The sequence below is a fragment of the Lagopus muta genome, chromosome 12 (assembly GCF_023343835.1).
Source record: "Lagopus muta isolate bLagMut1 chromosome 12, bLagMut1 primary, whole genome shotgun sequence".
Taxonomy (NCBI): domain Eukaryota; kingdom Metazoa; phylum Chordata; class Aves; order Galliformes; family Phasianidae; genus Lagopus; species Lagopus muta.
Window position 1 is genome coordinate 4,487,475 of NC_064444.1, and position 70,476 is coordinate 4,557,950.

The window sequence follows — 70,476 nt, forward strand, 5'->3', positions numbered from 1 at the left end:
CAGAAGCCAAGCACAAATCAGGAGAGAAAACCAAGTACCTCTCAGTTGCTCTGAAGGGAAGTAGGGGGATATTAATCCACACAGGGTGACACAGGTGGAATTCTATTGGAGGTTTGATGTATGCTACTCAAGCAGAGTTCCTAGCTTTCCAGTCATCCCACAACTTTGCTGCATCCATCATCAGGAAGAAGCTTCAGTTAGGCCAGCATGCACTGGTTGGAGCCACAGACTGCAGCAGCGTAAATTCAAAGTTTGCCAGCATCGATCTGTAATGAATGCCTTTCTTCAAAATAAAATGGGGTGAGTGTATTTTAGATTTGGACTATGACTAAATGCTGTGTAAATTGAGGGAGAAATTAAACATGCTTACCAGCATGTTCCTACAGAAAATGAATAAAGGAGACTTTTTTTTTTTTAAACCAAATAACCACTTTCTCTGTGGCTTTTTATGTCCTGATCCTCAGAACTTAGCACTCATAAGTACTGGATACTAAATATTACAGGCCCATTGAAAAGATGACTTTTATGGGAAATCATGATTTCCATGTTTCTCCCACAACTAATAATTATGTCTATATCATAGGAGTTAATTATGTCATCACATCTCCTTTCTGTTTCATAAATACCAACCCCTTTCTCTCTCAGATTATCTAACACTATCATATAAGTTCAACTTGGATTTTTTTTCAATCCACATTTACTTTGGAAGGCTTTTATCTGAAAAGACTACATATCTCAAAATTTGCTTTTTTTTCCACAGTGAATTGCTGTCTCTCCATCTGAATCATGACCCGTTGTGCATATGAGTGCAAATTATCTGTTACTCTGAACAGAGAGAAAAATACAAGCAAATGGTATTAAGCTGGAAAAACAAGACCACTTAAATAATAATAATTGGTGTTTTGAGGTGGTGACATTCCAGTACTGCTGTCTGTGTAGATTGTTAATCGTGACTTTTCATCACGCCATGTTAAACAGGGGTACAAAGCACTGTTAAGCATTGTTAGCAAGCTATCATCTAATTTAGTAATAAAGATGAAAGGTTAAATAGTGTGCTAGGTATAATGCTAACCTAAGCGCTGGAAACATGTTTGTATGAAAATATCATTCTAATTTGTCAGGAGCCTGTTTTGAACACAAAATAAGGACAATGTGAACTTCACTGCCATTAAATTAGCTGTAGGACAATTACCTAAGCCTTTCATGATTAGATTAGGAGCGTGGCAGATCTCAGTTTCTAATGCTCCCCTTAACTGGGGTCTCCAGAGAGCTGCTGTGCTGCAGTCAGGAGTCTCTTTGCTGCTGCTTTGTACTGATGGGTCAGGAATTGGGATCTTCTTGTAGGCTGGTTCCTCAGCACTGTACCAGTTAAGTGTTCCAGAGCGACCCTCAGCTCTTCAACTAAAGACACGAGGCTTTTCTGTTGCAGTGCAAGAGCCAATGGAAACATCAGCACCTGCACTGCTAACCTGGGTGAAGAGAAGGAAGCCTAAGAATGGTGCCTAATAGAATGGTAGCACAGTTTCCAGCAGGTGGAACGGAGCGTTCCAGGCTATCAGACGGCTACAGGGCAATCTCAATCTTATCGTTCTCAAAGGAGGAGTTGTATAATTCACCCACGCGGTGGCGCTCAGCACGTTAGAGATGGAGCAACGGAGCCGTCCAAGCGGCCGGGTACCGCAGTGACTCAGCTGCAGTGCCAGCCGGCTCCCTAGGGCAACTTCAAGGCCTGAAAACACATCAAAATATTGAAAATTGTCACAGGAAATGTTTACAGGCACTCCTCACAGAACTGTACCACTCATTCTATCTTGCCCATCATCCTGCCACCCTTGTCAGATTGTTGAGGTGAGGCATTTAGCCTGAGTCTGCCTGCAATTTTATACCAAGTTCCAAGTGTGATGGCTCCCACTAAGCCAACAGCAGCCTGCTCGGTAAGCCTGCACGCAATGCTCTAGATGGCACGAGCCAGAGATGAACTGTAAGAGCAGCCTAGGAGTGTCCTCAGTGTGATTCTGCTGCACTTTCCCCAGGCTGCTTGGGACACAGCCCTAGGGAAGCACTCCTTGGCAGGGGAATGCAGTCTGTGGTATCTGCACTGATACTTTCCCTTACAATATTGATATCCCTCTCTTCCTGACAAAGCATAATTCAGTCACTTCAGACCCAACCTATTTTAATGCGGTACAAGCATCCAACATCCCCTGCTATTAGGCTGTTTTATTTGTCATTTGTTTATAGTGTTCAATTATTCATGCTATTGAGTGGCTTTCTCTCAGAGGCTATTTTAATGGAGGTACAGCACTTCTACCTTTCTCTAGCCATGAAAATCAATCCACAAGCTAGGAGGATGAGTTAGCACTTGGAACCTGTGAGTACTTCTGCTTTCAGCCATCACCCTCTCCCTTCTTCACTGCAGGGGGCTGGATCAAGAGAAAATGACAGAGAACTCAGTATTCTTGGCCATTCCTGCCTGTTCCAACTGCCCCACTTGTGCTACAGCTACCAAGGCAAAGTCAGCTCAGCTACAACTGAAATGTTTTGTCTGCCTTCCATTACACTAAGGAGCATTTCTTAAATCAGGCTGCTTGGTAAATATGTTAGCCAATGTAGAAAGAAGATGTTTAATGCCTTGGAAGGAATCTGTCTACTTTCCATATTGTGGTCACAAGGATCACGTCATCCACATGTGATCCTGTGTGATCTAAAGTCATATTTCTGATACAGAATCTAAGTCTTGAAAAGAGACTTCACAGTTGGCACAGCCAGTTCCTCCTCCTTCCTACCTATACCTGTGCAAGTGAAGAGCTGTAAGGAAGAACAGGCAGTCATTCTGATGTCAGAAAAAGCGTATTTGGAAGAGTCCTTAAGCTTCACCTAGCTGACAGTTAAATAGCCTCAACTCTGCATCGCCACTGGAGGAAAGAGTGTGTGCTCCTTACAGAAGCAGCTCTACCACACTTAGTGCTCAATATACACCAGGCTCAGAAACCCTCCTCCTGGACCAAGTGGCCCTTCAGCACTAGAAAACTGAAACTGTTATTTTTTGTGCAATAAAATAATTACTATTCACATATCTCCTACTTTCCTGCTATGAGAGCCCCTCTTTGCCCGCCTGCAAAGAGGACAGACTGTTGTTTCCATACTAGCATGGGGTTTGGCAGCTGAATGCTCAATTGCACAGAATGGTTCAGTGCTGCTGACCACAGCAGTGCTGAGCTGGGAAAGATTAAAACCACAGGCAGTTAAAACACAGGCATCCCTTTCTGGACTACAGGCTGCTACACTGCCTTTATCTGCAACAGTGCTAAAGATACAAGACTATAAAGATAGCTACACGCACTTATGCCAGCTGATAATCTCATCTTATCTTCTTGAGAAGTGGTTATACTTCAGCACAGCAGACTGCCAACCCAGCTCCACACTCAGAATATTCTGAATGGAGACCTCGGAGATTGCTGTTTGTCTCCAGATAGGCAGTGCATCACCCCTGCATGGACAGAACAGAACAGAATTCAGACCCTCAGCCAAAGGAACTCACAGCCTGCCCATTAAAATACAAGGTTTTATATTCACCACATGCTCACAACTTGTTTTCTTAACCTTTAATGACATCGAGAAGCTACAGGTTTATAAATAGGTGTGACAACCAGTGATTAGGTGCCATTTTGGTGGAACATAATCTGAATGCTATAAGGCTATGTTACAAGGCATTATTTAAAAAGTTGATTTTGAACTTGCGGTGATATTACATTATTTTCACAAACATTAGAAACAAACATTACTTTGTGAAGGATCAACACTGCAGAAGAAAGTGCAACCAAAAGGAACAGAGCAGTAACATCATCAGTGTAACAGTAATCCAACAGTGCTGGGCCCACTGCTTTTGAAGGGCTTTAAAAACACACCTGTGAGCTGTCTGAGAGTAAAAGTACAGCACAGTTTGGTTTGTTGCTAAGATACAACATTTGAAAACATGACGGTAATGCAGTGCTTCCTCCTGGAAGGTGACACGGAGTAGAGGAAAGCACAGTGTACGACCCTGCATTGCACGTCCATGAAATACTGTCTTGCTACTGCTCCTCAGACTGTGCTTTTGGTTTAGGGAAGTCAGACACAACAGAGCCTCAAAATCTAACACTACTTCAGACTTGGTTTCCTTAGTGACACTTTTAACAGAATATTCTACACACAACACATCAACACAGCAATGATACCAACCAAGTTTACCCCTAAAAAACCAGGTGCACGGTAATATTGCATAGAAAGGTCTCCTTGGTAGAAATGCACTGGGACTAGGGGGGATTTCCTGCCTTGCTAAACAAAAGCACATACATTTCAAAAAGCATATCTCACATTCGACATTTTTCTTAGCTATATTCTTTGGAATTGCTAGTGCATATGTTATTTCAAGCATATTTTATTCTGCATGCTACTATTTGATATTGAAAGAGTAAAACTGGAAGGAAAGCTGTTTTTCTGCCTCCCCCCAGAACGGAATGTAAAATAATTTTTCAGGTTGTTGCATAAAAATAAAATCCAACCCTTCTCAAAAATACTCCAACACAGCAGAATAGCTGAAGGAAGAGGATATTCATAAAAGACAGGACAATCCTGGGTTAAAAAAACCTGCAAAATAAGTTAAAAGCAGCATTCAAGAACTGAGTAAAGAAAGAGCCCACATTCACCTCCTACCTCAAACTGTACATGACTGTGGAGCCTTAATTTTGGTACTCCACCATATTTTCATTTTGGTAGGCAATCCTGCCACAATCAGCATATGGACACATGGAGTGCATATGGGAGGAGAGTTAGGGGCAGCCTGTCAGAAGGCCATGCAGCACAGCATCACAAGGTAGAAGTCATTTTCTTCAGCTACTCCTTACAGTGAGCACTTGAATCCCAACGTACAGAGAGTGCAGAGAGATTAAGCCCACCTAAAAGTTGTAACTAAAAGCATTATGCAGCATCAGAGAAATCACAGGAAAAGCTGTAAGGATGATCATGTCTACACAACTACATTCCATAAAAAACTAGAACTTCTGCTCTCAATAGAATATATATATTTAGAACATCTGTGTAAGTGGTAAATATATACAATAAATATATTTCGTTATACTATCTATAGTCACAGTTTTTTTACCCAGTGACATAATTTTAGAGGTATACCAGGAAGATGTGGTTCTGACAGTAAATTCTGTCATAGTAATGTAGGAAAATACTATCAAATTCTTCTGGCTGCTGCAGATAACAGCTGAAAGTGCTTCAGGAATTAGAATTATTACATTTTAGAATTCATTTCATTTGAATAAGAAAGCCATTGGCATTCTGTGGGACAGTTAAAGAACAAATAAGATTTCTTCCTAGGAAATGCTGAAAGGCACGTAAAGATTCCAATATAGATATTTAATAATGCATTAAAAAGCAGATTTGGAGCATTCTTGTAGATGATGTTAAAACACAGAATTAGCAGATGCGTGCCTGTTGGTGCCACTGAGAAACATTTCACATATGTGTGAAGAAGTCGTGTCTTTATATGACCAGACATCTGCTCACTGCAGTGATCCACCGCCCCCCACCTGTGCTGGAATAACAGTGTGCATTTACTCTGCTACTGAACGACACACTGAGGCACATGCATATGCATCAAGAAGTTATCTGCAAATGGTACAAGAAGGAAATGATGAATTAACCTGAAGAAATGCACATGTATTGACAATGAATGTGATGTTTCAATTCTTGTCCTTACGCTAACACAGCCAGTGAGCTGAAATTCGGTCACTTAATTGGTTTGATTCTTGTTAGGATTTGTACTAATTGGGTAGATTTCAGAAATACTGCTGTAAGAGGCATAGAATTGCACGCAAAAAAACCAAGCAGCTTAACTGTGCAACAGCAGACAGGAATGTCTATGGGCATACAGAACAACTTACTGCAGGAGGGATCACCGCACTGCACATGAAATAAGATGGCACATTCCATAAAGCTACGACTCTGCACAGTGAATGACAGACATCTCTGTGTCACCAAAGACACCAGCAATGTGTGTTATTAATTCACTTAGAAGTGAAGCACACTACCTAAAGGTTGTTGCCTTGCCTACACCATTCTACATCACTTGGTGGGGAAGGCGGCGTGGGCTTCAGTCAGACCAATGAAAATATTTGGTATTTTTGTTCCAGAAGTCTGGCTTAAAGACAGTTCGCCCCCCCAAAATAATTCAAATATTTTGCTCTGCCTTGCACTCAGTGCACCTGCACTTTTTTTTTTTTTTTTTTTAAATCTGCCTTGAGAATAAACTGATGTGATAGAAGTGAAATTGTGTAAGCAAAGCAGTGCACCTTTGGCATGTATTGCTGAGGAGTTTCTATTTAAACACCTCAAACTTGTTCCACAGACTTTGCCAGCAGCATCCTCTGAGGGCCACCTTCGAGGCTTTCAGAAGTCCCTGTGTGCCTCCAGAAGACTTGGTCTTTTACTGGAGTTACACACACATCACTGATAATCTGCGTTCAAGCTCAAGCCCATAAAGCTACCCACAAAATTTAGAGCAGAAGACAGGCTGAGCTGCTTCAAAGCTCAGGAGTCTGCTTTGCGAAATGCTCTTCTGGTGTGCTACATCCCACAAAGGTTTAATATTCAGATATTTATTTGACAAAGGGGTTAAACCTTCATAAATAAAGTTATAGCTCTGGTTAACCTCCACTGCACAGAAATTGCTTTTTCCCCACAAGCGACAGCATTGGGATGCTCCAGAATAAGTTTCTGTTTAGTATGTGGGCAGAGAAGGCCAAGAAAAAGCATTTAGGAAAGCTACAGCAAAACTGAAGAGATGTTTGGCTGTATTCCCACCATATCTCAAAGTGCTTCCAAACAGAGATAAGTCCTTTTCCTTCTCTCCAGCATTAAGGCTCTTACAAAAAGCTAGGTTTAAAACTAAAAGACACTTGGGCTTTCATGAGAAAGTACACCACTTAATACGCTTTTATCACAAACTAAGACCTAGTTCTGCAATTCTATCTTTATAGACAAATAAACACACGGTGTTACTTTATTACAAGATCAGGGCCTTAATATTCTAACACGTGAGATGCTCAGTAGGTCCTAGCAATATGTTTCTTTTAAGACCAGAGGGATAGGAAAACTTGGTAGGGAACTAAAACCAAGCTATGATAATATAGAGCAGCTACTGTCATTGTGATTTTCTATTAGGCCAGAAAGAGGTCTAGAAGAATTAAAGGAAATGCTCTTTTCCCATCATGTAGACAAATCTTTTTCTCCAGAATTCATCAGTTCAATTATTCTGACAGCACCAGGAGACATAAGTGCTCCCAAATCCCATCCAAGTCAAAAGGTTCCATGAGAACTTGACACCAACCAAGCTGTCTGAGATACTTACTGAGATACTAACTCAAAAACACATTAGAATTAACAGAATTCATGTCATTCCTGAAAAACCTAAAGAAGATCCAAAATGTTCAAGACTGCATCTTACAGCCCTGCATGAGGTCATGTCAGAGCAGGTCCAGAGGACGGCCACAAAAACACTCCGAGGGATGGGACACCTCTCCTATGGGACAGGCTGAGAGCTGGGGCCGTTCAGCATGGGGAAGAGAAGGCTCCAGGGAGACCTGAGAGTGGCACCTAAAGGGGCTGTAAGCAGGAAGGACACAGACTCTGTAGCAGGGTCTGCTGTGCCAGGACAAGGAGAAGTGGTTTCAAACTAAAAGAGGGGTAATTTAGACTGGATATAAGGAGGAAGTTTCCTCAGTAAGGGTGGTGAGGCACTGGCACAGGTTGTGCAGAGAGGTGATGAATGCTCCATCCCTGGAGTCACCCAAGGTCAGGCTGGATGGGCTCTGGAGCTGTAGGAGTCCCTGTTCATTGCAGGGGAGCTGCACCAGATGGCCTCTAAGGGTCTCTTCCAACTCAAACGATTCTATGATACCAACACGAGTTTTGCCACTCTGAGCAGTGACACTTCAGAGGTTCCTCTCCTGCACGCAGACACGTGCTGAGCTCCTGGAGGGCAGCACGGGGCAGCAGCACAACCTGTGTCCACTGCCTCAAAAAGCAAGCTTGAAAAAGAAAACCCTTCACTGCTCGTACCAATCTAAAGCACAGCTTTGAAGGCAGAAGTCAACGTACTCTGCCATCCCAACGTTTTTACTGATACACTTATTTTCATATGGCAAGACATGGCTTCTCTTCAATAGGTCAGAGCTCATCCAGCTTAGTGAAATCTGCCTTTTTCCAGAATGAGGGAGAAGAAAAGTGGGAGTGTTTTCCAAGCACTCCTGCACCGACAGCTCAGCTGAGGAACCTCAGTCAGACGGGAGATGGAAATCAACCCGCGGGGCCGAGAGCCACCGGCACGGCCGAGCTCCCGCCACCTCCGGGCGGGGCGGCTCCACCGCAGCGTGACAGACCCTCAACCGCACAGCGCCATCTTTCAACGGCAGCACTTTCCTAAATACGCTCGAGTACGCCGAGCGCACAGCCCACACCCGCCGCCCGCAGCCGGACGGCTGTCCGGGACACAAAGCACACGTCGGTTATCCGCAAGCAATTCCAAGCGTCCTCCGCCGACTTACAGCGCAACGGCGCGGCGCGGGGCGAGGCCGGGGCCGCTCCGTCAGTCAGATGAAGTGGATCCAGGCGCTGCTGTCGGGGTCCTGCGGCGGCCCCGAGGCGGGGGAGCGCGCCCGGCCCCGCAGGCGGTAGTTCGAGCCGCCGTTGTTGTCCCAGTATTCTGCCCCGGCCACGCGGTAGCGGACGGCGAACTCCAGCGCGGCCTCGGAGCCGGCGGCGGCGGGGCCGAGCGGCAGGTGGAAGGCGAAGCGGTCGGTGATGCCGTCGGCCGGCCCGGCGGGCTGATAGGCGGCGGGCACCTCGCCGCAGCTGGCCCAGCGGTCGAGCGTGTAGCGCACCGACACGGCCTTCTCGTAGGCCAGGTTGAGGACGCGCACGGCGCCGCGCAGCCCCGCGGGTTCGCAGCGCACCCACTCCAGCCTCACCTTGTGCTGCCGCACGCGCTCCGCGAAGCCGGGACCGGCGCCGGGCTGCGGCGGGAACAGCGGCTCCAGCGGCGGCGGCAGCGGCCCGAACAGCACCGGCTCCAGCTCGCCCAGCACCGGCGGCTTCCCGGTCTTGAAGAGGTCGGCGCGGCGCGGCGCGGCGGGCGGCGGCACGCGCGGCAGGTCGGCGTCGCGGAAGTGCCGCACGGAGATGAGCTCCAGGCCGAGCGAGTCGGCGAAGCGCACGGTCTTGCGGCGCGAGGGGCTGTGCCGCGGGGCCGGCCGAAGGCCGCGCTCCCCGGGCGTGGGCAGCGACTTGGCGCGGCGGCGCTGCGTGGGGCTGGGCGGCGCGGCGGGCGGACGGGGCTCCCGGCCGCGGGGCGGAGGCGGCGGCTTCTCAGGGGCCGCGTCCCGCGGGGCGGGCGGCGGAGGAGCGTCGCCGTCGGGGCTGCGGCCGCCGCCGCAGCGCTCGGCCAGGCTGCCGTAGAGGCAGGCGCTGCAGCTGAAGTTCCGCGGCAGGTAGAGCCGGGGCGGCGGCGCGGGCACGGCGCCGTGCAGCGAGGCCGCCTTATCCATGGGGGCGGCGGCGCTCAGCGCTCGGCGCTCGGCGGCGGCCGTTCTCCCGCGGCCGGTGCCGCTCTGCCCCGCGGGCCGTGCGGCGCTGCGGCGGAGCCGGGCAGGGGCGCGCCCCGAATCATCCCGCCCCGCCGCTGCCCTACTTCCAGCACCGCGCCGCCGCCTTCTGGGTCTTTCCTCGAGGAGTTCAGCCAGGGGGAGGAGGAGGAGGCGGCACAAGCAGGGATTCCCCGGCGGAGGCGCGGAGGTGCATCTCGCGGCGCCGTGCTCCGCCGAACGGTGCCAGAAATAGCTGCGAAAGGAAGGAGCGGAGCCGGGCTCGGGCAGATTAAAGGGGCCGATAAGAAACAGCTGGCTGGCAGCTCGGTTCTCGCAGTGCACATTTAAAGGAAGAAATCCAACTAATCCGCGATAATGCGGTTACGGTGCATCTGCTGAGGGAAACGGACGCGCCCGGCTGTGCCGCAGCGCAGAGCGGCCCCCGTCACGGCACGAAGGGTGCGAGGCGCGGGGTTTGGTGCGATGACGGCCGGCCGGCGCTCCAATGAATGGCAGGCGATGAGAAACGGAGCGGCGCAGCGCTGCGCGGAGCTGAAATACCGCCCGGCAGAGCCGCCTCGCTCCCTTCTTTCCGTAATCTGGTGCTCGTTTTTAATTAGTAAATTGCATTAAAAACAGTGATCCTGCCAGAGGCTGAGCCTGAACTGTGCGGACGTGTAATTCTCGCTTAACTCCTGAGCTTTTCCACCTTCGTCATTCCGCCCGCGGCTCTGTGACCGGCGATGAGGGTAACGGTGGGAGCAGCGAACCTGACGGAACCGAACAGCCGCCAGAACACGGGGCACAGCTCAGTGTTGGCTCACATCGGGAATATCAGCTTCAATCCCTTTCTTAGGAAACGTGAAAATAATTGCCAGGTTATTTCCAATGGATTCCAAATCTCCTTAGAGACACATAAGCAAGGAAAAATTATGCCTTGCAGTGTTAAATTTGACACCATTATTGTTATTATTATTGGTGGCTAACGTTAATTTCAGTTTAAAACCACTAAACAGAACTTCGTGTATTACACGAATATGTAAAGTCTTTGTATTTTTAAACGATGGTGAGACTATGATAACTAATAAGCTGCAGTGGCTGAAAGCTGTACAGGAAAGGTGTTCAGTTTTGTCTGTGTAGTGCCGACAAAGCTGCTTGCGCTCATTTAGCTTCTGCTGCATTTCACACAGTGGGGATGTTCAACTTCCCCCTTCGGGTAATTTTAGTTGCTTCACTACTTAGCATAACCTTGTGTCATACTTCTGCTTTTTGGCTTTTTCATGTCTCTCGTTTGCTTCACAAAACTCTAGTAATATTTCATGAAAAAGGAAGGAAAGAAACAAGTCCTTTCTGGACCGATGACTGTAAGCTACAGAGCTTGTGTGACAAAGCTGAAAAACGTCCATTCCCCAAAGTTAGTAAAGCCAGGAAAAAAAAAAAAAAAAAGTTCCATGATAAGAAAGCAAAAACCCAACGTGTTCAGCTTTGGACTGGTCAGGTCAAAGCAGTGTGAGCTGCAGAGGGGCAGCCCTATAAACAGAGCCATACCATGAGCTGCTCAGAAATTTGGGTTGGGTTCAGCTCTTGCCATCATCAGCTGAAACCTGCTTGTAACTTTTGCCATCTCTTTTTTTGCAAAGGAAAGAGTAGAAAGAAAATAAATGCATGGCCACTATAAATAATTTCAGAGGCAATCCTTGTGGAGTAAAGCTGAAAGAAGGCTTTTTAAAGGCTTCTGAAAATTGGGAATTAAATGAGACTTAAATAATGAAAAGCTCAGTGTAGCAGCTAATCCTACAGGTGCTCAGGTTTTCACCTGCAGTTTCCCTCACACACCTCAGCTTCTCACAAACACCTCAGCCTTGTCTTTGCTGGGCACTGAAATTTACCAGATGTGCACAGACAGCTTCTCCAATGGCCTTGTGCTGCGATGGGTTTGTAACAGGAAGCAGCAGACACCTTCATTTCTAACAGGAAATGATTTCAGCTTTGCCTGCTGTAAATATTTGTGCACCGCGCTTGAACTCTTAGAAGTGAGCAAGTGCTACAGCATGAACAGAAACTGTGCCTTAATATATGCAGTGGTAGCCATACACCACCCCCTCTGTGTTACAAACATGTACGTTTAAAAGTTGAATCTGTCTGCTGTTTTACAGCACATTATGACAGGGATGTTAGCCAAGGCTCCTCTGTGAGTGGGAACGAGATTAGTTCTGCTGTAGCTTCAGCCCCTTCAGCTATCATCTTTCTGCTGGAAAATAGTACTTTTATGATGAGACAGTTTTGAAAGTTCCAGCAGGAACAGACCAGTTGTCATGTAAATGCTGGAGCTACACAGTGTTGCTCTATTATACTGTAAGAGAACCAAAAGGTTTTATATTATATTAGGCATAGGAAATGGCAGTCAGTCTGGCACTGTTGGCATCCTTTTGCACATTTAAGGGGCGCAATCATAGAAAAAAATATTCTCCTAATAATGCTGTCCTACTCACTTTCTGCAGACCTTCCAGCTGATACAAGCAGCTGAAGACAGCCTCTGCTCCGCTGCCTGGCATTGCCTGGCCCTGACACTTCTACAGTGCCAGACTGCATTTCAAGTCAGCCCAATGCCTGAAAGCTTCCAGCTTCTCATCTTGCCATTCAGTCCTCTATTTTATTATCATTTAAACAATTCAGAGAAAAAAAGGCAGAACTGACCCAAATCACAGAGGGCAATGAACTGAGCTCTCTTCTTCTGCATTTAGCTGTTGTCCCGACTCCAGGTAATCTAGGAGAAAGCAGATGCTGGTGCTGGGGAGCATTGAGCAGAACTATGAAGGAACCATTAACAGGGGGAGGAGTGTCTGTGTGCTGGGGCTTATCCAAAGTGGCCATTGTCACATATCTGCTTCAACTTTCCAAAACAGGTTTATTTATAGCAATGAGAATTGTGGAGAGAGAAAATGGATGTAAAGATGAAGAGCATTATGATTACATCAGCTTTTGAGATGAAGCAGTGACTCAGTGCGTGCATTCAAAAGGTCGGCTTCTGCTTTCATTCAATTATTACCCTCACCTAACCAGGACATGTGGTCATTATCTATGAAGATGTAAGCTGTACGATGCACAAGAGTTTATCCAGGATGTTTGATTTGAGGGTTAGTGAATGATTTCCAAGGGACTGCACGTTCTGATGAACAGAGAGGTGACAGCTTGGAGGGTTACTCTGCAGTTGGGGAGTTTGGATTTAAACATACACACATATATATATATTACTTTAAATATCAGGATCCAAAGAAACCTACGATAACAAGAAAATGGAGTTGTAAGAGTTTACTTCAGTTCGTGACCTTGTGAATCTGCCTTCTGTGTGCCCTGATGGCGCTCTACGCCATTTTATTAGCTAAGCGTTAACCACCCCTCCAGAATCTGTGATTGGCTTTAAGGCTTTGGGAAAGTGTGGGAGCTAAAAAAAGCCCCAATTAAGACTGCAGTGGAAAAGCAATGAATAAACAAACAAATAAATAAGTGAATAAGAGACCTATCTTGTTCTTTGGAAGTGAAAAACACCATTCATTTGTAGTATTTTTTTCTCATAGAAGTAGTTGTGTTCTTTTTAAAAGGAATTCACAGAATCACCAAGGTTGGAAAAGACCTCCAAGATCACTCAATCCAATCATTTACCTACCACCATTATTTCCCACTAAGCCATGTCCTTCAGTGCCACACTTAAACCTTTCTTGGGTGACTCCACCACCTCCCTGAGCTGTTCCAGCTCCCAATCAATCTTTTGGAGAAGAATTTTTCCTAATATCCAACCTGATTGCTTGTTTCCAGCACAAAGTGGCAGCTGGTAAGGTGGGATTCCTGCAGCCTGTAACATGGCTTGTCCTGGACAAAGGGAGTGAACGCACTTCGGGATGCCTGTGAATCCCATCTCCTGGTAGGAGTACTTGTGGTTCCATCCTGGTGCCATGCTGTGAAGGAGGCACAGGACCAGTAGTGCTCACTCATGATTTTAGAAACTAAAATACATTCATCACATGATTCATTTCCATTTCTTGTATTTTTCCAATTTATTATCAGTTGGTCAGGCAGTGATCCACTGTGAAAGATGATTCCTTACACTGCACAATTCACTGTAAGATCTCACTGTGTTTTCTCCATCCCCCTCACAGTTTTTCTTTCATTTCCTATCTGGTCATTTCAGATCCATTTTTTCAGATACACAATTCTCTTCCTATTCTTAATACTCTTCATGCTCTCTGCTTCCTTCAGGTGCTGTCAACAACTTTCCCCAACCTCCCATCCCTCCTATTCCAGGCCAGCACTGCCTCCTTTCCTCACACAGAGGCGTGGGTTCCGTCAATTGTCAGAAGCACTCCTCAGGCCCACCGCCAGCCCCTGGCACTGGGGGAATGCAGGGAAGGGGAAGCTCAGCCATTCCCCCTCATCCCTGGGGAAGCTTCCCTCCTTTTGCAGAGCTGGATGGGAAATAACATTTTTTTCCTCTTTGAAACAATTTCATGGAGGTGTGGTTGCTAATCAGTTTTACACACAGTGAGGAGAAGTTGTATGACCCCTCAGAGAGCAGTGTTGACCTGTCACAAATAAACACGTCAGAGGTCAGAGAGTCTGTTCCAGCTCAGCATAAAACTGAAAATCCACATGGAAAGGTTGTGATACTCTCTGCTCTATTTTTCAGTTCAGAGCTCTTTCAGAACACGATGTAACTCGATAGGAATGACATCTGCATGTTATTTTGTTCTTAGAAGAAAACTCAAATAGCAGGAATGCTCATTTGCATCAGCAAAGACTATTTCCTCTACATGTTTCTCCTTGCAGTGCTCTGGACTGCCTTAGATTTATCCTTTCTCTATGACCAGGTGCATGGCTGGGATAGAACCAATCCAGTCGCCTGCTTTCAGTTGCAAAAGCAAGTCAAACTTTAAGTCAAACGAAACTTCCAAATGCTGCTTAGACACTTAGACAAGTGCTCCTGTTCTGCTCAGACATGTTGCCACCTATTGACAGAAGTGCAGATCAAGAAGCCAAGACCACAAAACATTAGTTGAAACCAGAAAACAAATCAAGAGTAGATGCCACCACCAGTGATACCACTTCAGGAAGAGATGTTGATCCATTCTACCAAGTCTAATTGCTGTTCTACAACACATGGCATTAAAACAGTAATATGGAACAAAAAGGTGCACTCTGTTCAAACCTAGCAAGGTGAAAAGAGCCTGTCAATAAAAGCCAACTGTATGTGGAACTGAGGAGCTCTGAACAATACATGAAGCAATAAAACCCCAGGCACTTGATGTGCTTGATCCACATGACTTGGAATACTCGACTTCAGAATCTTCACAAATACTTCCACCTGTGAAAGATTCCACTCCCAAGGACACTTCAGACCCCTCTTGGAAGAATAAAAAAGGCATTATCTCTCCGAAGGTGCTCAGTGGTACTTCAGTTGATACTGCTTCCCGTAGCCATGATGCTAAGTGAACAGAGCAGAAGGATAAAAAGGGAGCCGACATCATGAATGAAAAATGAGGGGAAATGCAGCAAATCATGAACTACCACAATTCTTCTCAAGCCATACAGAGCTCACACTCCTGCAAGAAGATCCTGCGCAGTTATCCTGGGACTTTTCTCCTTGTTAATTTCCTGTTTAATTTCCAGGAAACATGTAAGGAATTTTTTAGCAGTAGCTCTTGTCCTCCCTGCTGTTCAGTCACAGTGCCACAGTTACCCATTCTGACAGAACAGAGACATCCTCCAACAAGCCATTCTCTTCCTTTCTTCGTCCCCATCCCTCTCACTTCCCTACAGGCAGTATCCTTTCTTGTGCTGTGCTCCATTTACACTTGTCAAGTCCTCTCTTTTTCACTATGTAGAAAATTCAAACATGTATGCATCTGTGAAATGAATAACATTAGTAGCATAGCCTGGAAGGAAAAATAACAGTCTCCCATTCAGAGAACAGAAAACATTACTATTTCAGTGAGAAAAAATGAAAAATAAATGGCGTTAACACGGTAAAAAACATGTTCATTATAGTGATTGCAAGTTGCTCTGCAGATGGCTAATAAATTCTTCAAGACAACAGAAAAAAGGTTAAACATTGAAATTAAAATATATATTTCCCTGTTTTCCAGTTCCTCGCCAAATAAGACTCTTCTGCTGAAATCTCTGAAACAGTCAAGTATCTCACAGATTAGGAGTTCTTACTATAATTTGATTCATAAGCATGTGTGAAAATGGATGTAAGTCACAGCCAGAAAATACAGAGGACACAGAAAAATCTTTAAGCTCTTTCTCTTGTATAGAAAGTGAAGATCTATGTTGAGATTATGATTGCACTTGCTTAGGGTACAGGTGATTTTTTTATTGTTGGAAGAGCCCACAAATAACTAACATAGCTCTACTGTTGTTCCATATGTAAAAGGTTGCACAGAGATGCTATCAGGTATGAACCAAGCACTCCCAAAATACTGGTGAGCAAAATTGCTACTGACATGCCTTCTGTAAGCATGGCAGTGGTAGCTTGGAGACTTGGCCCAGTCAACCAAGTTAACAGGAAATCAATTAAAAACTAATTACAATTTAGTTTCCAGCAAGTCCGCTGCAAGAAACACTGTTTCCAGGAGGGAAACATTTCTAGTTTACTGAAGCAAACCTTCCTTTGTGCTTCCTTCACACAAGACTTGAAAGAAAGGGATAACAAAATAAATGTAAGAATTTGCCAAGAAAGGAGGGAGGAAAGTAACAGAAGGCACCCAGAAAGGCTGCCAAGTAAAGGCTTAGAACATAAATTCACAGCACGTGATAAGGCCTAATTAAGTTATGTGACCTTGAAGACATTGGGTTCATCTGCCACAGGAAACAGCAGCTTCTTGTTTACAATCAGATTCTCTCAGGAATAAAGCCAGTCCTGTCCAGGGAAAGGAAACAAACTTAATTGCTAGATCAGCTGGAAGGGTTTCCTGTATTCAAGGCACTAAAAAACAAAAAAAGAAAAAAAAGAAAGAAAGAACTGCTGATAAGTGTAAGAATACAATGAGACAACATGAGACAACACCTGAAAGTTAAATCAACACTTTATTTTTATGTCCAAACCTCTCAAGGACCAATTCCGCAGGACATATCAAATCCTGGAGCCAGAAAGAAAACTTGCCTCTCCCTTCAGTTGTTTTGATGGAATGCAGTCAGCTTGTGCAGATACAATTTCTTGAGGCAAAGGAAACTCAGAATCTACATGCAAACTGATCAGCAGTGCTTTCACCACCAACGGAAGGAATAACAGTAAATTCTCATCAACACCAAACAAGAAAGCATTTAAAAAATGGGTGGAGCTTCCCTGATCTCTAAACAGCCATAATCTTCCTTTCAAGCTTAAGAGTCTGTCCTGCCTTCCAGACCAGCTCGACATCTTTGAAAGCTTCACAAGAATGGTCTGTTTGAAGTGTCTGACTGCTGTCTGTAGGGCAGATCTGCTCCGTCTGAATAATAAGCCTGAAATAACACCACTAAACTCACCAGCAGCTCATTCCTGCAACAGGAATAGCCTGTAACTTCAGCAAGGACAGTCAGTGCCTTATGCATCTGATTCTTTCAAAGATAACTTTAAATGCTCTAAAGAGAAATGCATTCAGCCTCCAGGAAATACCTTCCATCCTTTGCTACCACTACAACTGAAAGCTGCATTGTGCAAATAGTGACCTCAGCACGTAATAGCACTGAAAGCAGCAGCATGGAACACCACAGAGTGTTTCAGTAGTGACTGCAGCCACTGCAATAGTACAGCTGAGCTTTCCATCACAGAGTGTGTGCTCATTCATCTTCTCTGAACTAATATGCGAGTTGGCAAGATATACAAGAGCAGGAATCAGCATTTTGTATTTTCCAAATAACAGAAAAGGTTTGGATCATTATTACTAAGCACAGGGCTTATCCAGGAGGGGAAAGGGACAACTATCATCCATGCTCCTACTCAATCTAGTCTAGCTTTTTAAATTTTAATGGTATTAAAAGTTACTCTATGCATTAAAATATTATCAAAATAATATAAGCTAATAAAAAGGACTGTAATTTTATTGTAGGATATTCTGAAAGCTAATCATCAGAATGTAGTTAATTTCTGCTTAGGACTCTTGAAAATTACAGGTTTAGGTAAGAGTGCTGAAAAACACCAAGTAATCCTCCTGGCCCAAGAGCCTCTTGTGGAAAAAAAGACTTACCAGGGAGCAGAAACTGCTGCAGAGGTGCTCCTCGTGTGTACAAGATGATTAAAGGCAGATTGAATTTTGCACACATTAAGTCTGAGATGAGCACCACTCCTCCAGCCCAAATGCTGCTGGTCAAAAGAATCCAGCCCAAGCTGTATACACCCAACTTGGCACAAAAACTCTAAGCAAAGGCTCACTGAAAGGAAAGAACCTCCCTGATGGTTGTTTCAGATTCATAAAAATACAGCATCTTCTGATTACATTTGTGTTGTATGTTTTAAGTTCCCAGGATTCATTGAGAAGTAGAAAAACACAGGAAAACTTAAGTTTGTCCTGCCTCTGGAGATGAAGGACTGACATTGTAAGATTGCTGTAAGTCACAAAAGCTACCAATTCAAAAGAGAGCTGGCTTTCCAAAGATAAGATGTTGCAGAGCAAGGGGTGGTACTTACTAACAGGCACTGTATGCCCTACTCGTGCCTCTACAGAAGGTGACAGTAGAAAACAAAAGGCAAAAACTGATTGAAATTCACTTTATTCCAAAATATGTATAATTTACAGGACTAAAGAAGTGCTTCAACTGTGAACACAAGGTTTCAATACTTGTGTGAATAACTTACTAGTAGCTCTGTGTAACAGTTCAGTTTCCAACATAAGGAAATATGAATCAGTATTTTGGCACAGTTTTTTTTGTTTTTTGTTTCTTTGCTGCATGCATTGATATACTTAAATGTTTCACAATTGTTAGGACAACATTCCTTCTTTGGGACTGTCACTCGTAAAACAGGTATCAGAAACAAATACTTGCTTTTCTCTGCTTATTGCAAGTTTATTGGCTTAAATAGCAAGAATCAAACATGAACAACCTTTGAAAACCAGATTTGCCTGCTAGATCCCACCAGTGATGAGAATATTTTCAGGACATTTCTCAGCTTTATTAACTCACACATGCTTTGGGAAAGGCTCAACCATGAGATGCATTACTCATCATTCTAAATAGTTACAAGTTTAAACTAGATCAATATCAGGTTTTGAATTCTGTAAGTTGAAAAAAAATATGGCTACTTTCATACCTAGCTTTATTTTTACCATAAATGCACTTGCAAATATCTGTAAAATAGAGTACTGTCAATCTAGCTCTGCAAGTGCCTGAAGCATGCATGTAAAGCATTCCTCCCTGTGAAATGGCTACAGCAGGGCTTACTTCATCACAAGCCACCCATCATATTCCACTGCTAGTTACGTTGAAGATACTCCTGAAAAACCAGCACATGAGAAAGAATCAGAAGTGAAGGACTTCTTTTAACTAGAGATCTGCAGCTCAGTCAGAGATTTCCACTGTTTCAGGCTGTCTGATGACGTTTTCAGTAAAGAGGAAGAGTCACACACATGAAGACACACATCAACCTGACTGCATGGCAACGCAGAACTGAACAATGTAGTTCCTTGATGCTGTTCACTGCACAGCAATGGCACTTTAAACAAGAAAATGCAGTCATGCTCTAACCAGTAAATCCTTTTAGCACCCATTTTGATTCACATGAACCACAGAAAGAAACAACAAATCAAATCAAGACCCACCACAACAAAAGGAACAGAAGGTGCACGTTTGCACCATGCATTGAAGCAGCTTGCTGTTCAACAACCCTATCCTCATAGTGTTCAAGGGGAATTGTTACGGAGGTCTGTTCACAGTAGATTTATTTTGAACACAAGCATAGCAGCACCTTCAACCAAACAGGAATGAAAAAGCTCACAACATTAGAAATATTTTGGTGTGAATGTATTTGGAACTGTAAATTGTACATTGAGATGATGGTAAAAACAGAAAGAAAGAAAAATGTCAAAAGTAGCCAAAAGGAAGCTGTGCAAACTGATAATAAAGGCAAGTAAGTTTGGTTCACCTCTGAGTTGTCATTTCAGTAACATTTTGCAAGTTTAGCACCTTACGTTGATTCAGTATGGTTCTATTGATCTTATTTATCCCACATTTGAAAGGTTATTAAAAAAAAAGTCAAAATCAAACAACCAAAAAGCCCTGAAGACCCTAAGATCCCAATCCTGCCAATGCCTACATCTCCTACCCAGCCACATAGAAAGATCAGTTTGCATCTGTCTCAGCACGTGAGGGTGTGCTACCAGGATAAAGACTTAAAACAGTGGAAGGCAGTCACCTTTCTTTGTTCTGTTGCCTGTACACTCTCAGGGTATATGGCTAACAAGGAAATTTAACCTTTTGCTTTCTTTCAATTGAGAAAAGATGTGAAAGTGAGTCTTGAAATAAAATATGGAAAGGATTGTTAGTTACATGCATGTTAAGTTACAGACCCTGAACTGTTTAAAACTGGAGTTTTTTACAGCTTTCAAAGTTAAATAGCTGCACACATCTTTTTCCTTAAGATTTCACATCCTTTGGAAGGGAGAAGTTTCTAGACACAAACAGCTTCGCATAGCTAGATTCTGGAGCATTAATACTTTAAACTAGCAAGATCTCTTAGGCTGCCTTTAAGAGCCAGAGGAGGACTCCCTCCTTTCCCAAAGCAGAAACAAGCATTTACAGCCACAGTAGTGGAAACGGACACAAGCATAACTCCAAAAAATAGAAGAAATTCTATTTACTCTCATACAAACAAACATGTAAGGCAACAAGACATGATGTAAGACAGAACTCTATTTTTTTCCTCTTTTTCTGAGGCTGTTTTGTGCTTTTCTTAGAATGTGTGTCCTACGTTTTCGTGGAACACAGTTAACTTTTCTAACAGTCAGTGCTCTCCCAGAAGCCAAAAGTTTCAAGTACATCTGCTCAGTTTTGCCCACTCACGCACACTAACAGCCAGTGGGGGATTACATCCATCAGTTGACCAAACACAGGTGTAAAATTGATCTTTTTTTCTTTCCAGAGAAGCTGCACTGAAGAATTCAAGCACGGAACTTAATGTACACACAACTGTATTCTTAAACAGCACAAAACTAAATTCTGCAAAGATAACTGTGACTTATGATTATCCTCAGCTATCTGAAGAAAACTAAGACACTGATATTTTGAAATTGTTTAAAACAAATTGGATAGCATAGCTAACAAATTCACCTTTCCCGACCAGTTCTTAGCAGAACGCTGTAGTCTCAGCAAGATTGAAATTACAGTAAACTAAATGCAGGAGGAAGGTGTTTGGTTTTTTTTTTCTGACACCATGATGGACCATGAAGAATTTGGAAATAGCCTGACCAACCACAGCAATTTGTCAGACTCTACAGGTTAGTGGAGCACTATCTTTCCCAGAGACAAAATACTGGACTTGCTGAAGCAGTGGTTAAAAGACAGTGGCATATCTCAGACTTTCTTCTTAAATACAAAAGAAACACACAGGTCTACCACTAATTAGACTAATTAAACTACTAATTCAGTTTTAGAATAGTATTTACACAGACATCCAGATCAAGAGCCAGCAATGGCAGCGTAACTTAATTAAGCAGGAAATGCAAAGAGCAAGCACAAGTAGTATTAGTATCACTTCCAGATAAAAGTCTGTGCTGAAAGGTTGTGGACAACCTGATGTTACTTTTCATATAGCAGCTCAAATGGCAGTGGAGGACACAGAGGAGAGAATGAGCAAAATAGTAAGTCACTACTGACCAATACTTACAATAGAGTCAGAGCCTTGAAAATCAAATCAGAGTCAAACTGCAGAAAAAGGGAGATAAGTATCATTTTAGTACTACCAAGAAATAGCTCTCAGTGAAGTTTATTTTGAAAACAATGGTCAAAATAGTCCGTTACCCATTTAAAATCAATTGTTTCATTTTTAAGAATAAGCAATATTGACTAATGATATTTTGGACCAGTTTTCAGTAACTTTACTGTGGGATTCAGCAACTACAAACAGCCTGATTGCAGCCTTTGCGTTTTCACAAAAATATTTAATATATCCAAAATGAAGGACATACGCCACCAGTGCAGGACTCTGATACTTATCAGATCACTGTGTTGACTTCAGTATGGCAATTTAAAGAGCAGTAAGATAAAATCAAAAGGTATTGCTCGTTTTCAAGAAAACAAGCCAGCTGTGTTGGGTGAGTAACTGTGACTGTACTCCCACATCCTTGAGCTGAAGATATGAAGCTGTGCACAAAGCATAGCAAGTCTTCAAGAACTGCAGCTTGGACAGCCGTTAGTGGTGGGACGCCTAGCAAACACACAGCCAGTACCTCCAACAACAGACAAGTAAAGCCCAGGAACATGACATAAAGATGTTCCATTTTTCAATTAATGTAATAGAAACTAAAACCTGTCCAGGACAAAACCAGAGGCCTACATTTCTGCAGGCATTACAAGAAGATAAGAATCAGTTAAGGCCAAATTCCAGCATACATTCACAACTGGCTTTGTTTTTTCCATGTGAATACATCTGCTACAAGCACAGTACGAAGGGTAAAATAAACACACAAAAATCCAAGAGGTCACATGTTTCTCTTTGACAGATCAGTCCAAGTTTTTGATTACACTCAGAAAACCTTCCAAAAGCTGCAGGAACCACCTGCTCCTGACCAATGTGCAAAAGTAAAATACATCTTTTCTGAAGGGTTTTTGGGAGCACATCTCCCAGCTCTGTTGTATGCAGGTGAGTTTGCTTCAGTTCTGGAAGCATAAATCCAAGTACAGGAAAAGAAGTATTTCACAGAATTCAGTTTCTCATCCTTGATGGTTTTTGTTTAGGTAGTGGAAATATAAACCATTGTGACATTTCCCAACTTACATCTTCATAGGAAATAGAGGAATTTCAGAGAAAACAAACCATCCCAGTTTCTGAGGCACAAACATTGTAACATTTGTGTCTTACAGTCTGAAATAATTCAAGCAAATCCCTTCTGAAGACTTTACATTACTTGAGTTCCATTTATGACACGGGCTAAAAGGACATTGTAACAATTTTCCAACTGATCATGTATTCTAAGCTCTTTTTCTACCCTTCAAAGGGCGTCAGTAGCACCTGGGAAGAACAACTACTGTTTTCTACATGTTTTGCAAACCATCAGCGCTCCGTAACTCAAGTCTACATGTATCTATGGCTGCTGGACGGGTGTTTAAGTTACAATGTTCTGAACAGGAGAAAGAGCTGTGAAGGCATAAAGGAAAAGACAGTACGGCTTATTATGTTCACACCAGATGAAAAATACAAGCTACCAAAAAAAGTAAGCAGAAGTAGCTTACACTAAGAGAATCCTCCCCTGCAATTCAGGGAAGCATCTGAATTGGACAGGCCAGGTTTTGGTCTAGCACAGTGGAACCCTATACATAAGCCAGAAATAGGTACACATGGGACACTTTCAAAAGGTTCTTCAGTTTAAATGAAGCAGTTTGTAAAGAAGATTGAGCAAAAAACATAGGCACCACAAACTGTTTTTTTAAGGTTCAAATGTACATTAACATGTTATGCCCCCCCCCCCCCCTTTATGCACAGATAACTTATGTTGAAGTTACATTTCCACTTTAGTACCTTCAGCATGAAAAGTCTTTTAGGCCAACCGCACACAGTAACTACATTCAACAATGCGAAATGGGTTACTTGGTCGATGCATCTCTCCCACCCCAATAACTTAATTTCAAACCACAGGAAACAGTTCTGTCACACAGTACTCAATGACTGGGCTTGTCAGAGCTCTGAAACAAGGAGCACAGCTCTTCACAGGTCTGCGTCTCTACTGAACTGAACTGGGACTCCATTGTATTCCAGGCTAAGTCAGCCAGAAGAAAGTCATCCATTGCTGTCTGTGTCTCGTTGCTGGTAAGGAATAAATTCCCAAGATTCTCAAAGCAGCTATCCATAGTCTGTGTTTCAGCACTACTGAGCTGGACTTTGCTTTCTATGCTCTGGTTGGGTACGTTTTTAGTGGCAGGATATACTTCTGTCTGGGTTTCTGTATCTGAGGAGTCAGTGCTCATGGAGAAACTAGACTGCTTCAGAATACTTCCTAAAGGCAGATGGGTATTGCTGTCCAAAAAGAAATTCAAGTCTGTTTGTGTCTGTGTATCAAACATCTCCAAACCTAAGAAGTTAGAATTTCCTCTGCAGCTGTATGATTGAGTGGCACTATCTGAGAATAAGAAATCAGTTTGAGTTTCAATATCTAGTGACTCCAAAACTGGCTCAGAGGGTAGGGTACCAAGCTCACTCTCTTCAGTCTGAGTTTGGATATTGGACGCTGAAAAGAACTCTTCAATGTCAAAGTCTATTCCAGTGCTCTGTGATGAACCAGATGGCAGATGCGTGTCAGCATTAGAACTAGTCTCAGACAAGAGGCCACGATTATCCAGTGTCTGGCCAGACATGTTTCCTGAAAAGATATTTTCCAGATCACTTAGCAAGTCCATTGTCTGAGTTTGATTATCCATCGTATTTTGAGGTGGAAGTATATTAGCCTGGCTACTGAAGCCAATAAGAGATTCAGACTTCACTGTGTCTTGATTGAGGCTCTTGCAATTACTCCTCTGCAGCAAGGTTTGATCTATATTTGTAGCCATTAAGTTATTTTCTGGAAGTTCAATTTGAGTAGAACCATTATATGATGAATGAACATTTTCAAAGATGTCACTGCACATTACAGCCTGGTCCATTTGCACTCGTCCATCAATAGAATCCTGCGTCCTACTGGTTTGAGTCTCTCTAGAAATGCCACACGTTGGAAAACAAGCCTGACTAAAATCATCAGTCTGAGCAGCTATGGACGAAGTCAGTTTGGAAGCAGGCAGTAATGTCTGTGTCTGTACGCTGATGGGTAATGAAACCTGTGAACTAAACGACAGATCTGTCTGAGAACAAGAAGATACAGAAGAATCGGGAGTCCAGGCTGCAGCTGGTACAAAATTTGGAGAAATATAAGATAAGTCAGTCTGTACATTTATTGAAGAAATTTTATTCTTGTGACAAACATTCCCCAGCTCTTGTCCTGGGCTATTTGATGCAACCTTATCCAAGTTAACTTGTACACCAGTACTTACTGCTTCGTTATCACCAGAGTTTGTCACTTTTGAAACTGGCATAGTATCTTTAAATACAAGTGTTTCCGCCTCCAGTGCTGGAATCAGAATTCCCACAGATTGAGGCAATAAATGAACAGTACTTACAACTGAACCTTGATTATCAACAGCCACTACAACAGGCTTGACAGAAGAATCTGCTGCAGATACATACACAGGCAAGTGAGCAAGCTGCATCACTGGAAGTTTAACCAAAGCCACCTTGGGCTTTGGCAAAAGCATCTTCGGTGTACATTTTGGGTGCACTTGCTTTGTGAAGTTAGAATTGCAGGAACCTTCAAAAGATGCCACTAGTTTCACTTCAGATGATTCCAGCTCCTGAGTCCCAGGGTTATTACTGTGTGTATCCATGAATGCTTTATTTGCTTTCTCTGACAACTGCTGATTATGTACAGAGGTTTCCATTTTCCTTTTCTTACTAGGAGGATCCCTGTGAATATGAGATCAATAATTTATGTTCCCTTCAAGCACAATACATCTGCCTTCCATTTTTTGAGCCACTGCATTGCAAATATTAACTCAAGTCCCAGATGAGGCTGTATAGGACTAATCCTGATCAAAATAAAAAAGATCTCCATGAACTTCTGTTTTGTAAAACTTCATGCCTTACTCTCCCATTAAAAAAAAAAAAAAGTTTCTGCTTTTATGAAGATCTATGTTCTAAGTGGAGATTGAGACTCAGAGGCTTTCTCCCCTTTAGATGTTAAACACTGATCTGAAGGCAGTTATGCTGTGATTTTGATGCTAGCTCAGACTGAACATTGACAAGAGGGGTTTATGAAATTGTTGTCAGGTAAAGGTCTCTCACAGAAAATGAGGACACAATTAATTTTTGTGTAAAGGAGCAATAATTTTGCTGCAGCTGAACCTCCAAGGAAGATAGGGTATGCCTCAGGAAACAGACTGCCCTTTATGAAACACAGGTACACCTGAAAACAACTATCAATCAAAACATGCATTAAAAAAAATAAATCCACTTACAGTAGCAAAGTTGACTAGGCTATACAAGAAAAACTCAATTGCATTGCACACCACCATTACAGCTGTAAGCACTTCCAAATCATCTCTACTTCCACAGAACTGTAAAAGCAGTTCCAACAAGAACCACAAACATTTATGCCATGCAGCAAAGTGTCATCAGTAACTTGCTGATGGAACTTTTTGGTTTACATACAGGGAAAACTGATGGTATTGATTAGACAACTGTCCTTGCCTGAAACAAAACAGAAACTGCTAAGAGCAACAGAACAAAGAAATGGCAAATTGCTTTATAGCTAAAACAATCTCAGCTAATCTCAAACACTGTCAACAGAAAGGAGACAGAAAGCCGGTACATGGGGGACAGAGGACTCAGGGAAGCATACAAGCAGCAGTACTTAATTGCTTCAATTTTACCTGTGTTCGGCAGGAATTTCATGTCCAGTTCTGTAAATATGAGACAGTAAAGCTGGTCTGCTGGCATAGGGACACCCACAAGTACACCGGAAAGTCTTGCCACAGTCCTCTATATGCCGCTTCAAATACCATTCCGTACCATAGGAGTTACTACATTTGTCACATTTGTGCTTCTTTTCAGCGTGCATCTTCATAAAGTGCTACAATACACAATGAAAAGTAAACATTAGCCTTCAGCTAAGTCACTTTTAGGGAAACAATATTTGTATATTTTTCTTCAGTTGTTAAATAGCACTGAGAAGCAGGATTAAAATCTTTTGAAATGTCTCAGTAGGAAAGGATGCCCAAGATGGCAGGCAAGAAGTGGAATATAACAACTAATGAGACTTTATTTGCACATACTTTGTGTGTACACAAAGTTCATGCTATGTTCAGCTCTCCAAGCTACGAGAATGAAGTACTGGGAGGCTCCTGATCATGTTAGCTCTGTATCAGCAGCTTCCACCACTTCAAAATGCAGGTACAAATTTGTGTCCTGATAAAATATGAATTTTCTTATTGTTCTTGTCTTACTGGCTAGAGGTTAATCTTGCCAAAGAGCCTATGCTGCAACATGTAGATCCTCTTGACAATCTACTACTGAGCAAACAGTATCAAGTCAAACAGGACAACTGCGGAGCACCAGAACTGTTGCTTCTCATCTATGGCATTTATGCAGCATTCATCTCCTATGGTCCAGGCTTCCACAGCTGACCAACAGAAGTATGTTTTTTGATTTTTCACAAAGAAATACATTTTTACGTGTTTTCTTAATCGGATGTCTTGTAAGCAAATGTATTTTGATAGTAAAACAAAAAAAAATGTTAAACCTTGACCACTGGAAAAAGCATTTTAGATGCCTCTGCTGCATTTCAAACTTTCATTGTTTGCTGCTGATTTTTTCCCCTCTCTGATCTTTGTCAGTCTTACTAATTTGTGGAGAGCAGCTGTCAATTTTAGCAGAATATACCACCATCTGCCTCATCAAAAGCTTCAAGTCCTCTGATGGAAATTCACCAACCATATGCTCACATGGAGCTTCTGCACATGTAACTCCAAGCCCTGTATACATGCTGAGGACTTGCTCCTATCTGAATGAGAAAGCACGCACTCTAGAGTAAAGATGGCCTGGAACAAACTGGTATGATATTGATCTGTAGGAAAAAGGAATACCTGTTTTACAAGAGAAAATTGGGAAAATGGTCTGTTTGGTCCTCTGGGGCAGCCTTCAATAGGACAGCAGTAGAATTTCTGTGGAGTTTTCAAACCCTTCCTTATCGGTGCATTAAACTTTCCATCCTAAAAAACAATAAATTGAGAAGCTGACAACAGTTCTACAGGTTTGTAATTAAAGGCAGCATTCAGAACACACCTCAACTTTGGCTCAATTATTTTACACACCTCAACGAGTTGAAAGCACTTCACCAAGCATATGGGAAGTTCTAATGGAATTTTCCACCTCTATGGATACTATCTTGCAAATTTATCAAAATTACTGAGTGAAATCATAACAAGCTCCATGAAGTACTGGTACTGTACTACCTACCTCCTCCAAGATATTTGTTCAAGGCTGCAAGATACACCCATCTATTACATTATTTGAGCCAAAAACCTTTTTCCCACAGGAAATGAAGTTATAAACCAAAATTCGTCCAGCCTACAAAACTGACAGCTGGTATGTCAGTTCTGGAACTCCAAACATGAATTTACCTGTGCATTCCAATAATATGATACATATAAAAACACAATAAAAATATACCACGAACCTCACAAGAATTATCACACACACACAACGAAAGAAAGAAACATTAAGTGGCTCAGAAACCACAGAAATACCTATAAAAGGGACACACTGACGGGAACATCCAAATTATTCAACAACAGAGAACCTATTGCTACTGAAAACAGCCACAGAAACCAGTCAAGACACATGTATAACCTAACCAAAGGAGTCTTTGTGGAAATACCAAACGACTGTATTACCAAAAAGTTCAAAGCAAATTATGAGCAAAAGCTGATGCTCTGGTTACCTGGGAGTCTCCTTACACCATGAGCAGGAGGCCGACCCAGAGCCAATTACAGCAGCCTGCAGTGGTTTCTCCAGGCTCTTTGCTCAGATAGGAATTACCAGCACAGACCTTGTTTGAGATCTGCACCTGATTTTCCTCAGTATGATAAGAGTAGAAGGAAGCAGAAGTGGTGAGATGTGGAAGCCATGGCAGTGACTGACTCCCCAGCTGCTTTCTTTGGGCAGAACTCCAGCCTGTCATGTTTGCACAGGTCAGACCATACGCAGACTCACAAAATGCAATAGGCTCAGGTGAAGTAAACAGCTGTCATTTCTCACACTAAATCCCCACTACCAGAATAATTCTGTCAAGGGGAGTTTTCTTGTAACGCTGTAGCACTTCAAGCAACTTCCTGGGTGTGCAGCAGCCTTTCCCAAGGACAAGCTATTCAATAGCAGGCGTGTTTCATCTCTGCTGAATAACCACTGTGAAATCTGGTTGTTACAGCCCGTTTGCCTGCCATTACACTCTTTAACTCCAAATTTTTCCAGAAACACTTTCACTAGATGCAAGTCTTCAAGCCTTTGGGAGGAATAACATTTATCCCTTTAATCAAAGCTGTATTTGTTCTCTCCAAGTGCAGATGAAATCGGCAGGCTTAGTAAGCAGCAGTTTGAGTTATTTATTCAAAGCATGCTACATTTAACATTGCAATCCAATAAATGACAGGGAAATATGTTCAGGCACTCAGCAGGTATACCACAGCCAGATTTCAGAAATGACTTCAGTACTAAGATGTGGAATAATGCCAAGTGTTATCAAAACACATAAACATAAGTAAGAAGACGCAACAGCTGGAACACACATTTTCCAGGTGCAGATCACAACAGATCTGTTGTGACAAGTTGAGAGATTCCGTATGCATACAAGTAACCCCAACCAGACACTATCCTTGTTTTGACTTTCTTCAAAGCCCTCCTGGCTCTACATGGTTAATCACACACATTTCAGGCATTCTCCCAAGTCCTTTCTTTGTACAACTGATTTTATCCTCGCATTTCTGCAATGCCTACTGACAGCTTTAGTGGAGGCATTTGTTGCACTAACACCTCACAGCACAGCCAGTTGCACTGCAAGGAACACTAACACTTGGGACTTGTACCAACAGCAAGGAGGAGCAGGCAGCAGCAGTCTGTGCTACAGATTTAGCCAAGGTGAACTTTGTGACGTCTGGCTTCCCTGAAGCAGGTTTATTCTGTCTGCTGGATTAACTTAAAACGGCACCTTACAGTAGACTACAGTTGCATTCACAACATTCCTGAAAGTAGGAGATGATAGCACTGAGAAATAAGTCCACTTTGCTTTAGCATAAAAACTATATAAGAACTAAGTGTAACATTTGCATTGGGTCACCTACCCGGAGGGCAAGCTGCACACTGCAGTGCAGCACTGATGGCAGTCTCCTTGTTATCACAGGAATCCACTGAATCCTCTCCTTTACATTAATTCCTCTAGATTCATTTTTAAACTACATAGAAGTCTTCCTCTTCTCCCCATAAAATAACACAGACAAAAGACAGAAGCATTCAAAAGTTTCCAAGCCTAATATATTAAGTGCCAGTTTCTAAATTAAATGTCACTGTTCTCATGTTTTCATTGGCTCAGTTAAGCCAAGAAGCCAGAAAACAAACAGCTAGAAATTAACATTTCACCATTTCTTCTCTGGTAGGCCAAACAAGCCTATTTTTTTTTTTTTAATTTCCCTTCATCAGTCACACCTGCCATTTAAAGTTGTCGAAGATTCCATGCATCTTTGGTGTTTCACCTTATTTGAATCAGATTCTTACCCTGCCACAGAAAGCCAATATCTTTCTGCAATATTCCACGCCTGTCCTTCCCACAACAGCACTCCCCTATCAGTTACATCTGCGAACAAACAAGTTTCACAAGTGTTTCCTATCTCAACTACTTCTGTTACAAACCAAGACTGATCAATTTTCTGTTACAGGTTCACAAAAGAATAATAACACTACTGCATGTAACTCTGTTTTTACAGGCTCATCTTGCTTTCTACGTAAAAACCTTCCACAGTGACAACGCCTCATTGTTTTTGTCATCAAAAGATCCTGCTGTACTACTTTTATTAATGCAAATTAACCATGCCAGCCTCCCTTCTTTTCAGAATTACTACATTGCCCAGTACCTCCTTACTCTCTCATTTGCTAAGCATTACTTTCAATAATTCTTCATGTTTTGCTGACAAATGCAGTCTACTAAACTATTTTTCTGCCCAAGGAGGTTGTGGATGCCCCATCACTGGAGGCATTCAAGGCCAGGCTGAATGTGGCTCTGAGCAGCCTGGACTGGTGGTTGGTGACTCTGCACATAGCAGGGGGGTTGACACTAAATGATCACTGTGGTCCTTTTCCACTGAGGCCATTCTGTGATTCCATGATTTTTGTCTTGGGAATCAAATCTCTCTTAAAGGGAAAATTTCCTGTATTAGTTTAACTCCATCCCCCTCTGGAGACACAGAGTAACAAACTTATATTTTACTTCAGTACTCTTATTCTCCCTTTCAAGATGCAGACTGAAGACATGCATAACACTGAATATGTTTTACCTGAAAGACAACACGGAAAATTTGATCTCCCTTAAGCCTTGGTAATATTCTCTCTCAATGACGACATTGGAATAAGCCAGATGTTTCTGGGAAGCTGTATGCAACCTCAAACTGTATGTTTCAGTACCTCCCCAAGCTAGATTTAACAGAAAGGCACATGAAACACATTACAGTTACACAGGGCACTAAGAAGCCAGCTCAGAGAGAAGCACTTCCTCACTCACCTTAACTCTTAAACACACTGCTGCTGCCCTCACAGCATCAGGGGGCTGCTGCAAACACTCAGACCCAGTTCAAAACTGTCTGCTGAGCCTGAAGGCCCACTTTAAACTTCTCTTGTACCTCTACCCATAAATACATGTATGCAAGGCATAATACATATCAAGACCAAAGTTGTTGGTGCGTATTGCATTTCTATTCAGTATTTTTACTTTTCACTGTTTTCAGATAGGAATTGTAATGCTGAGATTCACAGCAAGTATCCTCGAGATCATTTCCTCCTCCTCACAAACGATGGGCCGAAACGCGCTGTCGATTCCTTCCTTTGCTATTTCCGTAACCAACAGTTAATTGTTCACCCTCTGTAGCTGCTTTTTCCCAATGCAGCCAGGAACGGTGTGCTCATAGTTCTCCAGGAGTGGCATTCACCCCCACACCCCCTGCACGGGGACTCGGAGAAAAATAAGCACAACTTGCTGTCAGGCCACCCTCAGTCACCCACCCTCCTCCCCACACTCGCTGCATTTTCTCCGTAGTGCCGTGGCAATGAGTGCTTCTCTCCAAAATGGCACCCACAGCTTCTCGTGTTGTCGCTCACCGGTATTACCGACAAGTAAAGCAGACAGATGACCCAGCAGAGGCCGGGTACGGCCTGCACACTCTGCCAGCCGCTGCCCATGCTGCGGGTGCACCTCCCAAGCCATGGAAAAACAACTGATACACCGAAGGGAATAACAGAAACCGAGTCCCGAACTTTGAACTGCCAGCACAGCGGTACGTAACGGGTAACACCCCGCACACTGCTGCGGTGCAATCCTCCACAGCCCGCCCGACCTGCGCGCACACCGATGCATTTACACATGAACCCGGGCACGCTTCTTCGGGGGGATCTACCGAGACGCCCCGCGATACCCGCTCCCCCAGCAGCCCCGCGGGTACCGGCGGCCATCACCGGAGCCGGGCGGTACCTGGAGCCGGTGGGCCTTGCTGAGGTGCATGTTGAGAGCCGGGCTGTTGGGCAGCACCTTGCCGCAGCCGGGCACGGTGCACAGGATGTTGGTCCTCACTTGGGACAGCTCCGTCACCGAGGGCCGCACCAGCTCGCGGGCGGGCGGCGGGTCCCCCGCGGTTGGCTGCTCCACGGCCCCGCCGCGCCGCCCCGCCGCCGCCATGTTGCTGTCAGGTGCTCGCGCCCCGCTTCCGGGGGCGGGAAAGAGGGGCGGGGAAGCGGGCGGTTCGTCACGGAGCGCCCCCGGCGCAGCTCGAGTTGCGCGTCAGCGATGTGAGGAGGGTGCTTGCGGCCGCGTCCCGGTGCTCACCGCCGAGCCTGTTTTTCCTCTAATGCCCATATTTAACTGTGATGCAGAATTTAGAAGCTTTACAATAAATCCCTCCCTCGATTTGGGAGATCTCGTCAGGAAAAGCGCAGCACAGACTGAAATGCCTACTAGAAGCTTGGTGGCACCGATTCCTAGGGTGCAGTGTGAGGAACAAATGGCCAATCCGAAGGACTGAAAAAAAAAATCTGTCATTAAGCAGGTAGTCACAGAATCACAGGATTGGAAGGGACCTCAAGGATCATGAATCTCCAACCCCCTGCCACATGCAGGACCACCAACCTCCCCATTTAATACCAGACCAGGCTGCCCAGGGCCCCATCCAACCTGGCCTTGCACACCTGCAGGGACGGGGCATCCACAGCCTCTCTGGGCAGCTGTTCCAGCACCTCACCACCCTCTCTGTAAAGAATTTCCCCTGCCAGTCCTCGAGTAACTTCTTATGAACCTCTTATGAACTTCTTATGAGGGGAGATAGAAATGCTGAAAAAAATAAATCTATACACTAAGTCATGCTTCAGAAAATAAGGCCAAACAAACTTCTGTAAGAGGTCTTAATTTACACATTTATTTACAGTTTGAAAACAAAATTAATTCCCATACAACCTCTCCAGTTATACTTTGTCATGAAGCTTTTTCAAAGGACTGCCTACTAACATATCATACAGAAGGCACACACACAATATGCGTCCAGGTAGCAGAATTAAGAAACAAGCATTTGTTTGACACTTCAGTGCAAATTAATCTCCTAAAATAATAATACAGCCAGTTACATAGAAATATTTACATAATTACCAATTACTATTTACCAACCCTAGAGAACACCACTGCAAAGCTGCTGTTTGCACAAGTGGATGCTGATATCTTGCTTCTGCAATCTTTGTGTCCCTAAGCTCAAGAAACAATAATGTACAAAGACTGCAGAGACCACATGTTGAATGAAACAGACATTCTAAAACATAGACTACCTCCAAAGAAAACCATTGCCAGTGTCACTGTGTTCCTGTGAGCTGGTATTTTATAGGATACTAATATCAGGAGATAGAATTTTAAATGTTTAAAATATTTATTATTGGCTGTCACAATTGGTGAGTGAACTCTGGAGCTGAATAGCCGGTAATGCTGCATGGAAGTTTCTTACTGATGCCTCTCAGAGTCTCTTCTCCCCTACACCCTGCAACAGTCTTTGAATGTAATCTGCATCTACAAAGACAAAAACACCCCCGACCTGAAGCAGAGTGGTAGTTCCACCTATTTGAATGGGGCTATTCACACGCTCAGAATGGGCATGTGTTGTGTTTCACTGCTGTCCTGCAGCTGAAATAAGGACACCTAGGGTTATGACAGTAAACTGAACAGATGTCTCACCTGTCTGCACCAGGCTTTAGCATCTAACAGCAAATACAGATAAAAGTGGTCATCGCATTTAAACTTTAAATAATCATGATTTCTGTTTAAAATTCACTAACAGTGTCCTGTTAGTTTACGAGGGCTAACCCGAAGCCAGAAATAAAAAAGGGTTTATCAGAGAATAAGGCTGTTTTTAAGATCTGTTTTAAAGGTGACTGGATTAATAGCAGTAATAAATGAATCACACATTTTGATATAACAACATTTCTATTTAAATTAAGGGCTTACAAAGCTTCCTGGATGTAAAGACTTCTTCTCTCTAATTTTAAAGTAATTTCTAGCTTTTTGTGGAATGCATGTAAGTAGTGGTGAAAGTGGTGCATCAGCCAAACCTGTAGAGACAAACAGGTAATTACAGCTTAACTCAGGCAGTATTCACCTTTCACAGCTGTCACAAAATTGAAAACAGAGTTTGAATACCTACTATTGAAAATAAACAGGTATATATTTACACATTAAATTGTAGAGGTAACAATTTCATTCTATTTATTTCTATATATTTCCCAACTGTGCAGGTTCTTCTATGCAATCTACAAGCAGAATGTAAAATGATTAAAATGTTTAACTGTGGATTTTTCCTCTCTTTTACAGAGTTTACTTACCTGCTGGTGCCAAGGATTTCAGTGATTCTAAAAGATGTGGACTAGAAAACTTGACCAAACATCGGAATGGCTCTTTTTTCTCCAAAACATCCCATTTAGGATTACTTTTAAACATCGTCTCAAGCTGTTAAGATAAAATTATCAAGCATTATGAACAATGCATGCATTTTATGTATTTATTATTCACATTAATATTTATAACCATAGAGTCATTAGGTTGGAAAAGAAATTGCATTTTCTCTGACATGATACACCCTAGAAGAACTGTGCAGCCATATGCCAAATAGCCTGTAGAACAATGAGAACAGTTACAGTTGTAACGTTTCGGTTTGGTTGTAATAGCTGCATTTAATCTTCAGAGCAAGTTGTTGTCCTCAGCTTTACTTCTCTCTAAGTAGACATCCACCTGAAAATTATTCTGGAGAACTCAACTTGTAAGTATATGGTGAATTTTAAAAACACATTTTCTAACATTGGGAGTGGAGAAATTTCAGCTACAATGGCTGAAATCTTTGAATTTAGATACTTCATTTCAGAATTACAGCCTAGACCCAGAACTGCAGCTTCTCCCTCTACACTGGCATATATGGACATTTACACATACACATATGCATACACACATATGGATATTATTTCACTTAAGATAATCTCCCAATGACTAATTTACGTTCAAGCTAAAAATGTTCTAACTGATAACAGTTGAAAATGGAAGTGGCTATTGTTCTGAATGCTAGAATATTTTCAAACAAGCATGACTTAACTTGAGTTCCTTCTTCAATCTGAGTGTTGTACTAAAGTTATTGTAGCCAATCTGGTAATAAAAATGTATTTTACAAGTTCCAGCACAATATATGTTTATGGGTCTACTGTTATCTCTGAAATGATCAGTTAGGTCTGAACAGGCAAACTATAAGGTAGGAGAAGAATAACTTTTTTATTCCTTAATATTAGCATGATTCTAGCTGGAGGAATCGTTCGTTAATAAAATCAGAGGGTGCCACCATGTGGTAAACAGTTCTCTGGTGGAAGAGGCAGCCAGGTCAATTACACAGCAGATCATTGCTATCTCACAGAATTCCCAACACATCTGCTCATTAGAAAAAAAATAATGGTGTGTCATTAAAATCTTGTGCTATATGTGACATAATCTTCAAATGTACTTCAAGCAATCCTAATTTCTTATGCCTCAAAGCAATGCTGTTTTATGTCTAGCTTTGTTACAAAGCTAAGTCCATGCGCTGAGCTCATAAGGGCAAAGGACTGAAATAAGATCTGGTATCTGACTAGATCTCAACGCAAACAGGCTTCTTAAAACGAGTCTGACATTTAAAACGTCCCCTCTAAAGTTTGAAACAATACCATCTTCTTATTTTCAAGTTTATGTAGCTGTAGCTCTATTAAAATTATAGAAAAACAAAACAAAATTTGTTGCTTTCACTACCTTATATTGTGCAAAGTCAAGTTTGGGTTGGGGACCATCACCAAAACATTCCTGATTCAGTCTGTGTATTCTTTCTTTCTCGCTTCTGTTTTCATCATTTATCCTTAAATCCACTGCAGGGTAGGGAGAAAAAAAAAAAAAAAGAGGGGAAAAAAAAAAAGACAACTCTCAGCGAGTACAAATATTGCATTTGTTGATCAGATGAATGCCCAAAAATAATTCGGAAATAATAATTTCAAAGTTTCATCACTATCTGTGTTTGATAAGTTAACTGGGTGCATGACATATATTTTCAGTTCTTACCAAGAGAGAAAACAAGCTAGAATGATAGGAGACACTGATCGCTACTTATTTTTCGTTTCACAAGTGCATTGAACATCATGAGGAGGTGCTCATACCTCCTAGTGACATCAATATTATCCATGGGTGGATAATATGTCAATATAACACATGCATTTCTTACTATGAATCTCCTTTCATAAGGCAGAAATATACAGATACACATTTTTAAGCACAAATCTTCCAAGTAAGGACATTCACACTTGTATTTAACTTAAAAATACACGTACCATTTTCTGTGAGTACATTCCTTTCCTGTAGTGGATAGTTGGTTTGGAAGTTCTAAATGAGGAAAAAATAAAAAGGAAAAAAAAAACAGTTCTGCTTTTAGAGGCTTTAGCTGAAAACAGTTTTCTATATTTCTTTTCACTTTGTGTTCTGAAAGTGAGTGGTCACACTTTTGATAACTCCTAGACTACAAAACCCAGCTTTATTCTGAGAAAACACCCCCCATCCTATGATACAGCCTGTGGATGAAGAGTTAAGTATCCATTCTAATACCTCCCCAAATATTACTCTAAGAAACAGTGCAAAGAAGTCCCAGGAGTGAATTGGAGAGCTGCATAGACTGAGTTTAAACTTCCAGGAATAATAATAGACACTAGGTGGCATATCAAGTAATTACATCACTACTGTAACGTTACCTTAAGCAAATCTATCCAACTCAGTGGTTCCATAGCACTGTAACTTGATAATCTCTGAAAGAGGTGAATTTCCTATTGCTAGGGGGTGAGAACTAGGCCTGAAATAGAAGCAAGACTCATCTTCAGATGTACTTGTGAAGTGGCTCACCTGGCTGTACCTCTTAAACACAATATCTTTAAGGGAGTTTAAACAATGACTTCGAAGCTCCATTTCACGGATGTCATGGTAATTGGAAGCAACAATCATTGCCTTGAAATACAAATTGAAATTGTTTTAGTATGAGTGTTAATAATCACCATGGGTATAATAGAAAAACATATAGTACTTCTAGACTTTGAGATGTTTTGTTTCACAAGAAGCAACTGCTATTTAACTAGCAGGGTTTTCATGGTATCGCCCACAGTCTGCAACATGAACACTAAACCATGTCCCTCATCACAGCGTCCAAACGTTCCTTGAACACCTCCAGGGTCGGTGACTCCACCACCTCCTGGGCAGCCCAGTCCAGTGCCTGACCACTCTTTGCAGAGAAATAGTTAACAGTGTTTTAATGTTCTTCAACTTCTATTTAGTTGAAACAATTTAGTTGATATTGCCTAACATTTGCGTGAGGAATTAGAATAATTTGAGATCAGCAAAAATCCTAATAAAATGAATTTATTTGTGATGTGACGTTTTGAAGGTCACAGAGATTGGGTTTTGCACCCCCGGCTTTTTAATTTTAAATAAAAAGTAAGCAAGGTCTAAGGGGAAAAAAAATCTAAGCTAAATTAGAAAACTGCATTAAGAGACTCATCTTTACATCTCCTCTTCAAAGCTAAGAGAATTAAAAACCCAAAAGACTGTGGTGGAGTCACGGTCCATGCAGTTTAGTTTTCTACCTGACACAGCAGAGGTAAGTTGCTCCTAAGGGTGGAGGCAGAGATGAAGACATAAGGAGTCTGGGAGTGGTACACAACGTAACTGGTTTTGTACTGGTTTGGTTTTGTATAAGGTGTTCCCCAGGCAATTCTAATCCAGATTGCATTATCCTCGTATTCCCTAAAACTGATGGTGACCTGAATAGAAAAAGAAAAGCTTTGCTTTAAACACACATTCACACGTCCGGAAAAATTAATACATGCCATAAGCCTCTGTTCACAAATGCAATACTGCTTGCATAAGTACCAAATCCCATTAGTATTATCAATAAGGTAAGGATTATCAATCAAATTTCCACAGGAAAATGAAAACCTCACAAAATGAAGGTTCTGGGCTCTAATATGACTTTCATTTTACCCTTCCGAAGGGCACAAACTTCAATTTTTATTTTTATTTTTTCTATTTTTCACACAGTTCTTACCATTCCCAAGTTAAATCTATTTTGGTTTTGATGCAGATTGTAAGAAAAAAAACATCTTGCCAAATATATGGAAAATCTATTAACACCCAAACCCAACCCATCCAGACATTCTTACATTTATCAAAGCTGACTGAATTTGTCTTCTAAATTTTTTTTTGAAATCTCTGAAGTCAAAGAAGTCTGTTTCTTCCCCTGTTAAACAAGAAAATGAAGAATTTAATGAATTCAATCCCCAAGAACTGGTTCAGCGATGGCTTTAGTTTCACTGAAACAATATTAAGAAGAAAAAAGCTGACACTGCATAGCATTTTTAGGAAAGTTGGATATTAAATTTGAGTCTCATTATTGCTATGCATATATTTATATGGAAAAGACGATTAGAAATTATTAGTTTCTAATAATTGCCAGAAGAGTTAATCTAAAGTACTCAAAAAACGAATTAAAGATTAATCCATACTCAGTAAATTGCTGAGAGTTATACTAGAGAGACTGCAGCAAGGAAAGGAACTTTACCTGTTTTGTTCATTTGGTAGACACTCCACGCTCTTTTGTTTGGATAGATGTGGTTGTCTAGGGAAAACAGGAATTGCTCAGAAACAATTGAATATTATCAAAAGGTAATTAAAAAATCATTTTATACTACTTTTATAACCAAGTTGTTTAAAGGAGATTACTTCTGACAATGTGATGTAATTTATTCAGCAAACCTAAAAGCAAAACGGTTTTTATTAGAAGATATAGTTGCTTAATTAAATTACAAAAGATCTTCATAACAAAGGATATCTCTGAGGTTCAGTGTTTAAAGAAACACTTTAGCTAAAACAACTGTCAGTCTAAATTCAAGCAGAGAGGTGTAATAATCATGTTGTGAATTAATATCAGAGCTGAATTTCCACCTGGAGTATTTGCAGGCAGCTTTTCCCTATGGCACTTCTCACTGCAGCAAGATGTCAGGGCTCAGTGTGTACTGGAGATGAACATCTCTCTCTACATTTATTACTGTACTCTGGATGTGACTTACAGAAGTTGACAGCTATTTAGAATTCTAAAGAAACAAACAGGCTCATGTTGATGAAGAGGTTTTGGAAAGAATTAGTCAGATCCAATAGGATTAATGTCATCTTTGTACATTAAGTGCATCCCTGCATCACTATGGTGCCTGCTAGATAATTAAAGGAGTTACCAAGTTACTCAGAAAAACAAAACAAAACAAAACACTTAGATGTTATTTTCATTCATTTTTACTTACAGATGATGTCTAGGAGGGCTGCTTGCTTTATGTTTGCAGAACTTTCCTGGAAGGAAAAATGACAGTGCATTGTGAGGCTCTATCACACACAGAACACAATCATTGCATATCCCAAGCTGGAAGAGGACCCATAAGGATCATCGAGTCCAACTCCTGGCTCCACACAAGACCACCCAAAAATGAGACCATATGTCCAAGAGCAATGTCCAGATGCTTCTTGAACTCTGACAGCTTGGCACTATGCCCACTGCTGAGGCTGCTCCAGTGCCTGAGCACTCACACACCATTCAGCAAATGAGAGATCCCAGGACAGGCAGCTTCAATCACTAGGCACTGAAGTCCAACACACGGGTTACCAAGAGGCAGGTCCTGAGGAAAGGATTACCTCGCAGAGCTGGGCGACGCTGTGAGAGATGCTCTCTTTGGTCTGACGGAAGTTGATGGTTTGTAGCTGCGCCTCTGAGAGAAAGCCCCACTTCTGCAGCACTGCCATGATTTCATCACGGGGGATTTTTAGCACAGTCCTTCGGATATACTCGACAATGACCTCATCCATAGTGAGGACACCTGGAAAGTTGAGATATCAAAGAAGTCGGACCAGCACATAGGCCAGCTGGAGGTGTTCAAGGCCAGATTGGATGTGGCACTGGGCAGCCCATCTAGCCCTGGCCTAGTATTAAATGTGGAGGCTGGTGTCCCTGCACGTGGCAGGGAGTTGGAGATGCATGATCCTTGAGGCCCCTTCCAACCCTGGCCATGCTGTGACTCTGTGAACTGCTCCCTGCGTTGTAGAAAGCCGCCCCAGGGACAGCCAGCAGAACGCGGCATCATTCCCTAGCGTGGCATTAGCGGAGGTTCCACCACTGACAGCACCTTACAGTGCTTCCTGCAGTAACAGCCCCCGCCCCAGCTCCTGAAGGCAGCCGAGACCGTGACCGACCGAGGGGCTGAGAGCAACAGCGCCGAGCGTTCCTCAAGAAATAAGGCCAACCTAACACCCCGCAGCCCTCGTCCCACACATCAGAAAGTCATCTCGCCCACATCCCCGCGTTCACAGCACAGAGCCCCACTCACCGCCGCACCTCAGGCGGTGCCACCGCTGCCACCGTAACACCAACCCGGCAGCGCGCTGCGCCAACCGCCTCCCGCCTTTCGAAGCACCCAATCAGACGCCGCCCGGTGCAAGAGACGTCCAATCACAAGAGGCTCCGCCCCTCTTCCCCGCCCCTTCTATCTGAGGAGACTTCCGGCTGGGTATGCCCGGGCACTTCCGGTGTCCCGGCGCTGTGGCTTGGGGCTGATCTGCTCGGCCCCGACTGGCTGGGTCCGTCCTTTTTGGAACAGAAGTAAGCTGTGAATAAAAGCTGCTCTTGCGAGAAGAGAACACTTATACGGCTGGAGCTGCTCTACAGCGGTAGCGCTGCAGTTAGTCTGCAAAGGGAATGGATCTGTGGCTCTCAGTCTCTTTCTATAAGGGCTTTTTGATATGTTTTGTGAAGAAGTGCAGGGTCTTTTTATGTGGGAGAGCTCAGATGGTTGGGGTCAGGTGTGGTGAATGTGCTGAAATGCCTTTTATACGAGCAACTTTTGAAATGGAAAATATTTGAGCAACTTGGCTTAAAAAAGCCTTGCAATGGGTTCTACTGAAATATGGAAAAAAATCATTGAGGAAAGCTGTTGCCTCGGTTTAAACGTTTATTTCACAGTTTTTTCCCCCCATATGGAAATACTAACTGTTAAGCTAATTGGTGAGCCTGAAAAATCAACCAAGCTTATTTCTCCATCTGTGTCAGGGAACTGATTGGTTCTTATTCATGGGAGATTCTGTGAAAAGAAGAAAGGAACTTCCCTGTATTCCTGGTGTGCTGGTCCTATGCTTCATTTGGGAAAGAAGTGGGGATGTATGAAACCCCTTTGTTCTCCATGTTCTCACCTGCCACAAGGAGGTCAGGTGGAGAAGCTGGCAGATAGAAAAGAGCAGATGTCCTAACAGACATGTGAATGAAGAGCTTGCCCTGCTCTTTTTGGACAGCCTTTTGGTTTCTGTCTACTGCTTCAGTACCTGTGGTTATCTTGTGAATTCCATAGTGCTGATAGTTTCCTTTTGCACATTAATATTTGGTATTTCATATTGGTATTTTATATATTGGCCAAGTGTGTAAGTAGCTTGCTAGGTTAGAGACAGCTGTTCATACTTGTGTTTAAAAGGTAGTTGAAAAGAGTGACGATCTTTCTCCATGTCTTCAGCCTTCAGAGGCTAATAGAAATTTGCAGTTTGTTCTTATAGCATTTCACCTAAATCATTTAGCTATATGTATGCTGTAGTCTTTAACAAGGCAGGGAGAGTTGTGCAAGCTGCAGTATCTCCTATAAAATACACGAAAGGGCTGAATGCTCTTGCACAATTCAGTGGTATGTTTGTGCAAGAAGATCATCTTTTCCAAATATTTGCCAATTATTAATGTTGGCTTAGTATTCCACAGTCCATTTTTGTCTTAAAATAATTCCAGTGTTTTCCTAATGTTCTACTGTACTGCTATTATTTCTTCTACCCAGGTTTCATGTTTAACTTGATGTTCTTTATCCAGCAGTTCTGTTCATATTTCTTCAGGGCAGGGCAGTTCATATTGCTTTTTCTCCTCCTCCCCCCCCCCCCCCCCCCCCCCCCCCTTTTTTTTTTTTTTTTAATAAATATTTTTTTCATGCATAGAGTCCTTATGAGCTATTACATAAAATTCTGTCCATGTTAACTTAAATTCTAGCAAGATGGTGACTTGCTATCTTTATTTTAAGTTAAAGCACTACTAAAAAGAAACTGAGGAAACCAATAGCCCATTCTGTCCTTTTTCATGCATACTTTCGTTATTCTTTGAAACCTTTTCATCTACCCATCAGCTCCCTCTGGCAAAATGATTTTAACCTTCTCTGATCATTTGTAGATGACAGACTCATCTAAACACAAATGGGGGATTTAGCACTGATAACACCATTCTGTCATGAACTTCAAAAGTATCTAAAGGCTCCAGTTGGGCCTCTGTTTGCTACTTTGTAGTAAAACATTTTCTTTTTTTAATGTTTGCTAATTCATTGTAGCCTATGTGAAGTGAGTACCTTCTTAGGTAACTGAGCTTGCAAGATTTTAACGTTCTTGTTTTATGAAAATTAATTCTGGTGGTCGTAGAGCTGGTCACTCTGTCCAGGGAATGCTGACTCTAGTGTGGTTTCCAACTTCTGTGTGAAGAGTGCATACAATGTAACGTACTTCCAGCTACCGTGAATTGAGCCATGCTTGTGGCTTGAGCCAAAGCTTGTGAATTTGTTTAGAATTCTAAAATTTTATTTGCTTGTGGGAATGTAGTTCTTGTTAAGCAGAATATGTGATATGAAATACAGGGTAAATGAGCTTAGATAGCTCTTCAGGCCAAATATATTACTTGAGTATTGTAGGAATAGTAGAGTAGGTGAGAGCTGCCAGTGCTGCAAGTGAATATTGGGAGTTTGCAGTTGCTGACCACTGCCAGCCAGAATTTAGATGGCTTAGCTGTGGAGTGTTGAAACAACGATGGCTACTGAGCACAGATTTTTGCCTGATGTACTGCAGGTAGGAACCTGCTCTCTTTTGGAGGAAGGGCAATGATAAAATACCAGGTAAACGAGCTGAAGGACATCTACTTAACTTGTTGACAGCATGGTTAATACAAGGAGAATTTAGTCGAGATGAGCCCATTTGTCCTAGTATGAGCTGGACTCTTCTTCTTCCCTCTCTGCTGCAATAATCTTCCACAACAATCAAGTCATATTATTTCAGCCATTGTTACATGACAGTTTCATCCTTTTCAAAAAAGATGTGGAAAAAGGCTTCTGGGAATGTTTTCTTTTTTTAAGTGTGACGTTACATAAAAAAATGTTTCTAGAATGAAATTTGCTCGTGCCCCATAGAGCTGTACAGGGGAGCACCTGGGGGTCCTGGTTGACATGCAGTTAAACGTGATTTAGCAGTGCACCCTTGTGGCAATAAAGGCTAGCAGCATACTGAGTTGTATTAAAGAAGTGTAGGTAAGTGGTTACTGTTCCACTCTCCTTGGCACTCTTGAGGACACAGCTGGTTGTAAAGCATCATCAAAGCTTTGGATGGAGATTTTTCAAAAAGCACACAGATAACTAAAAAGATGCCAGTTCTCAGAGTGTTGTAATGAAATATCAGGGTGCTTCCTGTTCCTACCCACCTGTTTGCAGAGAGTAGAAAGAAGAAAAATACATATAGTAGAATAAATACATGTATATCATAGCTATCCTATATCGATTGTAACTAGATGTTCTTAAAGGTCCCTTCTAACCCAAACAATTCTGTATGTGCTGTAATATATAATGCATGTACTAGAATGAAGAAAACTGAAATAGGAGGATGAAAAGATAATCTGCAGTTCAAGAAAGGTTAATTCTCCTATTGTCCCTTAAAAGGAAAATCTCAAAAGCATCCTTAATGTCCATAATCACAAATAATTTAAACTCATAGTTAGTATTTGAGCTCTACAGATAAGGAAGAGGCAAATACTGGTTCAATTACCTTAAGTGCATATTATAAATTATATGTATTATGTTGCATTTTGATTCAAAATACTGTTATTATAACACTGACACTATATGATAATTTCTTAAGTGGTCAACTTGAACTTTTATTTATACATTCATATTTTAATGTTGGCAGGTGGAAATTTTCTCAGATTCTTTTACTGCTAAAATCATCACTACATAAGATGCATCCAGACCTGTCTCCTCACCTGCACACTGAAGAATGTAACCTCATTATCAATCTGCTCAAGAAGTGTCACAAGGAGGTAAGGAGTTCTGAGCAGAGGAAAGAGTGGGTGGGCTGGGGGAATGAGTGGCAGAAAATTGGTGAGATTATCATACAATCATGGAAAAATCTCCAGTAGGCAGAGCAGCCATGAAACAGAGCTAGTATGTTTACACTGGTAAAGGTATCTGACAACTGCATGTAGAACTTTGCCAGTGATTTCAGTAGGGAATAAAATACACCTTAAAACGTCTTGTGTTAGAGCTTTACAATGGTGAGCTGAGTTGAAAATTGAAATAATTTTTGCATGTTTTAGCCTGTGTGTTTGTTGCTCACAGAACGTTCACAGCACTGCTGTACACCCGCTGCCTGCAGTGCAGATGCACTATATGTATATATCTATATATGCAGGTATGCTGGTGTGCCTTACACTCCATGCTTGGAGAGCTAAATGTGAATTAACATTTGAATGTTCTTAGTAGGCATGTACAAAGGGATGTAAAATACCTAATTATCTTCAGGGAACTCAAGGCTCTTCATTGCTGTGCTACAGAAACTTCATCTCATTCATTCAGAGGTTGTTTTTTAATTTGTTCTATAGTAAACTTCTGGACATAAATGAGTCAGCCCCTGAAATGTAAGTTATCTGCAGCACTGGTAAATTACTGTTAATTATTCTTCCAGTTCTCTCAGTTAATGTAAATAGATGTTCTGAACAGACCTACTTCTGTATCAAGTTTAATTTTCTAGTTTGCTCGGGGACAAAAGTATATTTGAATGTTTAATAGAATTCAGTGGTTTATACCATCTCATGCAATCTGCAGTATTTTCACCTCCGTGTTCAGCTGTGGTTTATAATTTTTCATAACACAATTATCCATAAATTGGAAGACAAAACATATTTAGCCTTACTGTTTTCTTAAGAATTCTGAATTTTTCTTTTCCAAAGTGCTTACAGAAATAAAAACAAGGCTGACAATATGTGAAATATGAGTGAAGATACTTAGTGTGAAAGAGACGTAACATTTTTTGAAGGTCTGGTTTTAAAGTAGCTAAACTAATGTTTGAAAAGCTTGTGTATTACCTGATTTCTTATAAATTTAAAATGATAACAATGTAGGAAGCAGAGTTTATAACTAAATTTTAGTATTAACAAGTATACTGTACCAGGCTTGTTCAGTACATTTTCATCTGTTAGATTGTACTACAATGTTTTGAAACGTAAGCAAACTAGAATTGGTCAGCGGCATTCATGGCGTCTTTCATACGGTCGTCTCTCTGTTCCTATGCACTGTGTAGGTACCTTAAACCTAAGACGTGCAGTTCTTGTGTAGAACATCACCAAGCTGAACTGTAACTTATTTGACTACCTTGAGTTTAGTAGAGAACAAGAACTGAATGCTGTACTTGATTTCTACAGCAGCGATTCAAAGTAATCTGCTGCCTGTTTGACTTACAAAGATTCTGGGAGCAGCAGTAATACATTCATTCACGGGGTTCTATTTTCTCATTCTGCTTTGCAGTTGGTCCCTTTATGTGGCATGGACTAATTTTGTCAGTCTTAAGCTTATCTATGAGTGCATATTTGTGCTTCTCAGAACAGAGTGGAAACTTTCACGCTTGTTTAAAAGGATCAATAATTTTTGTTTAAAATTAAGGTAGATGTACTGAAATAAAAATCACTGAAATCTGAAGAGTTTGTGATCTTAATTATAGTATTTAGTATCTCCTGTTTTGTAAAAATACCGAAGAACCTTCACATGTAATTTAAATTAATACTGAGGACAAAAAAGCCTTATCTTGAATTCCGTATCCTGTGTTTGTGTTTTCACAAAATTCAGTCTGTTTCTAATCAAGATCCCACTGGTTACTTTAAGTCTTATATCTGGTGGAGAGTACCTATGGTTAATTCTTATTTGATGTCATTTTATTTTTTTTTAACAACTCTGCTCTTGGGCCAAGCACATGCCTTATTTTTATAGACAGCTGCTGAAAGAAATGCATATTGTCTCACAGTCATATTGCTGTAATGGGAATAATAACTATTTTTGGAAGACAGATTCCTTTTTCCTCAATCTGAGCTATAAACAGTTGACAGTTTAGGAGTCTGGCTAAATAAATGTGGATTCGACTCACTGTATCAGTAAGAGTAGAGTTAGCTTGGAATGTGGAGCGCTCATTTTGAAATCGGGCACGATAGTGTAAGAATAGAATAAAAAGTTAAATCTGCATAGCTAAAATAAAAATGTTTTAAAAGCAGATTCAGCTTTCAGTAAAGCAACCCTTTATCCCATGCGACTGCTTCAGTGTCATCTGATGCCCTTTATAAAGCAGAGATATAAACAAGTTAATTATAGCACTGCCATAGTTAAAGACTATGACAGACATTAACGCACACTCCCAAGCTCAGCCGTGTTCTGCTAGCTGACATCTAACTTGCCCACTACTTGAACTCTTACTAGTGTTCAGCGTGTCTCTGAATCCGTCTAGCTGCTCATCAGCCGTGGAAATATGCATCGGTTTCCCTGATGCAAATTGGGTAACACTTAGCTATGCATCTAGTCTACAGCTGAGCTGTGTCACAAAGTGAATACATTCTTGAGGTTTGGAGAAACTTTACTCCCCTTCCCCCCATGCTAGTTCTAACATTTCAGTCATTTATGTCCAGTGGATGCATCTTCTGGACCCACAGCACCTCACATTTTTCGCATAGCTGGGATAATGAAGTCCTTTGCCTGTAGGTCTTCCCACGTCTTTCTAAATTGCAAATGAGTTCAGAACACAAAGATTTGTGTGTTAGTGAAGCTAGTGCTAAACGAAATTTATGTAACTGAGTCCTTGATGAACCAAGTGTATGTTCTACATCTAGACTTGATGACTTGATGACTTCAGCCTGGAGAAGAGGAGGCTCAGGGGAGACCTTATTGCTCTCTATAACTTCCTGAAGGGAGGTTGTAGTGAGCTGGGGGTCGGCCTCTTCTCTCGTGTCATTAGTGATAGGACCAGGGGGAATGGTTTCAAGCTACGCCAGGGGAGATTCAGGCTGGACATGAGGAAGTATTACTTTTCAGAAAGGGTGGTCAGGCACTGCAATGGATGCCCAGGGAGGTGGTGGAGTCCCCGAGCCTGGGGGTGTTCAAGGAAAGGCTGGATGTTGTGTTGAGGGACATGGTTTAGTGGGAGCTATTGGGAATAGGGGAACGGTTGGACTGGGTGATCTTTTAGGTCTTTTCCAACCTTAGTGATTCTATGATTCTATGACTTCAGTGTAGGTATTGAATTTCAGTCTGATTTTACAATATGGTGAGTACCTTAAGCTTTCTGCAAGAGCACAGAATCACCGAATGGCCAGGGTTGGAAGGGACCTCAAGGATCATGAATCTCCAACCCCCTGCCACATGCAGGACCACCAACCTCCCCATTTAATACCAGACCAGGCTGCCCAGGGCCCCATCCAACCTGTCCTGCGCACCTCCAGGGACGGGGCATCCACAACCTCTCTGGGCAGCTGTTCCAGCACCTCACCACCCTCTCTGTAAAGAATTTCCCCCTGACATCCAACCTAAATCTTTCCTCCCTCAACTTAAAACCGTTTCCCCTTATCCTGCTAAGATTGAGGTTATTCAAATGAGAAGTAGCTCTAGCTCCTAGCTACACAGTAAAAAAAAATTAAAGCATCATTTTCCACAAAAGAAGTGGAAAAACAAGCTAGGATATATTGCAAAATGCAAGCGTCTTTTAAGAAATGTAGGGGTTTGGAGGAAGAATTTCTTGAATTGTTGTTCTTTTTCCTTTCCCTAATTTACTAGCACAATGTTCTGAGGTTTTTTGGCTATTGCAATGATATCGACCGTGAGATGCGGAAGTGCTTAAAGAAAGAGGTAAGAAATAAATTTAACTCATTAAATAACTAATAAAAGGAAAAAGTCCGTAGGATAGAAAATGTTGTTCTTTTACTAAGCAGTACAAATCAGTGAATAGACTTTGATATGTAAGCCCATTCTGGGTTGGGCACTTTGGACCTCATTTATATGTTTTTGGGGGGATAAATTTAGCAGGAAAATTGCATAAATGACGCTTGAAATTGAAATGGTGCTGAGACCAATCTGGGCTAGGAACATGCATCTCTCTACTTTTGGCAAGATTTGGCCCTGAAAGTAATAACTGGAATCACAGAGGGTGCTGTTAAAGGCAATATTTTCCTGTGGAGATGTAAATGTATGTGCTGACACTTTACAGTGTTTTTTCTTTTCAGATTGAAAGTCTTGAAATAATTGCAGAGTACAATTCTGAATGATTACTTCTTGCACAAAACTTTGTTGAATAATAGTTACTTTTTGAATCTCTTAAACGAGATGGAAGGTTTAGATATATCATTACAAATAGTGCAGTTTGGATGGGTATCTGGCTTTAACAAAAAACATGGACTATATTTGGGTATACTAACAAAATACACGTTTTTTAACCTGCATTTAGTACTGCAAATAAGAACTGTCACTTCAAAGGTTGCTTCTGATCAGAACAATTTGGGTCCCTCTTTACCCATCTTCCTTCTATTTCTCTGTGGGAATTAATTTCATCTACTTGTGTCAAATACCATTCCCCTCCAAACTGTAGCAGGCATTTGGAAAACAAGTTTCATATAACCTTATTTTTCTTTCTTCCATTAAAGCTATTACACTGTAATGACTTCTTGAAGGCTATGTTTCTTCACCTGAAAATCTGGCTACACTGCTATTCTATTACTATGAAGTCTCTGTTCAAAAGTCCTGTGAGAAGCTGTTCACAGGTATAGAATAGATACAAAATAGGCACAGATGAAATTGCTAGAAGTCCATTGTGTTCTACATAATATCATAGGAGAATTGGTGGAAAAACAAATATTAGCAATATGGCATGGGGAAAAAAAATTAAGCATTCTGTTAATGTTAAGTGATGTTTCATGCCTTTCTTTCAGTTGTAAAACAGTCAGTATGATGAATGAAACACTGGAAACCCTTTCCAAAATCCATCTGCTTAGTAGTCTATTACATTATGTAGGGAATTGTGCATTTGTGGTTTCCTTAGTCTTTCATATTAATTATTAAAAAAAATTAACAAATATATGCTCTAAGCTAAGAGTTATTTGCATCTCCTGACATATATACCAAATCTGTATAGCTTTTTTTTCATTTCTTTTTAGCCATTAAGAAGGTTTCATTTTTGGCTCTAATGAAAGATTCTTCAGACTTCAGACTCCTGCTAATGCAGGAGCATATTTCAAAGATAGGCTTCACATTTGAGATACACACATGAATGCTTTCTTGATGTTGTTCACAATGGAGTTCCATTTCTTTTATTTTTTTAAACTGTACAAAAAATTACCCTAACTCAACCCGTATTTGCCTTTGTTCCTTTCATCTTGGTATATTGCTTTATCTGTGCATATAATTAATGACCGGGATCAAAAATAGACCAAGCCTGTGATGACAAATTCGTATTTCAGAAGGCAGGCACACATGTTAGTCTGCATCTTTTAAAAGGAAAAGAGCCTGATCAGTGCTTTAGAATAGCATTAATGCAACTTTTTTTCTAGTTTGTGTGAAGTGTAGCTGTCAAACTTAAGATGGATATGTAATTAACTTCCTCCACAAGATTAATGGAATCTTTCTTTATTAGGATGTTCTAATACTCTTTAGCTTAATAACCTCTAACTTAGAAACTTGTGTTTTAATAAAATAAATGTTAATTTCAAAGTAGAAATGAATGGCTATATAGATATGAGGAACTACATATCTAACATTAGTTAAAGATACTGTTTCTGATCCTGAGTAATAAAGGCTCTGTATGTTTCAAATCTGACTTATCAGTTTGGTGGGAATAGCTGATCTAATAACTTCCCTCCTCTGTCTTCCAGTATGAAGAAAAAAGGGCCAGGAACAAGGAGTTGCGTCGGAAAATAATTAATGCTCACAAAAACTTGGAGAAGTGAGCTGTACCATACATGGACAATTGCATCTCAATAGGGACACTCACTTGAGAATTGACAGAATATCTCTTTCAAGTTGCCAATATTCAACCTGTGGTTTGTGAAACAGTGGAAAAATAAATGTACCTAAAACATACTAATTTCCAGAAACATAAACTGAATGTGGGAAAAATAAACTGATTGCTCACAAGTTAATTTTTGGCCTCGAAAAGGCACCTGTTGTGACAACTCTTCATTCTGTTATAATTTTGTTATGACTATTAAGTAATGATGTATCAAATATCAATGTGTGTGGAGTATTATGCATTCAAAGCTGCAGCATTCCCAATCCTGTGTTGAGTAGCATTTATTCCTTCACAGTTAGTAGTTTCTCTTTCATCTTTTTTTCCTCACAAAATGCTGAATGATTTATCACAACACTGTGAAGAGTGAATGAAAACATTGTTTAAATAGATTACTATAAATGAATTTCAAACCAATGTGGCTTGAAATTGAAGATGGCCTATCAAGCAATTAGTGGAGCTCTAGTATTTTTGCTGAAGCCAAAATGACGAAATGACCATTTTCCATTGAGAGCATTAAGAATTCCTCCTGCCAACTGTAAGCACAGAATAGACTGCCGTAAGTTAACTTGTTTATCATACGTGATGCAGATTGCTTTAGAAACTCAGAATGGAACTTTTTCAGGGATTCTAAAGCACTGCCATGATTTATGCTGAGTACAGTCAGAGTCTGCTGAGCGCTGCCAAAAATACAAGCTAAGTTGTTCATCTACGTACGCTCGTACAAAGGGGGCGTCAAGTCATGATTACTGCTGTTGGAGAAAAACTCAGGTTAGAAAATGCATCTTGTCTTTCAGTTGCTCAAATCAATGAGCAGTGTGCTAGTCAAGCTGCCTCGTTAGCTACAAGTGTTGTTCATTTGCTGTCTAACTGCAGAAAGTTCTGAACGTGTTTCTGAATGCCAAGAATTTCATGAGGATGCTGTGTTGGTTTATGCAGCAGTGGAGCTGCTTTGTTGAATGTCTCTTAGATTTCCCTTTTGTTTTTTTTTAATGACTTTTCTGTTTTGCTTAGCAAAAAGACTCCTTAAAGTAAATTTTATTGAGCTAAATATAAATGAATCTCTTGAAGCTTTTTGAGGAAAGAGTGTCTGCTGTCAATGAATGCAGCAGTCTGTGTATCAATGCTAGTTCTTGTAACAGTCTTACATTTAGTTCTTGCATCTGTTTTGGAACAAAGCTGTATTTTGGAAGATTAGTTAGATGTATTTGACTTGTTTTTCAATACATGGATGGACCCAGTAGTGTTGGTAAAGCTTGACTGCAAAGGTATCCATGTAGAAGGGGAGAGTTCCAAGAAAAACTGAAACTATTACTGCAGTATGTTTTGATGTGCTCTCTACTTTCTTAGGATAAATAAATGGTATGTTATGTAAATTAAATGCTCTAGTGGTTGGAAATGGTGCAGTTGGTGTTATAAGGATGCTTTTGAAGAGGACTTCATAGTGGAGTTCCCAGAATGGGAACTTTGAATCTTTGACCCTTCCTTTTGTGAGGACAAAACATCTTAAGTAAGATCTGGTGTTGCCTGGAACCTATAAATAGAGAACTGTCTTAAAGATTAGGTTGAGAGGCTAATACCTGAGTGTAAAAGCACCGATGCTTTCTTTTATTCTTTTACCAGATTCTGTGGTTCCAGATCTTTCACTAAATAGCAATAAAATAAGAACTGAAGAGATGTATAACATTGTGAGTATGCAGTCGTACTTCCAAGGATCAGTGCATTTAACAAATGAAAGCCCAAGTGTTGTGCACTGTTCATGACTTTATTTTCTCTTGCTGGGAGATCAAATGCTGACATCTCTTCCTTCAGAAGAGCCTGCTGAACAGCATAATGTACGTACGAAAGAGCAGGGCTAGCTCTTGCTCTAGTGTTAAACTCTGACTGTGAAGATCATTGTACTGGTGCTCAATTCTACTAGGAATAGCTTGGAACATTAGTTACCTGTCAGGGGAAATTAACATGAGTTATACTGCAGTGAGTGCTCAGTGGCTAGCTAGCTGTAAATTAACTCAGCACACCCTTCATCTGCAGCGCGTGCTCTGGTGCAGCATAGCTTGCCGTGCCTCACAAATGTAATACTGGAGCAAAAGCAGCACCTATTGCTTAAGTGTTTGTAGCTCCATGCTGTTACAGAGATAAAAATTCAGTGCATCACTGTCTACCTTCATCCAGTTGAACAGTTGTCTTTCTCCCAGCTGATAAACTGGGTATTCATACAGTTAGGGTAACCGTTCCCAAACAGCAATGAATGGACTTCTACAGGCATGTGCAATTTCCTGAAAATTGGGGTGCACTAAAAAGAATCCCGTAAGAAATGCGGTTTTGATAAACAATGCACAGGAATGATTAATATGAATAGCTATATAACTGAAGCATGCAGCTGAAAAGTTAGAATTATGCATGGTGTGAATCACTGTAATGAGTATTTCTGATGTTATTTATATACTTTGCTAAAGCTTTAGACAGGTATAGTGATTTAACAGGCATTTCTTAGTGTTGGCACTGCCCATGTTTTAAAAGAAGGCATGGCATCTAATATAAAATGATATATGTGGGGACTTTTATAGAATACATAAACTGATGTAAGCAATGTGAAAGATTTCAGAATCTGATGGTTTAAGGTTAATAATTAACATTTGTTCTCAAGCAAAGGGGATGCTGTGCTTGCACCAAGTAATGGATTGTAGGCTTAAGTTACAAATTCTGTATTATTAACATTCACTGAAGTGAAATATCATGGAAAATCCTAATTGTCCCGTTAGATTTGTTTATTTTATAGAAGCTTTTGCTTGTAACTTGCTAATTCTGATCCTACCGGGCACAAGGCGCAGCAGGGACCTGGTCCAAAACGTGCACTGGGGCACCGTGAGATCAGCCCTCTAACACCATGCTTCTACAAAAACCCTGGATAAAAACTTCTTAGCCTTAGCTGCCAGCAACCTAGGGCCACGTTGCTCTGAATGTAAGTACGCACTGCTCCAGCACTGGGCTGAAATGGTGATTTCCCGTCTTGTCATCACTCTGCTCCCTCAAAGTTACGCAGTTCTTTCCAAGCCGATGCGCTGAGCAGCAGCCGCGGCCATCGCTGCGGTTCCCTCCGTGCACTGTCCTTCAGAGCCCCGCGGGGCGTTCAGTTAGGGCTGTGCGGCTCAACCTCTCCGCCAGCCAGCAGCCCGGCACCGAGGGGCTTTGTGGTGGCTGCACGGGGAACGCATTGCTCGTAAACCGGCTCACTGCACACCCATCCCCGTCCCGACATCCATCCCGCGCCCCGGCCCGCTCCGCTCCGGCGGCGGCCTCGCTCCACAGCGCCGCCCAGCGGTCCCGGCGGGAAGCGGCACGCCACGTGCAGTGGCCGCCATCTTGTGGTGCCCCGCTGTCCCCTGCAGCCACGTGTGGGTGCTGGCGTGGCTGCGCGCCTCAGGTAAATGCTGTGGTTTCCTCAGTGGTTTTTCAGGTGTTTCATTCCATGGAGCATTTCTGCGGCCCTCTGGGTGTGCTCCAATAGCTCCATGTCTCTCCTGTACTGGGGACTCCACACGTGGACTCAGTGCTCCAGGTGAGGTCTCACAGTAGAATGAAGGATCTCCTCCCTCACCCTGCTGGCCGCCTTTCTTTTGATGCAGCCCAGGACAAAATTGGCCTTTGGGGCTGAGGGCACAGAGCTGGCTGATGTCCAGCCTGCCACCCACCAGCATCCTCAGATCCTTTCCAGCAGGGCTGTTCTCTGCCCTTTTGTCCCCCATCTTGTCCTGACAGTGGAGGTTGCCATGACTCAGGTGCAAGGCCTTGTACTTGCTGAACCTCACTTGTTGCACTTTTTCACAGCTATGTGTTTGTGTAGATCATTTTGTTGTATTCTGCTTTGCTTCATATTTTAACACTGCTAGTAATGAACATGTAAAGTATTTTGTGTGTAAGTGATGTTAGTGAGGCAGCCGCAGTTACAAGCAGCCCACAAAATCATATTCAATCAACGTTAAATATGTTCTACTTAATAGTTGTCTTTGGGATGCTTGCGTTCCCAATTTAATTTAAGCTCTGCCCCGTTAGGGTTTCCAAAAACCTCAGAGGGAAACAAAAATCAAATCCCCAAATGAGTAATACTGAATGGAATAACAGATTGTTCCTAATTGGTCTGCAGTGTCTTCACTGAGGTGAATCTACACGTGTGTGGTGTGCGACAGCAGACGGCCCAGACCTGGTTGCTGTTCACTGCTGTACAGTTTGCAGAAGGCACTCTTGGAGAATGTGTTTCGAGATACAAGTAGTTTTCATGATCAGAGAGTTCTCTTATTTTAACCAGGAACATAGGAGAGGCTGGCTGATTATTACATTTGGTGTGAGAAAAAAGGTTGAAATACTAAAAGGTTTTCTGGAAAGCCTGTTAGCCCCTGCTGAGATGCTGCTATGCTGCTGTTGGTTCTGTTTTGCAGAATGGCCAAGAATAGATAGTGTGAAGGCTAGCGAAAAGTAGCACCAAGGAAACCTGAAACTCTCATCCAGAGCTTCTTGGTGTGCAAAATGGAAGGTCTTAAATCATCTTGTAGCTGTCATGAGTTTTTCGGTGCTGGGCTTGTTCGAGAGTTCCTGTTTCTATGCTTGAGACTGTGTTTGTTGTGAGGGGGAAGATCACGTAGTTGAGCTAAATCTGGTTGGGAAGTTGCATATTAATGCAAGAAGTCATGCATCAGGTGGAAACCAATTACAGTGTCCAGTGTTCACTGAAAATGTTCCAGTGTCTTCTCATGTGTTAGAAGATACTGCATACAGAAGTTATGTATTACTTGTTATACTGGGGAAGGAGAAAGGACGTGCCTGCAAGTGAAGGGGGAATTGTCACTTTCAGCAGGACAGCAGGTGGAGGGCATTGTCCATTCGCAATTATCTTAATTGGATCAGGTTGAGTATCTGGGGAAGAACTTCAGAAGTTCTTTACTGGGATTTATTTGTAGCTTGATGCCGTTGGTATTGTTTCTGGCTACAGACCAACTGGCCTGTTTTAGCATATTGTTATGCTGTTCAGTTGAAGCTTCCTTAAGTCCTTACACAAAAAATGATAGTGATTTAAGTTATGCCTGGCAAGTGTAGGTCACATAAGCCTTCGTTTATATTGTGCCCTTTCCTTGGTTGAGTTACCTTCCATTTGAGGCCAAAAGACTGTACAGCAGTTCTTGTTTTATGTGGGTTATTAGGAAAAAGGAAGAGGAAAAATAAAGGTGGTGTTGTAGGCTTTCTGAAATTACTAGTGGTGGTCATGGTCCAAAGCTATGTTTGAAGTTGGATTGCACATGTATGCTTGTGTATGTATATTTGTGTGTATAAAAATAGGTACAACAGGAAAAGAAAGGAAATGGCAAATTTAACCACTACTTCAGCACTTTTCTTTAAATAACAATAATTTCTTATCATAAATACACATATTTCAATTGACTAGCAATGACAAGTAATGCAAGTTATTTTTGTTCTTGCCATAAACACTTCAAAGTAATTATGGTTTACTCTCCAAAGTTAAATCACCATTTTCTCATCTTCGTTTCAGCTTCCTCTGAAAGCGGTGATGAATAAATACTTTGACATAGCCCCTTGGGGTCTGTGGTGTGTTACAGAAAGGCAGCGATAGTAGACACAGACAAAAATAGCCTGGAGAAACCCCAAGTTTATCAAGACACTTAGATTTTAGCTAGTGATGGATGTGAAACAAAACCATGGACTTTTACACATCTGTGAGCTGAAGTTCAGATTCAGATCTGTTTTTATTTTACAGCTTCCTCTTATCTCTGTAAGAAGAACCCAAACCATAGTTTCAAGCTTCTCATCCTAAGGATGAGATGTGTGGGCCTGGAGCTAAACCCAAATTTAGATGTGTGCTAGTTTTATCTTTTTCTTTTTTAAAGAACCAAAACATGAAAACTATTTTAGCAGCTGGCCGTTCAGTGTTCTATCATAGCTAAATTAGGATTCTTAATTTAAATGTAAAATTGGTGGTTAGGAAAGGGAAAATCACAAGATGCTTCCCTGAGACAGTTGGCAGGTGGCAAGTTTGCACACTATTTTCCTGGAAACTTACGCTGGGTCACTTGATCTTGACTTGAAAACTGGTACTGAAATGGTAAGATATTATTGCTGTTGAGCAGAGACTGCTTGCAACATAGGACAACAGTTACATATAAGGTTCATGATGGAATCAGGTTAGATACACTAGACATTTTCTGTTATAAGCAAAGTATGTAGAGGGGATTTGTAACTGCAGCTGGTTTTCTACAGAAATTGTATTCTGTTGCATTCTTTTCACAGCAACATGTGAGATTTCTTTCAATTAGATACTTTTGAAATTGATTTAAAGACAATGTTCTTTTTATTTTACAAACAGACACTTGAGCCTGGCTAATGGTTTTGTTTTGCATGTTTGTGGGAATTAATTCTCCATTCTGAGTCCACTTTTCCTAGGTCAGCAGCTAGCAGTGAGGAACATTAAGTAAAAATAAAACGCCTATTTTTAGTTCAGCTACATAATGTTCTATTTATAATACTGAAATTTCAGCTAGTACCTGCCCCCTTCCAGTTCAATGAACTCAACTCTTCTGTTGGCCCTCCCTGCTCTTTTTTCACACCTGCCCCACTTGATTCTTTTGCAGTTATTTGTGTAGGTCTGAGGATGCTTTTCCAGGAGGGGTCTTAATTCTGCACAGTGCTGACAGCTATCAATTCAAGTGATTTTACTTCCTTTTGAAGGAAAGGCAAGTAGCAGCTACCAGGGGATACTCAAAATTTGGCATAATTCACTTGGCTGAATGGAACTCTCCAAAAAAGAGACAAAGAAACAGACAAACAAAACCACAAACCCTGCAGTCATAATGATGTATGAGTCTCTGCAACACCTAGATAGGTTTTTCTTTCTTGTTTCAATCCCTCATGGCTAGTGAAAGTGAGAAACTTCAGCTTCATTTTCCTCCGGGTGATACATGATGGTCACTTTTTGTTTCCCCTTTTATTTTGAATAAACCTTAACACAGCTCACAATACTAACAAAGAAGGAAGCAATCGTAGAATGGCTTAGGTTGGAAGGATCCTTAAAGATCATCCACTTCCAGCTCCTCTACCGTGGCCAGGGTTGCCTCTCTATAATCACTGCACAGGGCCCCATCCCATTGTCATCTGCAACTTAACGAGGGTGAACTCAAACCCCTCATTGGGATCATCAATAAAAGTATTAAACAGGTAGAAACCAGCCCCAATATTGACCCTTGGGAAATAGCACTCGTGGCCAGTCGCCAGGTGGATGTAATGCTGTTCACCAGCACTGTCTTGGCCTGGCCATCCAGCCAGATTTTTACCCAGCAAATAGAACACCTGTTTAAGCCAGCTTCTCTAGGAGAATGCAGTGGGAGAGAGTGTCAGAGGCTTACTAGTGATAGGATGAGGGGAATGGCTTCAAAACGAGAGGAGATTTAGGGGAGGTGTTTGGAAGAACATCTGCTATTTAGAAGGGACATTGATAAAAATGAGTTGAAAACCTCAGTCTAGCTGAACTCTGGGGTTTTGCCAAGTAAAAGATGGCCCTCAGCATAAGACCTTAGGAAAAATGCATTTGTGCAAAGGCAGTTTTTAGCCTGTCCATGGCCTTGTAGATAAGGCAGTCACTGTAAGAGCAGGAATAGTTCCAAAATACATTTGTCAACTTGGAGAGTTAGAAGGAAATATTAACCTGCTACTGGGTGTTCTGCTGCCCTCAGAGAAGGCTGCATTTGGAAATACCACTCTGGTTAAGCCGAAACTAATGCAGAAAAAATTCCATTTAGAAGAAATCTATGAAGCCAGATAGACCCTATAATTCACCAGAGACCAAGAATAAAAAAATAATAAAAACATTTTTATTTCCTCTGTACAATGTATCTTGCTTAGAAGAAATGAAATTACTTGTAAACCTACTGCTTTTCATCTGGGTTGAGTCATGCTAGAGACCAATGAGGAGTCGGATGGGGGCAGCGGAGGAGGGAATGCAATTCTGGTAATGTGAAGACCTTGTCATTGTGTGGCAAAGTTTGGATTTTAAGAGCCATCATTTGTGCTTCAGAGAAATTTTTGTGCAGTGTGTATGATGCATGGTACTGGATGTACTGTGCTGGGTTGAGTTGTGCTGGAAATGGAGAAGATGAGCAAGGAGTTTGCCAGGCATGGTTGGCTTGTTCTAACATAGGTAACAAAGCCTGATAGCTGGAAGCATCTGTGCCTGGGGAAAGCTAGGGGCAAAATAATGTAAACCTACTACTTCAAAAAATGGACAACAAACCCTGTAACCCGTGCTGCTTCACAAAATGTGGTGGTAGGGGTACAGAGCGCTTCTTATAATCAGATTCCATTTATAAACAGCTCCATATTGCAATGAGATGTCAGGTACCTTCAGAACAAAAGCAAAAGGTAATGTTTCTGGGTGCTCCATTTCATCTCCTATTTTGGATACAGATCCAAAGAGAATTCCTCCTCAGAAAGAGCTCAGTGTTTTGAGTTCATTTATTTATTTATTCATTCATTCATTCTTTAATATGCATTTTTAATACCAGAAGCAATGATAAATAAAAAACAAATGAGGTATAAGCACAGGGGAAAGTACAAACCTTACTTCTTCATTCCTAGACTTTCACCAGTGGTTGGGAAAAACATTCCTTTTTGGAGAGAAGGGCAGTGGTTGGAAGGAGGTTAGATGGCATAAATGTGTAATTGTGTTGTTAGATTTAGTATTGCAGTGTCTGTGAGGGAAAAGAAAGGTGGGGATGGGGGGAGGGTAGAGATCTGTGGGAGGGATATTAGAGGGTTGACAGTCTGTGCTTTGAGGAGAGACAACATAGTGGACAAGGTAAGGGCTGAAAGAAAATGTGGAAAAGTGGGAGGACAAGAAAATGTCCACTGTGTGTGAAGGGAGGAGGAGAAGGAGCAGATCAAAGCTGAGTGTAGGTCTGGATAGGACTCATCAGGTGTAGAGAGCAATTTAATGAGGGGTGGGCAGTTTGTTGTGTTAGAGATAGTGGTGGAGCTTCGCAAGAGACAGGAGGATATTGAGTCACAAATGTAAAAAGGCCATCATGCCTGTGATGGCTGTGTCAGCAGGAAAACGCATCTCTGTAGACCTTAGGTGGAGACTGTGATGATTACAACAGCCTTCTGAGCAAAGAAATTTCCATTTTTAACTTTCTTTACCTTTTAAAAAGTTCTGATCCTTTCGTGTCTTGTAACAAACATCCTCTGAGTTATTCATTAAATGACTAATATTCTTGCACTTTATACAGTCATAAATAACATGTGGTATATGTGACCATTCCTGGCAGAGCTTCAAACTCTGTTTCTGCAAATAAGCATTTGTTTGCCTTCTACTTAATAATAAGAATCCAGGCATGAAGACACCATTCTGTAGCATTTTTTCAAATACTTTGAGTCTTTGCTCCAACTCATTGCATTTTCCCAATTTTCTTTTTTTTTAACCACAAACGCCATCCTCCTTCCTGGTCTCCCATCCTCCATTCACCTTTCACTCAGCAGAATCCTTTCCAAAGCATTGAGTGGATCTGACGCAAGTACAAATATGTTAAAAATAATTTTTTAACATTATGCCATTGTTCTGTTTTTCCTGAAGATTTTTCCCCCCCCTTTGTTCAATCCAAACCTGTTTGATGCTGTCTTCTTAGCTTAGTGGTACACAGCGTATAAATTTAGCATAGCCTTTCAATTATTTCTGCATGTTTAATTTCAGTATCTGTTTTACTTCATAAACTTTGGAAAGAGTTCCAGACTGGTGAATATTTTTACACCTGATACATTACTTGCTTCTAGAACATAAACACCAATTACGTTACAGATATATCTGTATTTCTGAATAAACATCTTCATATAGAGACTGGCTTAAGACAGGAGAAAATTAATATGATATAATACCCTTCTTTCACGTTAGAGAATACTCTGTGGAGCCGGTGATGGCTTCAGATTTTATTGGAATGAGGAACAGTTACTGTTTTAGAGCATAAAGTGGGAATACATGAGTTGCTTTTGCACATGTGCACTTGTGCCCAGTGTCTGCTGTGGATGAAAGGTCGTGGTTGACAATAGAGCCCGTGTGTCACAACAGTTTGCGTCCCTCTTTGTTTTTGGAAGGTACTTAGAGCAGAGTGTGGTTAAAAACCTTTGTCCATCAGCAGAATATTCACAAGAATAGATGGTTTATAGAGGTGTGTCTGTGTTCACCTGTTTCTTGGATGCTAATGGAATAGGCTGGTTTTGTTCCTTGTGAAAAGGGGCTGGTGCACACCTGTTGCATTGTATTAAGTGGTGTGCCAAATCTAGCTCTAGAAGTTCCACCAGGGAGGCAGCTGATACACTGCTTTTGGTTTATTTGGTGAGTGTAACTGGCACTTGGCTTCAGATTTTTTTGTGTTAAAAAATTGTGATTTTTTTTTTTTAATTTGTGTTCAAAAATATTAATAAGATACAGGAGAAATAGAAATTCTATTTGATACTTGAATATGTATGAGGAAGAGAAGACTGTATTAGGAGCCAGCTGCAAATAAAAGTCTTATTCATGGGAAATTGGGAGCACAGTTCAAAGAATAGATTTAAGAAAGTCAGCAGCTAGAAAAAAGTGTGTGGTGAGTGAATACTGTGCTAATAATGAACAGAAATACAATCCTGCTGCAGCCAGTAATAACAGAAAACACTGTGACCATCTTCCTCAGAGATGGAGATACCGAAGCAGAGGTGATGCAGAATTTTAGCTGATACAAAGGAGATAAGGAGATACAAACTGGGAAGAATTCATTGAGGAATTTAGAACAAGTACCTTACAAAGTGTGAGCCTTGGCATCTGCACTTCTGCCCTGTAGTGATAGAAATCCCACCTGCTGAACCAGAAAATGGTTCAGAAAAGGAGATCCTAAAAGATTGGGCTGCAATAATACGAGCCAGAGCATATGTGGAGCTGGAGGTGGTGCTTTGCAAAAGGCACCCGGAAAACAGGTATGCAAAACAGGCTAGGTGTGGTGCATAGAAATCTGAAAGCTGAGGTTTCGTATACCTTGCTGTTGCTGCTTTTGAGCTTCTGGGACTGTTCTAAAGTGAGAGAACTCTTTTGGTAACTGCCAGCCCTTCTGGGTGTTCTTGAAGGCCCCAGAGAGCTGGGTTGGCTGTGTGCAGTGAGGGAGCAGAGGCTGTTCAGCTCCAGACATTTCAGTAAACACACTGACAGAAGAGAATTTAGATGAGTGCTATAAAGACCTCATAACTCACAGTAATGCTGATTTGAAAAGCAGCTTGGGTCTTGAACCAGTGAAATTAGCACAGCTGATTTGAGCTAGCAGTTTATTGATGTAGAACAGCTCATTAACTTGGTAATTGTTTAAGTATGGAAACTTTGAGGAACTTCACGTTTCCACCAGCCAAGTTCCCTTGGTGTTCTGATGTCTGCTGCTATCTCTCTTGAAAAAATCTCAAGGAAATGTAGTGGCTAGAACTGCCATTGTGCTGGAGGTGCATTGTAAGCCACAAATTGAGCATTTCCATGCCCGTCCTGCCTGACCTGGGAGCAGCCTTGGAACATGAAGGCACTGATGGGTTGGTTGGTGATGCAGGACCCAGTAGTTGTCAACTCATGCTTTGATCTCAAAGGGTAACAAAGTGCTGCTGCAGAAGAACATCTAGTGGGTTAAGCTGGCTTTTTGGCTCAACAGCTCTGCTCCATCTGGGATGTCTCTACAGACCCTTTGCCACCAATTCATGCTTTGCATTTGTGATGGTACGATTTAGCTGTTCTCATGCTGGATGTTCCCAGGTTCTCCTTTTTGTTTTTCCCCTTAGGTAAGTAGAGAAAAGCAATAAAATGAATAGGTGTGTATGCCTCCTTTAATTCAGCTGTGGAAAAATCCAGTTGCTCCATCAATTTGAGTGACAGCTTTGGACAAGAAATTATCATGTTTATTTTCCTCCCAGTAATCTTGCTCGCTGTTAAAGGAGAGGTGAATAGATGCTGTTGCTCTGCTGCTAATGCTCACAATGGCACAGAATATTAGCTCTAAGTAGGTGCGTTTTTGAAGTGAATGTTTTTCAGGCCTTGTCAGGGATTCGAATCTGTTGGCTGTTATGGTTTTGGTTGCTAGTTAACATATTTTATTTTTTTATTCTTGAGACCTGTAGTTCATCAACAGGTGCTCTGCGTGTTTTGCACGCTGAAGACTAATACAGAAATAGTATTTACATGCAAACTCCTATTTGTCATGGTTTTGGTTTGAAGTGAGAAGTGACCATTGATTCCAAAAATTGCTGTCCTGTTCCAAAACAGTTAAGCTGAATTGTGCAATTTATTCCACGTAGTCATAAAATACTTAAAGTAGATAAAGATCCTCTTCACCTCCTGCTCCTGTCAAATTCTCTGTTAATGGTGGCACATTAGGAAGAGATTAGCATGCTTCTCATTACTTCTTTACTGCTAACATAAAGCTGTTACCCTTGATTAGGATTTACATAAAGCATTTCTAGGGAATTATTCCTGATATTTAGTACCTTGAATGTGCAATTTTCAGGTGTTCTCATGATTTCTATCCTTTTCTAAACTCCTACAGTTTTGTCCCTTTCCACTTTTTTTCTGCATCTCCATTGCTGTATATAAATATAAACACAAATTAAGATATTAAGTAGCTTTGGATAGGCAATGGAAACTCTCCTCTGCTGCCTGACCATTTGAGAATGATGCACCACGTAATGATGCTGCAACTAAATCTTTCTATGCTGACATCTATTTTGATGCGTAGGGAGACTTCAGCCACCTCTGAGTTTTTGTTTGGTGCTTTTCCTTTGGACACGTTGCTGTAATTCTGGACAAGGAGGGACAGGGGCCCATTTTAGACAGTCAGCACAGTTTCCCATGAGGGAGTGTTTTTGCCCTCCCCTCAGACACATGCTCATCTTACTGCTCAACCCTTCAGACAGAACCTTTCTTGGGCAATGGTGTGTTAGGTGCATAACCACAGCAGCCAATTCTTGTAACCTTTCTGCTCTTAAGAGGTCCAAAACTCTTATTGGGTCTTTCGTGCCTTGGCTGCTTGTCTTAATGCTGTTCTTTCCCAGCGTATCTGTAGTACTGAGTGCAGCAGCCATTAGGGCACGTTGATGAGGTCACTGTAACTGCTGCCATGCTGAAGGAGCGATGTGTGCGGCTGTTTGTCTGCAGGCCAGTCTGTCCCCTGCTCTGCCTGCTGCTTCCAGCTGTGCGGGGTACCGAGCTGAGCTGTTTTCTTTGGGTGGTTGTGCATGATGCTTAATTTTTCCCTACTTCTCCCTGAGCTGGCAGTGATTCCAAAGGCAACAAAACAGCTCATTGACTGTTATCCGGAAAAAAATTGCTTTGTTTTCTTTATTAAACTGTGAGTTTTTAAGACAGAGACTAGAATGGGCTTAGTTCTAGTAAGTTAGAGTAGCCTGGAGGGCTTTTTGTGCTGTACCAGCAATCTCCTGTGTACCAGTGGCAAGCATCCCTACTGCAGTGTAAATCGCTGGGTAGCTCAGCATACCTTTTATTTAGCTGCATATAAATAAACAGCAGGATACTTGAAAGAAATAACACTCCAGGGAAAACACAATCCTAGTGCAATTAGAGCATTTCTATTTAGATAATTGAACTGAAATTATAAGCTTGGATCTAATCCTCAAAGGATACAAAAAATTGGCAGTTCTAGGATGATCTGCTTCTTTCATTCTTTTTTTCCTGCTCAGCACACAGGTATCTTTGGTTCTCCCTAAATGCCGATTTCTAATTTTTCTTTTTTTTTGTCTTTTTTACTACTATTGTGAGAATGATACTGAAAATTCCGGAATAGCCAAGGATGCCCTGGAGATGATCTAATCTTTGAGAGAATCTGTGGAGAGGAGTGATAACAAGCATGGTAATATACTGCTGCTGGAAAGAAAAACATGACCTCATGCAGTTACAGAGGGGCTTACCCTAATTGTGAGTGCAGGCAGGGTGGTCACCAGGGAACTGCTGAGACAGGCAGTAATCTCTATAAACAAGTGTTTACCTCAATGAGACTCTTCAGACCCCTTTTCTGATAAAATCATGCTTGCTGTGAATATTTTTTTAATGTTTTGAAGTGTGGCTTGGTGCTAACATAAGGAGCTAGAAATAAGGTTTTATTCCTGGCTCTGCCTTTGGTTTCAGATATGTTTGGGCAGTCTGTCTCTTTGTTTGCATCTTTTCCCATATCTGTATAGTGACAATTACCAGCCACAGGTGGATTACGTTGAGTTACTTTGCCTACTTTATTTTTGGTTTCTTTCTTTGCTTCTCTGTTTGTATATATATTTTTTGTAATCCTTCCAGTTTGTGTCAAACTGAGACCCTCAAAAACTAGAAAATTGGAGCTACAAGGGGCTTCCCTGTTAGGCAACTCATGAGAATGTCTGGGCCAGGAAGAGAATGTTTTCAAATACCTGTGTGTAAAGAAAATCTGCCCATAATCCATTTTACTGCTTTGTTCGGTTGTGTTTTCTTAAACATTTCCTCAATTCCCTGTTTGCAAACCATTTTATGAGACATTTTACACTTGCAGTTTATAGAAACGCGGTCTTGAACATCTGCCAAAAAGTAGATTTGTAAGGATGGAGCTGGAATAAAGAACTTAGAACATGTTGCAGCTCATAAGATTAAAATCAGAAGTTTTAAAAACAACATTTCAACACAGATTATTTATCGAAAACGGTTGAGTTTATTGACAAAGCAAAATGTGAAGCCAGTAAAGCAGCATATGAAGTGCTCTTGCTGCTATTGGAAATTACCTCTGTATTTGTGTAAGGAGATTCCAACTCAGAAAAGTCAAATGTTGCTTTGTATATGACTTAGAAATACTTACTGGTTAGAGTAGTAAAATATGCCTTGAGATTATTATTATTATTATTATTGGCATGTGCAGTTTCTTTCTGTATACCCCAGAGCTCAGATTTGTTTCACAAACACATGAGAAAATGGGAATGTATCCATATGCAGTTTCTGTGCACTGGGCTTCTTCCTCAGCTCTTTAACATTTAAAGGAAGGAAAAAAGAATGGGTATGAAATTATGGGGGCAGTTTGAGAAACTGTTTTTTCCTTGGTATGGGATTGTGTCATTCTGCCTCGTAAATCACATCCTCAAAACATCATTTACTTCCCAGTCTTACTTTTGAACATTTAATCTCTTTTTGGTTCTCTATCTCGTTCCCATCACTGAAGAACATCTTTCCGCAGCCGCAGAATGGCAGTATGAGTTCTGCACCTTTTTTAGGACCACAGTGGCTGAGATCCTCGGGGGTTTCCTCACCTGCGTTGTACAAAGTGCTGGGTGCAGGAGGAAGAGATGGAGCTGCTTCTTTTCCTTTCTACCACAGAGTGTGATGATATATATCAGTCTTAGCCTAGCGTAAAGCTGATACAGATCAAGTTTTTATTGATCCGCTATTGGTAAAGCACAGCAACAGCCTGCTCAGTATTCTCCCCCTTCATGGTCTGTTTGACGCTCCCAAATGGGCACAGGGTAAAAGCCACAGCAATTGAGGATTATTCTGAGCTGAGGAAATGCTTGTTGACAAATTTCCGTGATTTTGCTTTTGAATCATGCTGTTAGATCAAGGCACAGCAGACTTAATGGCTGATGAAGTCATTCGCATTTCTCTTTGTTGCTTGTGGTCTGCTGAATGTTCTTTTATACTACTGCAGGATGCAAGTTTATGAAGTTAATGTGTTATTATCAAAGCCTTTTACTGTGGCCATTATACACCTCTTTTTTTCTCCTCTTTAGCAGTCAGCCATCTGCAAGAGCTGTTTATTGTATCCAAATGATTGTGATAGTGCTCAGCTGGAGTACAAACAATAGTAGAGCTGGTTTCATTAGCAAAGGGCATGCCAAATCAATGGCTGTGTCCGAGTCCTTCATTCCTAAACTTGTGTCAGTACAGTTCATGTGGAAGGGTTAAAGTGGTTAACTTCTGATTTACATGAGCTCAAGTGAAAGCAGATACAGGTCTGTGGGCTGACACAATTCATGTTAATGGGAAACTTTGTGGTACTACCTAACTTTTTTTGTTGTTACTGTGACAGCGAATAAAAACAAGAGTAAACAGCAAATTTCAGTATGTACAGTAGGTGAGAAATTGAGAAATCTTACAGTAGCAGCCCTAAATTAATACTCGACTGTCAATTATCTTCATTGTTTTCTACAGAGACTGGCTGAATGTTTCTAATAGACACAGCTATATATGCATGCTAGTTAGAAAATATTGTTAACTTTCTCACTGTTAAAACGCCCTTCACTATTTATCCCAGAGAGCAGTAGAAGGGGTTCCCATGTAACATTTTCCTTTCTGTAGCTTTTCAGAGATTATTTAAAAAAACAAATCCCATGGATCTGTGTTTAGACTCTGGATTGCTTCATTTCTGCAGGGAGTGCTCCACAGATGAAGCAGGTGTTCCTGTGGGGTTTGTACCTCATTACCTGGGGAAGTTAATTGGTAGTGCAAACCCCACAGAAGCATCAACTTCATCTGCAGACAGAAGATACCTGAGCTGTCCAGAATAGCTTCATTTGCTGGTCTGAAAGAGAAAAAAAGAAGAGACTTGTGCATTTCCCTGGTGTGAATTTATTAGGGTGTGTCATTTGGTGTTGTCATTTGCTGAATCAAATGATTCTACCTCGTGCATTACTGAATGCTGGCAGGAATCACATCTACTGTGTCACCTCAGGCTGTGCTATCCATCTGCCTGTGGCTTTTAGCCTGGGCACTGCTTGGAGCAGGGACACTGAACGTGGCATTGAGGAGCACTTGCATGGAGTGCTGCATGTGGATGTGCTGGGAGGGAGTTTGCCACTAGGACTGGCAGCTGGCTGCTGCGTGCTGTTATGTTCCTGAAAATGCCTGTTGAAGATGAGGGGATTGGAGGGCAGCAGTTTGCTGGATGGGATATGTGGAAGATGGGAGGCAGGAAATTGGAAACAGGAAACAAAAGAGTTTTTTGTCGTCATGTATAAAAAGCTGCCTGATAACAACGCACCTGACTTTCTGTATTCATAGTCTTTTCTGAAATATAGCTTGCTTCTCCTTCAAAGCAAACTGAGAGGAGTCAGAATAGCAAGGCAGAGTCAGTAATAGAAAGTGACATGAGTGTAGGAATGAGTGGCATTTTGAGGAAACCCCTTCATTAAGTATGCATTTCAGTGATTAACCCAGTGAAGGGTTTTGTAATCTTACAGCAAAGAAGCAGAGGAGGAAATTCTAGGCAGAAATATTTGTTCTTGACCAAGCAAGCAGTGTTTGGTCAAAGTAGGCTGTTATTATTTGGATAGTGAAGTAGTCTCAAAGCCACACTTGGTTTAGTGCTTCTCATTGCAGCATTAAAAATATCTAGCTTCTGTCATGAAGAGCTTACAAGGAGGTACGGAAGTATGTGTGTAAAGGAGGAGCCTTCCTTCTCAGTTCACGTCTGTGCTGCATACATCAGACCTGGTGTGTTCTCCTTTATGTGCTGTTACAAAGCAGATCAGTCTGGCTTTATCTTCTGTTTAAAAAAAAAAAGATAATCTTGGACTGTTCTGCACAGAGCAGTTTTAGGAAACGGGTTAAATTCATCCTCACAAGACTTCCTCAGAATGCATTTAAACTTTTGTTACTTTTTAGCTAAAGAGCAATGCCAGTTGGTGAGATTGTTATCTGCAGTGGGCAGGGAAATTGAAGAGCTCTGAAGGTTTTGGTCTGAGCTTGTTACCCTTGTGTTGCAGAAATGCAGCTGCCATAGGTGAGGTGTAAGTAGCTGTAGGGTAAGAGTGGTTTTGAATAGCGTTCCTAGCCTGTACAGCAGCTCTGCTGTTTGGTTTTGTTTCCACAAAGACGACACTGCACTAATAAATGCTTTTACATACACTAAGACACATGCAATTTTTTTCACCAAGCATGCACTAGAACACATAGCATTAATTGCAGGACAAATGAAGTCATCCTGTGCATAAGAAATAAGAGTAATTTTGAACATGACAGTATTATCTGTTGTTCTCCAGTGCAGAGAAACTGCGTATATTTTCTACACTGACAGAAGCAGCAACAGAAGTTAAAACATCATTTCTGAGGTTCTATAAACCAAACTGACTGATGTGCTGTCTGCTGAAATATACGTTGCCTCAAAATTGATGTTGCTGTTGGTTTGGGTTTTTTTTTTTTGTATGTCAAAACTTTTAGTTATCTATCTTCTTCAAAGAGAGAGAAGAGGTTGGGGGAAAGAGATTCCCAGCGTCTGCCCATAATGAAGGATTCTTTTTATTCTGTGTTTCAAATATTTCTTTATCAAAACCATGCCATTCTCTGAATTGCTTCTCAAGGAGGAAACATAGTTTTCATCTTTGAAGGCAGGAACTAAACAGCTTGCCCCAGAGGGCTTTAAAACTAATAGCAAGGGTGAACATGCTTGTAATTATTCATCCTGGTGTTTTAGGTTTGGAAAATGCAATGCAATCTGAATCATCTTTCTAAATTGCTGCACAGTAAAAGATTTTCTTGTTGTGAGAAGGTTAGGAGATAACAAACCTAGTACAGAAGATGACCTGGGATGCTTTAAGACTTTCTTGCAATATAGTTAAAGTTAGTTTATTCTTTTCCAGGCCATTACTCTGGACAGAAGGACGCGTAATATTTCTCATTAAGTGAAATGAATTTGCCATTCTTGTCTCTGCCTTTTATACACTGAAGCTATGAAGCCCTGGCTGCTTCATTACTCCAATTCAGAATAAACCAAGATTTCAGTTTAAGAAGGCATTTCCCTGCTCTTCCCCTTCCCCAGTTTTTGCCTGTTCAATGCAAAGTCAATTATTTACCTGTTTAACATCCAGTGATAGTGAAAGGAGTCAGTGAAGTGCTGCTCATTGCATGAGGGGAGGAGGAGCGGGTTGGAGGGGTGAGGGCAGCGGACACCTTTCCAACTTTCATTAATCTGGATTTTTCTGCTGTGTTCAGAGGAAGGTCTATGCTAATCTTGTTTGTTTTGCCTGAAGTGGTTTTCATGCCGTTTAAAGGGAACAGCCAAGAACTGCTCTGAAAGGCAGTAACCTCTGCAGCTGAGCTGCTGATGAACATCTGGGATTAACCTTTTCCACCAGAACGACCCTCTGCAAAGTGGGTGTTTATCTGTGCCTTTAATTCCTTCTCTCTGCAGGGCTGAACTAAAAATCTAATACAAGAGGTGCCTTTATACAACAGTCTTAGATATCATTTCGTGTTCAAAGCTTTGCATATTAATTTCTTAGTGTCTCTTACCCTTTTGTGTTTGGCTGATACTGTATTTTAGATTATTGGAATACAGAGCACAGGGAGGTGGGTGCTACTATGACACGTCTTGGGAAAATATACTAGCTCTTGAACGTACTGTTAACTGAAGGATTAGCAAAGTTCTTATTGTATAGTTGCAAGAAAATATTGGCAAGATACTGCTTTTTATTTTACTTTTTTCCCCATGGGTTGAATAACTTCTTGAGGAGTTAATAGCTGCATCTTCCTTCTCTTCCCGTTTCTTGATCAAGGATTTGCAGTAGGATGAAGCAGAGAAGAGCTGGTGGCAGAGGTTGTGTTTTGCAGAACTGCCAGTGTGGTGCCCTTAGTTGTTAATTAGGTATCGATTAAGAACGCGTGGCATTGTCTTAAGAGGGAAGATGAATTCAAATGAATGGTGAGCATCCCTGTCAGCCCTGTGCCACGACGGTGCAGAGCAAACCTGTTCCTGTTTTTAGAGATTGGGAGCAATGTCCTTGCACAGTTGTAAACAAAGTATGCTCCTTTATGGTGCGTGGGCTGTGGGAGTACAGCAGGTAAGTCTTACACTGTGAATTCTTGATCCTGTGAGAAGGCAAAGCAGTCTGTTACGAAAATTCTTATTTGGGAAAATGTCATTTCAAGACTTAAGTTTGCAGGAAACACATAAACCACACTTGAGGCAGGTAAACAATGTGCTAAGGTTTTCTCAGAGTGGTGGAGTCACCATCCCTGCGGTTGTTCAAGGAAAAAGACACGGTTAGTGGGCATGGGGATGGGATGACATCTGGACTGGGTGATCACAGAGGTCTTCTAC

General features: G+C 41.6%; 4 protein-coding genes across 12 annotated transcripts; 1 reads left to right on the forward strand and 3 right to left on the reverse strand.

Annotated features, from left to right (window-relative positions):
- Nucleotides 1-3,590: 3,590 nt before the first annotated feature.
- On the reverse strand, nucleotides 3,591-11,056 carry PPP1R3E (protein phosphatase 1 regulatory subunit 3E). Its single transcript, XM_048958131.1, has one exon. The coding sequence runs from the start codon at nucleotides 9,591-9,593 to the stop codon at nucleotides 8,640-8,642; it is 954 nt and encodes a 317-aa protein (XP_048814088.1). The 5' UTR covers nucleotides 9,594-11,056; the 3' UTR covers nucleotides 3,591-8,639.
- A 4,483-nt stretch (nucleotides 11,057-15,539) lies between these two features.
- On the reverse strand, nucleotides 15,540-32,354 carry ATMIN (ATM interactor). Of its 5 annotated transcripts, XR_007379415.1 has the most exons (6): nucleotides 32,132-32,354; nucleotides 27,486-27,611; nucleotides 26,274-26,473; nucleotides 23,338-25,308; nucleotides 21,487-21,524; nucleotides 18,361-19,098 (listed from the first exon to the last, which is right to left on the reverse strand). XR_007379415.1 is itself a non-coding variant. In XM_048958114.1 (4 exons), the coding sequence occupies exons 1-4, from the start codon at nucleotides 32,333-32,335 to the stop codon at nucleotides 23,478-23,480; spliced, it is 2,361 nt and encodes a 786-aa protein (XP_048814071.1). In that variant the 5' UTR covers nucleotides 32,336-32,354; the 3' UTR covers nucleotides 18,361-23,477. The 5 variants fall into 5 exon arrangements, 1 of the variants encoding a protein (XP_048814071.1); XR_007379414.1 differs by lacking the exon at nucleotides 18,361-19,098 and adding an exon at nucleotides 15,540-16,548 and having other exon boundaries at nucleotides 21,487-25,308; XR_007379412.1 differs by having other exon boundaries at nucleotides 18,361-21,524.
- A 704-nt stretch (nucleotides 32,355-33,058) lies between these two features.
- CENPN (centromere protein N) lies at nucleotides 33,059-40,688 on the reverse strand. 4 transcript variants are annotated; one of them, XM_048958490.1, is made up of 11 exons: nucleotides 40,603-40,688; nucleotides 39,914-40,095; nucleotides 39,529-39,574; nucleotides 38,793-38,849; nucleotides 38,395-38,471; nucleotides 37,819-37,995; nucleotides 37,085-37,186; nucleotides 36,523-36,574; nucleotides 35,954-36,066; nucleotides 34,513-34,636; nucleotides 33,059-34,242 (listed from the first exon to the last, which is right to left on the reverse strand). In XM_048958490.1, exons 2-11 carry the CDS (start codon nucleotides 40,082-40,084, stop codon nucleotides 34,127-34,129), a joined length of 1,035 nt encoding a protein of 344 aa, XP_048814447.1. In that variant the 5' UTR covers nucleotides 40,085-40,095; nucleotides 40,603-40,688; the 3' UTR covers nucleotides 33,059-34,126. The 4 variants fall into 4 exon arrangements, with proteins under 4 accessions (XP_048814447.1, XP_048814448.1, XP_048814450.1 ...); XM_048958491.1 differs by having other exon boundaries at nucleotides 40,611-40,676; XM_048958493.1 differs by lacking the exon at nucleotides 40,603-40,688 and adding an exon at nucleotides 40,520-40,542.
- An 83-nt stretch (nucleotides 40,689-40,771) lies between these two features.
- CMC2 (C-X9-C motif containing 2) lies at nucleotides 40,772-52,619 on the forward strand. 2 transcript variants are annotated; one of them, XM_048958889.1, is made up of 5 exons: nucleotides 40,772-40,874; nucleotides 44,237-44,366; nucleotides 48,136-48,207; nucleotides 48,999-49,115; nucleotides 50,223-52,619. In XM_048958889.1, exons 2-5 carry the CDS (start codon nucleotides 44,286-44,288, stop codon nucleotides 50,295-50,297), a joined length of 345 nt encoding a protein of 114 aa, XP_048814846.1. In that variant the 5' UTR covers nucleotides 40,772-40,874; nucleotides 44,237-44,285; the 3' UTR covers nucleotides 50,298-52,619. The 2 variants fall into 2 exon arrangements, with proteins under 2 accessions (XP_048814846.1, XP_048814847.1); XM_048958890.1 differs by lacking the exon at nucleotides 48,999-49,115 and having other exon boundaries at nucleotides 50,223-52,613.
- Nucleotides 52,620-70,476: the final 17,857 nt, after the last annotated feature.

Bases quoted from the DNA above. Each gene is read 5' to 3' on its own strand.
- CMC2 (XM_048958889.1), top strand. From the start codon at position 44,286: ATGCATCCAGACCTGTCTCCTCACCTGCACACTGAAGAATGTAACCTC. The intron at 48,208-48,998 runs GTAAGAAATAAA...CTTCCATTAAAG, and splicing joins GGAAGTGCTTAAAGAAAGAG to CTATTACACTGTAATGACTT. The intron at 49,116-50,222 runs GTATAGAATAGA...TCTGTCTTCCAG, and splicing joins CTGTGAGAAGCTGTTCACAG to TATGAAGAAAAAAGGGCCAG.
- PPP1R3E (XM_048958131.1), bottom strand. From the start codon at position 9,593: ATGGATAAGGCGGCCTCGCTGCACGGCGCCGTGCCCGCGCCGCCGCCC.
- CENPN (XM_048958490.1), bottom strand. From the start codon at position 40,084: ATGGATGAGGTCATTGTCGAGTATATCCGAAGGACTGTGCTAAAAATC. The intron at 38,472-38,792 runs GTAAAGTTCCTT...CTTGTTTAACAG, and splicing joins CTACCAAATGAACAAAACAG to GGGAAGAAACAGACTTCTTT. The intron at 34,243-34,512 runs GTAAGTAAACTC...TTGTCTCTACAG, and splicing joins GAAATCCTTGGCACCAGCAG to GTTTGGCTGATGCACCACTT.
- ATMIN (XM_048958114.1), bottom strand. From the start codon at position 32,335: ATGGCGGCGGCGGGGCGGCGCGGCGGGGCCGTGGAGCAGCCAACCGCG. The intron at 26,474-27,485 runs GTATTCCTTTTT...TGTGTATTGTAG, and splicing joins AATTTTCTCTTGTAAAACAG to CACTTTATGAAGATGCACGC. The intron at 25,309-26,273 runs GTAAAATTGAAG...TCATATTCACAG, and splicing joins GAAATTCCTGCCGAACACAG to GGATCCTCCTAGTAAGAAAA.